This window comes from Monodelphis domestica, chromosome 2 (genome assembly GCF_027887165.1).
Source record: "Monodelphis domestica isolate mMonDom1 chromosome 2, mMonDom1.pri, whole genome shotgun sequence".
NCBI lineage: Eukaryota > Metazoa > Chordata > Mammalia > Didelphimorphia > Didelphidae > Monodelphis > Monodelphis domestica.
In genome coordinates this window covers 396,890,531-396,962,619 of record NC_077228.1, presented here as the reverse complement: position 1 = coordinate 396,962,619, position 72,089 = coordinate 396,890,531, and positions in this window count along the sequence as shown.

Below are 72,089 nucleotides of genomic sequence, written 5' to 3'. Positions count from 1 at the left end.
AAATCAAACACTAATAAAAATAGTTCATCGACCCTAATTTAAGAATCCCTGATTCTGGTCCAAACTCTTTAATTGTATAGATGAGGAAATTGAGGATAATAGAAGCTTAATGAATTGCCCACAGTCACATTGCTAGAACTAAAATTAAAATACCCATGACAGCTAGTTTAATATATTTTCCAGTGTCATATGCTTTGGTTCAATGGAAGAGCCATTGAAGCTGGAGTGCAAGGGCCTGGTTTTGAATATAGCATCTATGACTTAATTCTTGTGTAACTGTGGGCAAATTAGTTAATTTTCTGGGCCTCTATTTTTTCATCTAAAAATGAGGATTAAAAAAAACCGCTTTATTTTCTGTCTGGGTTTCAATTTTCAAATTTCAATCCTGGGTATTGGTTTTAGGGCAGAGGAGCAGTAAGGGCTAGGCAGTGGGGTGTTAAGAGACTTGTCCAGGATCACTCAGCTAGGAAGTGAAACAGCCAGGTGGTGCAGTGGACAGATCACCCAGCCTGGACTCAGATACTAGCTGTGGGACCCAGAGCAAGTCACTTAACTTCTGCTTCTTTGAGTTAATTCAACTGTAAAATGGGGCTAATAATGGCACGCCCACCCCTTCCCAGGGTTGTGGAGAGGATTAAATGAGATGATATATTTGTGAAATGCTGGTACATAGTGAGTTGATGTCCTTCATACTCAAAGAGAATGAAAATGATAACACTGATCATGTCTTTTTTACTGGCCCATAAATTGGATTTAAATGAGTCAGAGTTACACAAAGCTATCAACCCTACTTTCTCTTCTAGAGATATCAAAGTCTAGTAGCAAGAAAGATATCAAAATGACTGATGATAACTCAGGATGCAGTGTATTATCTTCGCTTCTTTGATGTCTAACCAAGCTCCAAAAAGACCACAGCACCTTTTTCTGTTGCCTTCATGGACACTGGAACAAATGTGCCTTGTGTAGACACATTTCTAACTTACCAGTGGGTTTGAAAACTTTCATTACTCTCATCTCAGGCTGGTCCATAGTAAGCACTTAATAAGCACTTGTTTCCTTCCTCCTGGAAAGCCTGCACAACTCCATTTCTTAGGTGATCAAGTAGTCTGTTCCCTTGCCTTCTCCTAAACTGTCCCTTAAAATATGGTAATACCGTATGAACATCTGGAGGATCTTGGATTTCTTTAGATGGGGAACTTTTTTTTTGCCTGTATATTTTATTTTATTTTTTATGTGTATTATCACTCAAAATCCATTTCCATATTATTCATTTTTGTGATAATAATAATAATATTTTAAAATGAAAACTCCACTAGATGGGGAACTCTTAATTTAAGAATTTGTTCTAAGTAGAACATGTCTAGGAATTATTACATGAGACCTAAGAAATTGATAAAGGTCAAGCTACTGGTTCAAGTTCACAAAGCAGGCAACAGAGGCAGAATTCAAACCTAGCTCTTCATGTCTCTTAGGTCAGCACTTCATCCAACAGGTTCTCCTGCCTTTCACATAAAACAAATCCAGAAAAAAATGCTCTTGTGAGATAATGATAAAACAAAATAAAACAAAAAAACACCTCTCAAGTATATTTCAAAGAGAATTGGATTTTGAATGAGAAGGCTTTGGTTTAAAATCTCTCCCTAGATGGAAGCTGGGTGGCTCAGTGAATTGAGAGACTGGTCTGAAAACAGGTCTTAGGTTCAAATTTGAACTCATATACTTCCTACCTGTGTGACTCTGGGCAGGTCACTTAACGCCCATTGCCTAGCCCTCAGTGCTCTTCTGCCTTAGAACCAATACAGAATATTGATTCTAAGATGGAAGGTAAGAGTTAAAAAAAAAAAAAAAGATCTTTCCCTGCCACTTGCTGCCTAAGTGATCCAGGACAAGTCACAATCTCTAGGCTTCTGTTTCCTTATCTGTCGGAAGAGGGGGTTGCACTAAATGGCCTGAGAAGTTGGTTTCAGCTCTAAATCTAGACTTATGAGCTTTTATATCTAATTGTAATCCTTTGCAATTTAAATTTTGCTCTGCCTTGACCTATTCTCAGAGCAAAGTTGTTCAGCAGGAACTGTATGATGCCCTTCCCAGAAGATGCCAGTCAGTATGAATTAAGGGAAAGAGGGAACTAGTGAAGAGAAAATATCCCTGCAATGGAAATTGGGAAATAAAGATTTTAGCCCTGTTTGTGTCAAAGATATAAGCTTTAGATCTTTGGGGAAGTCACTTTCTCTACTTGGCCCTCAGTTTTCCTTAATCTGTTAAATGAGGTGTTAGGATTAGGTTATTTCTCAGGTCTTTTCTCATTTTAAGATTTTATGACTCAGTGAAATCTTTGATTTGGACAGAATGATTTCAAAAGATTCTATTGCTGTTCATGATATTTATCACGATACTATTTAATCCACTGACCTGTCTATTTAGGCTTCTGTCTTGGTTAGGAATTGATTGATTCTTCTATCACCACTAAGATCAAGTTTAATATGTTCACCTGCCCTTGTTCTGGTCTACAAACAAACTCCTTAACATTTATAGCTGAAAATCTAAATTATTTTCATCATCATCAAGAATAAACATTTACTAAATGTTGACTCTATGCAATATATTGCATCAATCACTCAGAAAATTAAAGGAAATGTGGCTCAAAGATTTTTTTACTTGACATAGTCATCATTAATGAACATTTTCTGAATATTCATAGCATGAAAACACCACATACTCAGGTAAGTCAGCATTATTCAGTGGATAAGGAAGGGCAGGTTCGAAATCCTCCTCAGAAACTTCCTAGCTATGTATCCCTGTGCAAAGTCACTCAACCTCTTTCAGCCTCAGTTTTCTCATCTGTAAAATGGGTATGATAATAGCAGCTTTCTCACAGGATTGTTGTAAGGATCAAATGAGATGATCAATGTAAAAGACTTTGTAGATATTACTGAGCTTTTTATATATTACCTAATGTAACTCTAATCATAGCTATGTAAATATTTAAAATATGAAATGAGTTTTTAAAGTGAGGTATATGAGTTGCTATTATTTAAAACTTAGTCAAATCATAGATTTAGAATGGGATGGGACTTCTGAGTCATCTAATAAAACCCTTTCATTTTACATATGAGGAAACTTAGACCCAGGCAAACTTAATACATGGATAGTAATTAATTAGCTTATACATAGATAGTAAGTATCACAAGTACAATGTGATACAATAAACATGTATTCAACATTTACTATATACCAGGTACTATGCTAAATGCTGAGGATATAAATTAGAAAATGAAAGACAGGGGGCAGCTGGATAGCTCAGTGTCAAGCCCACAGATTGGAGGTCCTGGGTTCAAATCTGGTCTCAGACACTTCCCAGCTGTGTGACCCTGGACAAGTCACTTAACCCCCATTGTCTAGCCCTTAACACTCTTCTGCCTTGGAGCCAATACACAGTATTGATTCTAAGATGGAAGGTAAGGATTTAAAAAAAGAAAGAAAGAAAAAGAAAGACAGTCCCTATTTTTAAAGAGCTTACTATTTAATGGGAGAAGATAGTATACAACAGAGTTTGTGATGTAGGGAAATCATGATGATTCTTGCAATGAAACCGAGCAGAGCAGTTGGTGGCCAATGAAGAGATGGCTAGAATTCTGAACCCTCTATAAAGGTATACTATGGGAATGTAGCTCTTCTCACTCAAGTCCAGTGCTCTTTACATTAAACCATACTGCCTGGCCAAAGGCTACAACTAGAAATGGAAAATCTAAGGGCTTTAAGGACCATGAGACATTTGACATCTTGAATTGACCAAGTCAGAGGATTGGGAGTATAAAGTCAAAGGCATTAGACATCAGGAGACTTTGATTCCTGTAACTGCTCTACTACTTGCCTTGTGACCTTGGGCAAATCACTTAGCTACTCTGGGCCTTTATTTTTCTTTTCTGGAAAATGGAGGGGTTGGACTAAATGATGTCTCCAGTTCCTTCCAGCTCTATCAGTCCAAGAGTCTATTTTGCCACAAAGTGTTAACCCCTACATTTCTATATATTGCTGATAAAATGTGAAAGGTTATTTAAATACAAACACTCTCATTTGCTAATGCATTATGTCAAGTTTTATTTTCTGGCAGAAATAAGAAAAAATTTAAGATCACTGCTTTGTTGGTTTTCAAATTCCCTAAACAAATATTATTTTTATTGGCAAGTATCTTTTCAACTAAGATCTGGAACACCTAAGGCCATTGCCCTCTGACTCAGATTATAGATTAGTTTCCTAGAGATAAGATGGCTTTCATGGAAGGAGAATAATTCAGACTGTGTGGATCCCTAGGCAGTGGCTAGAATGTAGACCTCACTGATTATGGGAGCTGCTAGAGGTGGAAAAATTTCAGAGATTAACATTGTACAGAATTCCTAAATTCCTCTTAAGCGTGGAAAAAAAAAAACCAAAAGGCATATTATGTTACTTACTTGTGATAGATTTATAAAATTGATAAATTGATAAAATTGATGGGTAGTGATATCACTACCTAATTCAGGCAGGGTGTTGTATAGGGCAATATTCCATTATTGAGGTGAAATTAATTCAATAGATCATTTAGCCCAAGGTGTTCAAGGTAGCATTAATCACCCATGGCTGGTCATAAATGCTATTTTAGCCCCTCTTCTAGGCCTGATGGGGTGAGGCATATGGAGAAATAGACATGATGCCTGACCTAATGACAGATATAATTTGATAGAGGAAGCAAGAAAGACAAAAGAACCATCCACAAAGATGAGTGTGAACATCTCAGTATTGACAAGAAGAGGTCAAGGGGTGTGCTGATGGGTTATGTGCCCCAAAAGCTTATTAGAATTAAAGCAGAGAGGGGTGGAACAACTCAAATGTTCCAGATTTCCCCAAGGCAAAAAACAAAAAAACAAACAAACCAAAAAAACCATCCTCTGGATTTCTGGGACAAAGTGCAGAATAAATGATCTGACTCACAGAACAGGCTCCAAACCCAGCTACAGTCTCAGGACATCACATACTCATGCTGAGATTCGTTTGCCAGTCACTTCCCTATTTGCCACCACAATTTTCCAGTTGAACCTAGGAACTGAGTAGAAAGCTCAGACTGCCAGAAGGACAGGTGATCTCACTTTCTCATTTTAAAATGAGAAATGCTCTCACAAAAACACAGTGTTCTCATTGTCTCAACAGGGGGAGGATATTTATGCATATAATTTCATTTTACAGCCAATTCAACTGAAGTGCATCCATCCATCCATTCCTAATGTTTGTGATATTTTCTTTCAATGATCTTTCTAGTTCCTCACATGTTGGTCAACAGGAAGCCCCTGTAGGGTTGTGTGTAAATGACACGTGTGGAAAGGAAAACTGAAGCAAGTTCTGGATTTTCTGCCACTCAGGTGGAACAAACAGCAGCTGGAATGTTAGAGAGAAGATATTGACAAGAATGACAATTGGTGGGGGGAGGGGAACTTGGAGTGACAGCTGGTCTTATGACTCTCTTTCCTGGCCTTGGTACTGGAAGGAACCTCTATTCCTGCCTCAGGATAGAAGTACCTTGATTCCTGGACTTTTCCCAACTGTGTGCTCTACCTGGTTTCCTGTGATCATGTCATCGAACAAAAGGATTGAAGGGGAGTGGTTTAAACTGTAAGGCCAGTCTTTAAGGGTGTCAGCCTGAAGAAGCAGGCTCAACCAGCTCTGAAGGTCAGAACCTTTTCTTCCTCTTGCTGTCTACTGCTAAGACTTTGAACTTAAGAAAACTAGCACAGATATAGCGTAGACAGGAATAAAAGAAACCTTCCACCAGCCTGAGAGGCCTGGCCTCAGCTCAAAAACTGCGAGAGACTCAAACTCAATCTAGGGAAATCCCTTTTCCCTCTTCCCTGATACCTCCCCCAATCCAAACTTGTTATCAAAATTCATCTTTATTTAAATAACCACAGTCAGATACGAGGATGATCATTTCAGGCTACATAGAGGGAGCTGAACCTAGGGACAGCCATTCCACCATAGACGGTCCTTATTGGACTCCTGCTGGGTGACTTTGGTCTGGGGGCAGACTTGTCCCTCAGGGGGGTCCATGCTTACCTGCTCTGGGGTATCTTCCACATCAATCAATAGAGAAGACATCCCCTCAGGTTATATTAGTTGGCCCATTTCTTGGGAACCTCATTTTTCAAAGATAGTCTCTCAGCAGGGGGTATTTCTCTCCTTTTACCTCATCAGCAGCCATATTCCATCTCTCCCTTCAACCTCTCCATTCCCTGTTACAAAACCTTCCTTATCCCCTGTATCTTCTTCAATCCCTAAAATCCCTTTAACTATTAACACACATTCAAAGCAATAATCATGGAAAATGGCTTAATATTTTTTTGAAGAACATGGGGACTCAAAGTTGTTACTAGATCAAGATTACTAAAACATTTCCCAAGATGCCAAAATTGAGAAGCATAAATGATAGGCAGTCCAAATATAATATCCCTACCTTATATGGAAAGACCTCTGATTTACAGTGTAGATCTGAATAAAGATTTAGAGGTCCTTACACTTGGGGTTTATGAACTTGTTTTAAAAACATTTTTATAACTACATTTTAACATAACTGGTTTAGTCTCTGAATTTTATTTTATTATCTTATTCAATTAAAAGCATTATCCTGAGAAGGGTTGCCAGATTTCCATAAGGGTCCCAAGTTAGGTAACAATAGTCAGTATTTATATAGCTATTTAAGGTTTACAAAATGCTTTACAAATACTATCTTATTTTATCCTCATAATAACCCTGGGGAGTAGGTGGCATTTTATCCGATTTTATAGATGAGGAAACCAAGGTAGTTAGAGGATAAGTGACTTGCCCTGTTAAAAAGCCCTACAGATTGTATCCAAGGCAGATTTCAGAGAAGACAAGAATAAGAACCATTCAGAATGAAGACATAGATAGATTTGCATTCTGCAATGACAGAGGGAGATTACACACTGATGCTACAACATTGATCAGAGTAGTAGTCAATGGATTTATTTAGTAGATTAGATTTTGTTAACTTTAGTTTTTAGTTCTCAAATGCTCCTTGCAGAAATACAATCAATATTAACACAGTACAGAAAGCATCAGAGGCAGATAAAGCAATGTAAATTTGTCTTAAGATGAAGTTACCATTCTGTGATACAAAATCCAATTCAGAAAGAGAGGTCAACAAAATGAGTATCTGCCAGACCAAAGGAAACAGGCATTTCCCTACTTTGAAATCATCCTGCCTCCACTTCTCTTATGTGTGTGATTTGAAGAATGGCTAATAAGATGCCACATATTTGTAGAGTGCTTTCCAGTTTACAAAGGAGGGTGCCAATTGATTCCAAAGGCCTTGGGGTGGCTAGAGTCAGAGTTGAGAGGATATAGTTTTCCTTTAAAGTGTAGAGTTCTGAACACAAGGATCCAGAGGTCTAACAACAATCTTATGATGCTTTTGTTGTGTAGTCTCTCAATACATCTTCTTATCCAGGTTGTCATCTTTACTCTAGCCAGGCTCAGGTTGATGGTTTCAACGATCTTTCCAAATAATCCTCCAATCCTGTTTCTGATCAGTACTCAGAATGAGGGTTTGATTTTGCACATATTCCTGTGATTGATTCCTGCTTCCAAGTCTTAAGTATTTTGGATTTTTCTAAAGCAAATTACATCTGCCATATGCTGCACCAATCCCTTAATTGATCCAAGTACTTTTGGATTTGATTGCAGTGCTGTATGCAATATTAGCATCATTTATCCTCCTGAAGTGCTTTTGCACATGAATTCACACATGCACCCCACCCAGTACAGCTGCAAACTCTGAATGTGCTGTGCTCTCAAATGGGCTAAACATATGTATCAACAGGTACTCCTTTATGTATTCAGTTATCCTGATTTAAATATGTCATTATCAGATTTACATACTCACAAATTACAATGTCCACCTTCAAGGGTTTTGTAGGTGTGTATATAGAATGTGCACACACACTCCCTCCTTCCCTATGTTGGCCCCTCTCTCCCACCCAGGTGCTTCTTTAAGCTGTGATTTAAAAGTGCCTTGGATTTAAGGAGTCCTAAAATAAGCAATGAAAAATTCTTTAATAAGTACCTCTATGTGCATGGTGTAGTACAAATGAATCAGTAGATGCAATCAGACAACACTAATTGGAAGCAGACCTAGAAGCTGTGAATCTAGCGGCTAGCACAGTACCTTATTGTCATGTATTAGGTGTTTAATACATGTTTATTGAATAAATGGATTTTTGAGAGCTGGAAGGGCTTTAGATCATCTAGACCAATGCCATCATTTTCTAGATTAAGAAACTGAGACTCATATAGATTCAATGACTTGCCCAAAGTCAGACAGCTAGTTAACAAGCAGAATTGGGACTAGAAGTCAGCTTTTCTGAATGCTATCCCAGGGATATCAACAATGTTTGCAACATGTACACAGATTTAGCGTCATTAATAAATTGCCATTCTGTGGAAACAGAAGGGAAAAGGTATATTGTGGGGTGGCAGTGAGGGGAGGCTGTGGATGTTGAATGATTAGCTAGGGAGGGTAATAGAAATTTCTTTTTTCTGTTTCCTTTAGCCAAGTGAGAAACCGGATTTTAGGACCTCCAATTGGCTGATCTTGCCTAGGTGATGAGGTAATTTTATATCAAAATCAGAAGCCATGTAGAAACACCCCCAGGAGAACTTTAGACACTGAATTCAACCTAGTTCAGGTTCTCTGGAAAGTTGACTCAAGTTCATGAACCTTTTGGGTGAATCCCTGTCCTGTCCATAAGTACTGATTTAAGGGGAAGTAGGAGGGAGTTACACTGAACACAAGCCAAGTATAAGCTGGCTTTCTAAATGAACTACTCCTCCTCATAAGAAGGAATGGTGGTGGGGTGGGAAAGAAAAGGAAGGCAAATATTTGTGGAATGGAGACCTCAGACTTGAGACATCTCATTTTTTTTTTACTATTGTAAGTTTAGTTTGACAATTGTGAGGCATTGTAGGAGCTTAAATGAAAACTGAATGAATACATCTTCTAGGTGGATACACATGTATACATGCACAAACATACCTACATATGCATATATGCATATAGACATATGTATAAACACATGCACACATACACACATATAAAATGCATGTGCACACACATCTATATATCTATATTATCTATTGTGACTTTTCCTTCTCTACTCTTTTTCTGATATTAGTTACACATGCACTTCAGTCCCCCTGAAGGGTAAGCCACTAACCCTTTCAAGGATCTCAGATGTGGAAAAACACCGGGCCCCAAATCAAGTGTATGCAAAGCCAAAGGATCCAGAATGGACTGTCACCAGGAACTCACCTAGCTTGAATCCTAGTGGTCTTAGACTTTACATATTTAAACACGAGTTTTTCCCTCTGTAAGTAAATATCAGTTGGATAGAATTATTGAATACATACAACAGCATCCTAATCTCAAATACTCTGTTGGTAAGAGAAATGTTGGGTAAAAGTTTTCAATCAGGAACAATTTTGCATTGTGCAAACCTCATAGGCAATGTGGCCACAGTTAATCCTGGGTTTATGAAAATAATGGCTAGTGGGATCTTTTGCCATTGTAAATCTGAGATTCAAACCCAGCTATTTCCTGGAGACTGAGTTTTAAGCAAAACTTGGGTTATCATTGGCTTTTGTGGCGAACAATATGTTGACAACAATGCTTATGTATTATTGTGTGGAGGGCTAGAAGACATGGGAAGAGCATGAATGGCATACATGCATCTTGCATGTTTACTGAGTGAGATGTATTATTAATCACTAGGTATGAGAACATAACTGAGTTTAGGATGTAATAAAATCTTTCATAACCCAGTTTTTCAAGATTTACAGTAAAAAATGCAACTCTGAATTTACTTTTGTGTTTCCTTCTCCATTTTTTTTTGCCATCAGTCCTCCAAAATTATTTAGCCAGTTATCCATTCACAGCCCAACTCAGCCATTTGTACTGTTTAAAAGAAGGGGACCTATTTCAACCACAAACACTTGAGAGATTTAGGATCTGTTGTTGTGTCAACACCAAAATGCTTTTGTGACTGATTTTTCCCCCCACTGGGCCTCTCTCTTGTTTTATTTCATAAAACAATACCAAACAAACCCCCTCCGAGTTATATGCCTTTGCTTCGAGGGAGGATGCTACATTTTCACTGTTTCCCTTATCCTTACAGACAAAAGCTTTGAAAAATTAGGACCATGTTTCAGTCCAAGATATATACAGGCTACTTTACAGCAAAATGTAATGCATTGTTTCAAGAGGGCTATCCACCCCCCCACCCCACCCCACCCCCTCCCCTCCCCTCCTTGGGAGAAAAATACAGAATCTTAAACTAAAGCACACTTCACTCGGTTGGTCTCCCCAGCCTGCTCGGTGCCAGCAGCCACAACGCAAGCTTTCATCTTGGCTTCAAAGTGTGGTGGATGGAGGTTGGGGGTTGAGGGGCGGAGAAGAAAGGGAGGGCAAGTTGAATGCAAAAAAGAGAAACAAACAAACAAAAAAAGAGAAAGGGGGTAGGGGCTGGGTGGGTGGGTGGGGGAACGAAGAGAGAAGAGAAATAGTCTATCTTTCAAATATCAAGTCCCCAAGGCTGGGGCTGCGAGATGCAAAGCCTTCACACAGCCTCGCGCTCCTGTATATTTTGTTGTTACTGTCACTTCCCATGCTGGGAAGATTCTTGTCATCCCTCACATATTTTATCCACAGAAAAGGCTGCCCTGCCCTGTGCTGGGTGATTGAGGCTGTGCCCCTGGTGTGCCACACTATCAGTGGTTCCCAAGGCTGTCTAGCCTGGGAAAAGCTGCATGGACACATTCCAAAATCAGCATTACATGCGGTATTGTTCTTGCTCTCCCTGATTAGAGTGCACACAATGAAAACAACAGCAACAGCCTCATTTTCGAACCCTCCTCCCCACACAAGGCTGGTCAGAGGCTGTTTTTCTTTCTCGTGGGTTTTAGAAAAGTTAACTGCTTCAGTGCTGGCCAGCCGCTGTGCCACCGCTCTTGGCTGTGACTTCTAGGAGTCACTCACACAGCGAGAGGGGCAGTCCGGAGACACAACTGTCCTACCCCCTTCTGGGGAGGGATGATTGTTGACTAACAACCCCCATTTGCATTGCTCGGAATGACTATGTTAGCTTCTAACCCAATGGGGCTTCGTGCCTAACTTTTTAGGAACATTCTTCTCTGACTGAGTTAGGTAGACCTTCCCAGGTTTTTTGAGAGAATATATATATATATATATATATATATATATATATATATATATATATATATACACACACACACACACATATATATATATTAATGGGGATGGAGAAGAAAGGGAGCAAGTCAGGTAGTGGGTGGGAGTGGGTGATGTAGCTATTTAAATCTTAATAATCCATCCGAATTAAAACTACCTATGTTTAGTCACAGCCCTTTGGGAAATCTCTACTGTAGATGAGTCCCCTCCTCCCCCACTGGAATTTTTGGATAAAATCCACTCCATTCTTTTTCATATATACATACATGCACATACATCTATATACACTGACATATATACACATACATACATACATATGTGTAAATGCTTTTGGCTGGGAAGGGAAGGTAGGGAACAGATTTCTACTTTAAAAAGCTATGGGGGGGAAACCCCTTTAAATTAAATAGAAAAATGACATTTTTCTGTTTAGAAGAAAATACTTTCAACACCCAGCCTGTGACCTACTTATTTCAAACAATAGTCAATACACAAAATTACAGTATAACCAAAGAATTTGAACATTCCTTTGGAGTTCATTTTAACAGAATTTGAATCTTTTAAAAAAGTGTGGATATATGTGTGTTTGTATTAATTAAGGCTAGGAAGGGTTAGATGTGCATAAATTCAGAGGCCATTCAAAATTATATGAACTTGGATGTTGAAGTTTCTGTGAGTCTAATCCTTTTGAACAAAGTCCTTTCTTGGCGATGTGGGAGAAAAGTCCATAATTAAACAATTTAAAAATATTTTTGGACTTGGATACAATATGAGAATTTAAAATATTAATAGCTTACAGATCCTTGAAGTGGGAGGTATTGAAGTAGGTTTAAGGAGATGAAGATTTATTTCCAGAACAGATAATCCCTTATTCTTTAGGCCAACTGACAGTTTGTAGTCAAATTTTAGGGGTTGCTGTTTTGATGCACACATACAGATATTAGCATATTTCACCTCCTCCATTTCTTTTTGTTTCCCATTGCTCCCTAAACTTTGTTTTTGCAAATATGTCTAGAAAATTAGATACAAAGCTAAAATTGTATGTCATACATTTCAAAGTATTAAAGTTTAGTTTTATACTTCATGGGATCTTGGGTGAGTTATTTCCTCTTTTGGCCCTCTGTTTTCTCATCTATAAAAAGAAAGAGTTGGATTAAATAATCACTAAGGTAATTTCGTCCAGTACCGAAGATCTATGTGGTTCCATATTAATAGCAATAGCCATATTTTTGAAATGTGATATTTTAAAATATTAGATAATAATCATCTCAAATTATTACATTCATGATATATCCAATATGAGGAAATTAACATTGCTAAGGATACTATTATATTAAGGAACATACATGTTTGAATTTAGGAAAAAAGAGACTGAGATTTTAATAACTCTACATCTTCATGTTAGGCATTTTAATTGTAAAGAAAACTCTTTCATGCAGCACAAGACTGTCATTATGCTAAAAACCTAAGGGACAACCAGGTGGTATGGTAGATAGTGTGCCAGGCCTGTAGATGGGAGTTACTGGATGCAGATCTGGTCTTAGACACTTCTTAGCTATATGTGACCCAGGGAAAGTCACCTAATCCCATTTGCCTTGCCTTTGCTTGCCTTTCTGTCTTAGAGATGTTATGAAGACATGAAAAATTAGGGTTAACCAAACCACAATCTGTTCTACCATTCATCTTTGGAATAGAAGGATTGTCTAAGAGAAGTAAAGATATATACTTGTTCTATCTTTGGTGTCTGCCCTGAGATCAAGCTTTGCATTGTTGCAAGAGCTACTTTATTTTATAGGTGGGATTTGGTCATGGCCTTGCCTTCAGAGGCAGCCAGAGAGATAAAAGGCAAATGTTTACCTTTCAGTCATTCTCCTTGATTTATAAATGGACATGGAAGGCTTCCAAGTATAGTAAGCTCTTAGATATGAACTACTTCAGTTCTTGTGATCAAAGGAGTCATCTTGGTTAGAGGTCTTGCTTTTTCCATGGGTCTTTTCTTAACTATGTAAGTGAAGATGATCCTGAAACAGGTCTGAATTAAAAATTTTAGGTGGCTTGAATCAGGGCACTTGCCATAGAATCTCTATGGAATTTCACTCTCCAGCTGTCTAAGCAAAACTAGAGTGTAGGTCCTTATGGAAACCCTACCTCTATAGGTTGGACTTATCCAAGGGATAGGCACCTTTCTAGGTTTAATATTTTGTAAATTAAAACACAGGATTTCAGACCTCCTTTTAGTATGGCTAAAGGCCAAATACATGACACTGTTATTGACCTATTATTGTTGATTATTATTCAAGTCACTACTCTTGGCTTCTTTGTCCTCATCAGAAAATGAAATGGTTGAAATGGAACATAGTGCTGTAGATTTAGAGCTAGAAATGTTCATAGAAGTCACTGGGTCCAAATTCCTTCATTTTACAGATGAAGAAAAGGAGTCTTGGAGAAGTTAATTACTTGCTCCAGGTCATTCAAGTGTAAGTATTAAGGTTATCATTTGAATTTGGGTCCTCTGACTCAAGAACCAATATTGTTTCCACAGGACAATACTGTACAACTTGCTGATTTTGACATTTGAAGAAGTGGATGACCAGGGAGCTTAGGTGACTTCATAGATTGGAGACAGAGTTGGAAGGCACCTCAGATAGACTCTGATATAATGTCCTCATTCTGCAGATGAGAATATTGAAGTCTAATGAGGTTAAATGCTTGCTGAAGGACACACGTGTAATAAGTAATAGGTCTAGGCTCTGAACCTATGTCCTATGATTTCAGATACTGTGCTCTTTTTTGCTATACTAAGTAATCTCGAAGGTCCTATTGAATTCTTAAATCCTACAATTAAACTGCAATTTCAGTATCCATATTTAATTTCCCAGATGTAACCCCTTTGTCAAAATTGTTCAACTCTTCAATTCACAAATGGTTGGTCTTCCTGAAACTCTCTACACTGTGTATAAAAATATAAGTGTGTCACTAGCTAGGGGCATGATTCTTTGTACCATAAAATCTGGAATCCAAGTCAAGATGGCAACTTTCAGGATGATGCATGAGGCAGAATTGGACACAGTCTGTTTGACAGCAGCTGTATTGGCTCTGTGTTCCTGGTGATATAAATGTTCCTTTTATTAGTAAAGCTCATTACTTCTGACTCAGAAGACAGATAGGGAGGAGATGTAACAACATGCCATTTTATAGACACACTCTCTCTTGGTCTTAAACTCGCTGAAAGTAAATGTTTGCTTGATTGAATTAAAACTATTTAAAAGAGATCACAAGCAGATCTCTGGAAATCATGATTCCATTTGTTCTGACATTAATATCTCAGACCACCTTTTGAGGATTTGCTTCAGAAGCTTCAGTGTAGAACATGTCCCTGGAGCTCATTTCAGGAAGCTCCTCCTTCCCCTTAAGCACTTATCATCTTCTGGTTCTTGAACTGCCTAGAGTGGCCCAGTTAATGAAGACTTTGTGAAAATGAGTTTACCATAAAAAACAAATTTAAAAAAATCAAATAAGTGTTGCTAAAGGCAATTTTATGACCTCTGAATTAGAATCTATCCTTGAATTTGCTGAAAAGGTGACTCCTCAGGTATAGAAGAAAGAGTATGAGACTTGTAGTTGGAAGGCTGGGTTCAGTGGCAAGAAGACTTGCTCTGGAGTTAGAGGACCTAGGTTCAAATCCTTCCTCTGACACTACATTTGTGGCCTTGGACAAATCCTTTAACCTCTGTAGAACAGTCTCTGGGTTCTTCTGTCCCTAGATCTATGGTAGTATGACTTGGATTTGAGTCTTGGCTCTGCACTTTCCAACTTCTGTGACATTAGATGATTTTATTGAACCACAATTCTTTTATCTGTAAGATGGGACGATAACAATAATTTGTATTACTGACTTCACAGGGTTGTCATGAAAAAGTCACTTCATAACTTGAAAAGTACAGAACCGTTCTCACATTGCATTCACCTATGCTAAATTATCTGAACCTCAAAAAAACATAATTTGCCTTCTTCTTCCTCCTCTTCTTCAAGCCATACCAATCCATTTCAATAATCATATAGACACTAATAAATGATCAAGATCAGTCATTCACAGGATTGGTGAACAGGATCAATCAGGTAGAAGTTAAAGTTATAGCAACCCTTGTATTGAAATAAGCAATTGAGTCTATATGGATTTTAGTGCCCAATACATCTTGAATTAATGGAACAATGAGACGTGCTTTGGCACAGCTGTCTGGCATACCTGGGCTAAATTTTAATGCGAACGGCTGCGTTGCAACTTGCTGAAAAACATCCACTTCACACAGGGCAGTGTGCTGTGGGGCCCCATGGAATGCAGCCAGGCCTAGAGCTGTCGGTTACCTGAACTTACTTGGATTAAGTTTCCATTACCATGGCAGCCAGGCAACCCCCTATAATTATTCCCGCCAACTAACTGCCTCGCTTCATGGGACAGATTCTGACAGATTTCGTCTCCCAGATGGGCAGCTCTTGTTTGCCACCTGAAATGTTTCACTGATGAGTGCTGCCCCTGAGGTCACATTGGAAGTGCCCCCATGAAATAGCTTAAGCCTGTGTTACAAGACTGAAAAGTTGTAAATTATCAACCGCATGAATAAACATGCTAACCAAATGGAGAAAGAGAATGGAGAGACTGTTGTTACTTGGTGAGCTCCCTTCTTTCATCAAACTTTCAAATTAGTCCTTTTTCTCATCCCATTGACATTAGGGATGAGCTTCATGGAGACAAGCTAAGAAGGCTGAACCAGCAGCCTGTGGTATGCCAGGCCAGGCAACTTCAGTAAACTACAGAAGGAAAAGAAAAGAAAAGGGCAAGACCCTGAAAACCATTAAGAATGACAAGGAGGATATAAGATGGAAGACTGAACCTTGTCCCAAGAAGAATGACACAGAGAGGTTAGAATTGGAAAGACTTACAGAGGCATCACATGTAGTCTAGAAAGATTGAGAAACTGAATGAATTCATTCAGGTTCCCAATTGAATATGACTTTGGGGAGGGGACCTGGGAGCCTAGTCTTAGGAAGATACACTTAGAATCCAAATGATCTTGAATACTACTGCATTCATGGTTCTCTGCCAAAGAGTCTACAGACATTTTTCAATGGCAAAACTAGTTTTTCCTCTCCAAGAGTTTCCATTCCACAAAGAGCAGAATTAGTCTAAGGCAGTGATGTAAATTAGAGGCAAACTAACTTTCCAGAATCTGGAGAAAATCAATTAAAAAAATTTAGACATTCTCCTTAGAGGAGATTCATATATTCATTCTCTTTTTTCAGTTCTATTTACTATCTTTCTTTTTTTTCCTAGAGGAGAGTTTGGTCATAGGAGATAGTGGGAAAAAGCAATGTTTTTGGAATTAGGAAACTCTCTGTCCCCATCATGTAATAATAATAATTGCTGCATTAGTGATTTACATATATAATTTAATGTATCCTTACAATAGTCAGGGTGAAGTGGGTGCTAGTAGCATCTCTATTCTATAGATAAGGGAAAGCAGGCTGAGAATGGATAAGCAACTTGATTAGGACCACACAGCTACTGAGTATTTGAATCGGGATTTGAACTAAGTAAGGTCTTTTTTTCCCCAGTCCTAGGATTTATGCCATTGAACTAGATTAAGTGACCTGATGCAAGTCATTTCTCTCTGAGCCTGGGTTTTCTGATATGTAAGAAGAAAAGATTGGACTGGATAAACTCTGAGGAACTTTCTGGGTCTAAATCACATGGTCATGGAAATGTAAGCTTTTTTAGTACTTATTGCCTATATTAGGGTCACTAATTTGAACCATTTACAATCTTTTATTGCTATTTAAATATTAAAAACTTTGTGCCTTTTCTCACCAACAAAGTCCTTAAAAGGCAAGGACCATATTTTATACTTCTTTATCCACATTGTCCAACACATTGTCTTATATAAAATATAGGTATTAACTAAATATTTAGTGATTAAAGGAAGAAATAAGAATACAGTCGGAAAGATACTGACATTCAAAAAAAAAGCCAGGGAAAGAGAAATTTGGACTTTTTTGGGGCAAAGAGGATATTTTGCTTCCTTATTTATTTCTTAATGGTAAAGTTTCAGAGAACCAAGCCAAAGACTCTCCTAGGGTACCCATAAAATAATAAGAGGCATAAAAAAGCCAGACCTTAGGGGATAAGAATGGAGATGGCATAAGCCAAGGTGATTCAGAGTCTCAAAAACTGAGATTCTAATTATCTTCAGCAATAATGTTTCTTGTATTTCAGTTCATTTATCTTCAAAATGATAGTTATAATAATGACATAATTTAAAAAAAGTAAACCCTTAACTTCCATCTTGGGATCAATAGTGTATATTGGTTCCAAGGCAGAAGAATGGTAAGGGCTAGGAAATGGGGGCCAAGTGACTTGCCCAGGGTCCCACAGCTGGGAAGTATCTGAGGTAAAATTTGAACCTAGGACCTCCCATCTCTAGGTCTGGCTCTCAAGCCACTGAGCTACCCAGCTGCCCCCAATAATGACTTACTTTCAAGGGTGATATGATAGTGGTGGTGGTGGCCAGGACAAAACAAAAAACCAGTAATAGAAACAAATTTTCATATAAAAATGGCAAAAAAATAAAAGCTGTGGTGCAATTGAGTTATCATATTCTTTATGCAAATCTTATGTATAATCTTATATATATATAGTTTATATATATGTAGCTGTGTATGTATATGAATAAATAAAATATAGGTAACATTTTTATCTGGGAAACACATAGATGAGTGTCCAAGGAGAAACATCTATGGGAATGGAAAGTTGAAATAATCCAGTTGCATTATCTTATTACAGCTCTGAGTAGAGAATGTCCAATGATTGTGGAATCCTTAGGGACATTGTTAATAAATGACCAGACGTAGAAAAGCAAAGAAACATTAGAGAAATGAGTTGGTAGAGGGATATGTTGCTGTAAGGCTTATGGACACATTTTCTCATGTATATCATCTTGAATAGGTACTTTATAAAAAAAGAAAGAAAAGCGTGTGTGTGTGTGTGTGTGTGTGTGTGTGTGTGTGTGTGTGTGTGTGTGTGTGTGTGTGTGTTTAACAAGTGGTTAAGATGAGAGGCTGAGAATCAGCATAGCTGACAGACAGCCTGTTTCTATAAATTCTCTCTAAGGAAATGTAAGTCTCTGTGAAAGAACACTGCCTAAACATAGGTCTCAAATCACTTGCCAAAGAACACTTGTCATAAGGGCAGCAGAGCCTGTCTGTATTCTAATGGATCTGATGACGTTTTTCTACCAACAAAGTTGACAAGACACAACAGGCTTATGGCAGCTACAAATCATTTCCTTCCTGCTGCAAAATGCCAGTGCCATCCGAATGCTTTTCACACACGGCACATTTCTCTGGCACTCTCCGGGAAACAATCTGAGGAGGAAGCCAGCCTATCGCTAAGGTCTAGGAGTCCATCCCACTGAAATGTCAGAAATATTGTAAATATTAGTGATGGGCCAACCTCAGAAGTGTTGGAGGTTCAGTCTGGGACAGCATCCAAGATCTTGTGTGCTTATCCAAACACTTTTGATCTTGAAAAATTGGTCCATAAATCTTGCAAGAACAGGTTCTCTGCCCAAGATTTACAGTATTCTTCTGGTTTGGTGTGGCTGGAAATAGCTTTTCTTGGGAAATGATGGTATTTTCTTTTTCTTTTTAAATTCTAATCAAATCCAAGATGGACCAAGGTGAATATTTAAAACACCACACACACACACATCTAATTTTCAGTTCTCAGAAAAGACAGTTTTAATTTTTAAGTTTGAGCAAAAAGGTTCATGTCAGTTGTTTTATGGAAATTGATTTGACCACCTTGAGTAAATTACAGTATACAGAGCTTTTATTTGCTAAATTCAATCAAGATTTATGCCTGCAGTAAGACTGGTGCTTTTAAGAATGGTTATAAACAGGTGTGTTATGGATGGATTGCAAAGCTACATTTTTTTGGGAAGATAATTGAGAAACAAATACAATGTTAACACAATTTGGACTATACATACAGACTGATATGCCTGGAATAATAATATAATCGACATATATATATAATATATAAGCATATAATATGTGTGTAAATATTTAGGCTTCTATGCTCACATCTTTAATGACAACAGACTTCCCAATCCCTCTCCTCATAGAGATTCTAAGAAGGAGACCTGTTTGACTCTACCAAATTTATTCTTTAAGTTGAAGTATGTCAAACATTGGAATTTCTTGGGAGCAATTTCTTTTGTGAAGAAATCTATTCTATGCTATGAAAATAGGACTTCTGTTATAACCAAATATAGAAGACTGTGCATTACTTGTAAAAGACTTGCTATGTTGTGAAGCATCTAAAGCAATCTCAAAAAAAATAATTGAGGAGGCAAAATGACAGATTTGGAAGATAAGAATCAGAATTTCCCATTAGCTATTTGGACATCTAGTTGGTACAGTGCATAGAGTCAGGAAAACTTAAGTTCAAATCTAAACTCAAACACTAGCTATGTGAACTCTGGTGAGTTACTTAACTTCTGTTTGTCTCAGTTTCCTCAACTGTAAAATGGAGATAATACATACCTTGGGTTATTGTGAAGATCAAGTGAGAAATATTTGTGAAATGCTTAGCACAGTGCCTGGCACATAGTAGGCACTATATAAATGCTTATTCCCTTTCTCTTCTCTTAGTCTTTTTGTCCGGCACATAAGTAGTAGAAAACATAAATTCTATCAACCGGTCTTTACAGAAAAGCATGAGATGGCTATTGGGCTTTGTATACTTGTGAAAGTGACATCCCTTTAATTTTAGTAATTAAAAATAGAATTTAGCTTATCAATTTATCAATAATTAAGAACTATGAGACTAATACATAATCATATTTCAGCTCAACTCATTGTGTTTCAAAGAAAATGATGTAGTTAGTAGAACAAACTAAAACAGAGAAATTGCTAGGCACAATTGGAGTGTTTCCACAAGACACATTAGGATTACCCTAGTGCCATCTATTTTCTGGTAGACAAAAAGGAATTATTGGCTTCTGTTATCTTCAGAATTAACTTCTACAAGAATTACAGGAGTTTTTTTTTTTTTTAAGCAATTGTCATGAGAACTGTGTAAAGCCTGCTCCTAGGGTTGTAGGATTTTTAATAACTAGAAGGCAGTTCGGAGATCATATAAGTCAATTCCTTCATTTCATATGTAAGGAAATTGAAGCTCAGAGTAAAGAAGTAAGACCTTCCCCTAGATAACATTGGTAGAGAGCAACAGAACTGAGCAGAACTAAAACTTGGGCTTGCTAACTTCAAGTCTATACCTCTTTTCAATGTAGCAGAGATCCACTTACTTCTTATAAATAAGACCTCAGGATCCCTTGATGTTTTTCTATGGTCTGATCTCTGCTTCCTCTCTCAGTACTTGAATAATCTGATTGACCTATTACTTCCAGCATGAGAAAACTCCCTCTACTAAAGCAGAATATCATAGTTTGAGAAGTGTAAGGGAGCTTAGAAGCTATCACATTTAATCTGCCAATATTCCCCCATCCTCATATATATTTTTTCCTGTACTATATTTTAAACAAACCAACAAGCAAACTGGGTCTTCCCATTTTACCCAGGTTAGAAGAGAGGGGCCACAAGGGGGTCCAAATCTCAATCCAATTAGCATTAGAGTGTTGAACTGCTCCATCTTTAGTCTGGGTTTGTTCACTCCTCTTTAGTCTACTGATAGATCCCTTGCTCCTGGGAGCTCATCATCAGGATGCCAAAATTAGTTCAGACATCTTCTTTACTTGAGTTCAGATCTCCCAAACTCAAGAGATCTATTAGCTTCAGACTCCCTAGAAGCTGGGATTACAGGCTTGCACACAATGCCCAGATCCTGTACCATTCTTATCCATGTTTTCCCACAAATCTTCTATAGAAGATCTAACTCAACTATTAGAGACCTTCCCCTTCTTCTTTCTAGAGCCTTGGGATGATGATGAGGATGATAGTTAGAGAGTACTTTTAGCTTTTTATAATGATATGTGAGATTGTAAAATAATAATTCATATTTCTAAAGTATTTTAAGCTTTATAATATGCTTTCCCCCAAACAACCCTGCAGGAAAAATATAGCAAATAATATGACCATTTTGCTGATGAGAAAACTAAGTAGATATATTTGCCCCAGAAAGCACAGTTAAACTTGTGAACTAGGATTCAAATCCAAGTCTCCTGACTTTGAGACATATATGTATTTCACTATACCATTTTAACTCACTAAAACCTCCATTACTAGAACTTTGTGAGAGATCACGGATTTGAAACAACTAAGGAATGATAAAGGGCAGTTAGGTAATGAAGAGGAAAGAGGGTCCAGTCTAAGAATCAGGAAGACCCTTATTAGCTGTGTGACCTTGGGCAAGTCACTTAATTATGTTAGCCTCAGTTTCCTCATCTGTAAAATGAGATGGAAAAGGAAATGTCAAACCACTCCAACCTCTGCTAAGAAAACCTAAAATAGGATCATGGAAAGTCAGATAACACAGAAAAGATACAACAAGCAATGATAAAGCTTTTGGTAGAAATCCATGCCAAATAAAAAAATATGACCAATATGCAATGTGAAAAAAAGCAGCATTTAGATTAGGAATGCAACAGTTTGATCAATTTAAAGACAGATTGTGTTTCTCAGGTTAATTAGCCCAGACCCAGGGTTGCATATTATTTTTTCAAAGATTTGTATAGTAGATGAAGTAGAGAATACTTTTTAAATTTGTGGATATCTCCATTGTGGAGGTTATTGGAATAAGATGGAAGGTTGTCACAAAAGCACATTGGATAAATTGGAGAAGTGATCAGAAACAAAAGAGAAGAAAATGTTTGAGAAGGGGAAGTATAAGGGAACATACTTTAGGAGGAAATGTATATAATGTGAATGAGCAACTTTATATTAGGAATGACCTAGTATTCACTAAAGATATCTTGATGAATAGTTAACAAGAAAGTGTTTTCTTCAAATAAATACAAATCACATGTGATGAGCAGGAGAGGGAGATGCAAAAATTTAAGTTTGCCTGGATTCTGCAAACCCTTAATCAAATCTTCACTTTGTTCCCTGTACCTGAAACATTCTCCCTTACTCATCATTGTTTATTGTGCTTCTACTCCTTTAAAATTCTGATCCTCCATAAAGTCTTCTCTGCTCCCCTTGCTAGTGACGAGTTTCCTTCTTGGACCTCAAAAATGCACTTTATCGCATATGAGGGTCTATTATAGTTTTTCCTTCATTTCTTATTCCTCTACTAGGCTATTAGCTCCATTAGGACAGGAATTACATTTTATCCAAGTTTTATTTCTCTTGAAGACCCTGTAATCATGGTTTATACAAGCTAAAAATACTGATTATGTTTAATAGTGCTCAGTTTTTATTAGATACTCATTAGCACACTCTGCCAAATTATGAGTTCTTCAACACAAGAGAGACTTGGGGAATCCTGGAGGGTCCTTAAAGATTGAAGGACTTAAAAGCAAGACCTTGGAGAGGACAAAGTAACTGAGCACCAATTTAGAGGAAAACAAAAGGGAAAAAAATCTTTGAATATGCACATATTTAAATCATTGTAGTTGGAACTCTACATTCCTTTAGTGGGAATTGCTCTTCCAATCATAGGTCAACAATATTTAACAGATTTTTTCCTGATTAAAATACAAATGGCCAAATACCATAAATGAATCAAAGTGAGTTACTAAGGTATTAACAGTTACTCATGTAACATTCAGAAACTGGAATTAATTAGTAATGGAAAAATATAATTTGGAACATTCTAGTTGTTAGAAAATACTAATTCCACACAAACCAAATAGATGCCATGGAACTACAGAGTTGTAGAGTTGGATGGGATTTTAAGGATCATCTGGACCATCTTCTTCCTCTCTACATCTTTGAAAAGGGATCATCTAAACCTTCATTGAAAGACCTCTATTGTGATACTACCCCAGAAGGGTCATCATACCCTTCTAAAATTGTATTGTAGCCTATTCAAATGATGTCACACTGGTTTTTCTACACATCAATATCAATCACAATCACCAGACCAGTAGAATATTTTTTTCAGAAATATAATTTTTACAATGTTAATTTGTGTGAAAGGGGCTCATAAGGAATAGTAGATAGAGAGCAAGAATAGGATGGGGAATTTAAGAGAATTTAGGAGAGGGTTAGCTTCATTCCTATGTAGGCAATGTGTATTGATAATGGAATATTCATAAAGACATCAGAATAGTAATAATAATTTTCACTCTTTATGAGAGGTGGCCGATGGGTACTGAATAGAGAATTAACCTGGAAGACAGGAAAATCTGGGTTCAAATCCTCCCTCTGACACATGCTGGTTGGCAACTCTACAACACTAGAAGTTGCAGAGAAACTGCTATCCTTCTTTGGTAGAAGGAGTTGCCTCATTTGGTAGAAGGAAGTTTCATTATACAGATACAACCACAGGTCCTGCCCTAACCCTAATTTTTTTTTGATAAATTTTAAATATCAAATAGTGATAATTAATTATAGGAGCTGACCATTTGGCATATTTAAGGCTGATTTCTTCTTGGTTTTTGCCATTTGGCTAAAAAGACTAGAGAGACTTCAGCCTGAGAATCAAATATTTTTTTTAATTTTAATTTTTCTTTATTAAAGCTTATTAATTTACTTAATTAATTTATAATACTTTCCCATGGTTTACAAGATTCATGTTTTTTCCTTCTCCTCCTCCCATCCCCTTCCTCTAGCCAGTGATCAATTCCACTGTGTTTTACATGTATCATTGATCAAGACCTCTTTCTTTTCTTTTTTTTTTAAATGTTTTAAAACCCTTGCCTTCCATCTTGGAATCAATACTATGTATTGGTTCCAAGGCAGAAGAGTGGTAAGGGCTAGGCAATGGGGGTCAAGTGACTTGCCCAGGGTCACACAGCTGGGAAGTGTCTGAGGTCAAATTTGAACCTAGGACCTGGCTCTCAATTCACTGAGCCACCCAGCTGCCCCTCAAGACCTATTTCCATATTGTTAACATTAACAATAGAGTGATCATGTAGAGTCTATATCCCCAATCATATATCCATCAAACCATGTGATTAAGCAGTTGTTTTTCTTCTGTGTTTCTACCCCGACAATTCTTTCTCTGGATGTGGATAGCATTCTAGAGAATCAAATTTTTAAAAAAGACTCTTTGTTGGAAAATCCATAAGATGGTTAGGGAAAGATGATTTAAATTTATAAGATCATGCAAGGAATGGATAGGGTAAGTGTTCATCAAATTCTCTGATATGAAGGATGAAATATTGCCACTTGAAATTCAGAAAAATTGAAAATTTTAAAGTCAAATTTAAAAATAAAAATAAAAGTAAAAGTAAAAAATTTAAATATTTAAAGTCACGAACAAATGAAAGACAGTTCCACTGTACTTTTCAGTGTTTTATTTATTTACTTTTGCTCTGGACCTGTGATTTCATCACTACAGGGAAGTCCTCATGCGGAAACTCTCCCTATCAGTGTAATTTTAAAAGATCAAAATCAGCAACTTTTCTATGATCTCTAGTCTTAGTAAGTTGTCTAGGGCACTCAGAGCTTAAATGACTTTCCTACATTCATGGAGTTAGTAGGTGCTAAAAGTACATCTTGAACTCAGGCCCTCCAAACTTAAAAACCCACCCCTCCATTTACCATATACCAAACTGCATTTTACTTCTGTACATATCAGATAGTAAACTTGCAAAACTTCTAATTCTAAAAGGCACTTCAAAGAATATAAATAGGCTTGAAATGCACATATCACCATCCTTTAGAGGATGAGGTTATGAAAATACTAACCATGCCCTTTGGTTCCACTGAAAAGTCCCTTAACACCATTAGCCAGTGAAATATTTCTTAAATTTTATGACTCTTTAATTGACGTATATAAAGATTTTCTGGAATCTCTGACTTTTTTTGGATCCTGTCATTAGTTATAACTCTTGATATATACAAGACCAATTTTCAAAGAAGGCAAGGTAAAATTTCCAGTGTCTATCTCTTTCAAATTCTGGTTTTGGAGGTTTGTTTTACTTTCAAAAGGGAAATAGCTGAAGGCCCTTTTCCATTTTGCCCATTGGATAGAGTTTGGCTTCTGTCAATTAAAGAATTGCTAACGAGATGGATAGAGAAGCTAAAACAAATAAGCAAGCATAATAAAACAAAAATCCTTCCATTTCCATATCAATCAATTTGAACTCAGAATTGCCATCAAAACATGAAAAACTAAAAAAATATAGAAGATGGTAACTAAACACATTCCCTATCCCAAGAAGATTTGTAAACGTCCAAGACATTTCAATCAGAGTCAACTTTTTAACATAACTACTCTAGGTTGGCAGATAATAGGAAGGGAACAAAAGGAAAAGAATGAGGACCAACCCAGATCATGGTATCCAGACACTCAGGCCAATCACATTTCTAGAAACCCACAAGGGATATCAGTAAGAGATCAAACCACCTCAGACTCCTACATCGTACCACAAATGAGACATTCTCTAGTTCTATTTTGTTTATTAAAATGGCTATTTCCCAATCTAAAGAAGGCTCATGATTGGGAATTGTACCAAATTCCATTTTCCTTCTTTTTGAATGCCTGGGGAAGAAAGCAAAGATGTAGCTACTGCCAATAGGTTTCCAGTCATTAGCATATTTATAGTTTATTTTGCAGCCTTCTGGGATTAACCTTCACTGGGCAACAACACTGCCTATGATATATTTTTAAGCTTCCTCCTCACCTAATCAAAATAAAAGAAATACCACAAAATTTTTAGACAAATAGGAGATAACCGAATGCCCCTAGTGTTCCTCCCAGTCAATCACTTACATTCTGATTGGCTTCCAAGGCTTGTCTAGGTCATATTATGACTCCTTTATTGGTGTTTAAGGTCAACAGGAGACATGCAAGTGCATCCTCTATCAGGAAGCAGAGCATGTCTCAGGAGTAAAATATTTGGCTTTTAGTGGGAGCTGTGGCTGTGACTCGGAAATCCAGGGAAGTGAGTTAAATGCAGCCAGGCTCCCGGCGCCGAACTGCCTCCCAGCAGATAGAATGAAGTAGAATAATAGAGGCTTTCCTGCCATTCTCAATATTATGGTGTATTTGTCAGACTTTCCAGTTGAGTTTCTGGAGGCTATTTTCCATTCAGCCTTGCTGACTACAGGCTATAATTCAAAGGAAAGGGCTCCAAGAAGGCAGGTACCCAGCACAAGGTTGGGCTCAAGTTATGGTTTTAGATTAGTGCCAAGGGAGCCCTCCTGCAGGAAGACAGATTAGGGGCATGTGTACTCATTTGGAGGGTGAAGGAGAGTGCAGAGCTAAATGCCCCTGAGTCATTGGAGCTCAGCTGTGATTAGACTTGGCAACCACACATACACACATATGCATTCTTACATACACAAACATGCACACACACACACAATGACTAACTGTCGCCTGTTTAAAGTCAGTGGAGAGGAAAGAGGAAAGTAGTAACTACAGATTTCCCAGATCTGCTGTATGCCCTGCAGTAGATAAGCTTTCAGTTTGTCTAGTTCAATTTATGCTTACTTGTTTCACATTCCAATTCATTTTGGTGGTAGTAATAATTCAGCTTACTTCACATCAATATAAAGAAATGTCCCAGCTAGCCTTTGCATTATGACAGACTTTAAAAATGAAAGGGAAAAAACCCAACCCTAGATAAAACTGTACAGAAAAAGGGAGTTTAAAAAAATGAAATGGACAACAAGAAGTAATGTTGGCATGTCATATGCAATGAAATATGCGTTCTTTTTTTCTTGGGGCCACATCCTTGATCCACGGGAACAAGCAAAAGTTTGAATATGTGGACTACTGAGATTCTGTCATTCCTAATGATGATGGAACATTCTCAGTGACTTTTAAAAATTAATTAAATTTAAATTGAAACTTAAATTAAAATTTAAACTTAAAATGTTAACATGCTCTTTCTATTGATTTGGAAAAGAGAATGGTTAGAAGTTTCCCTCAGAAAGAAAATTATAAAAGCAGATCAGAGAAGGCTTCTCTTTGAACTTTACTTCCATTTTTTGATGAAAGCAAGTAGGGAGCAATGAACCTTCACCTCCAATTTCTACTTTCAGCCCAAGCTAGATAGATGGACTTGAGTTTGGGTGTCTGTTTGTTTTTAGTTATCAACACTCTGAATTGAACTACCACCACAAAGGATCCTGAAGGATAGATAATCTGTCCTAAGGATATCTGTCCTATGGTATAAATAGAACTGTAGGCTTAATGAAGACTCAAGGAAAGTATCACCTGAGAGCTAAGTAGAGGAAGTAAGTTGTTGAATATATATATATATATATATATATGTTATATATATATAACATCCAGAGAGGGCTACAGACACATTAAAGCATTTCTCCATTTGAAGATTACTAGTGACATATTTTGATGTTCCTGGTAAGTATTACTGTGGTCTTATTGAGAAAAAATCCTTCATAGAGCCTACACCTAAATAAAAAAAAGAAAAAGAAAAATTGAACACAAAATAAATAGTTCTTCTAGAAACAAGATCCCCATTGGACTAACAGTGAAAACATCTGGCTTCTAATGTTGGCTCTGCTACCAATCACTTGTGTGATTATAATTGAGGTATTTCATTCTTGCTCCTCAGTTTCTTTACCTAAAAAATGGACTTGAACTAAATATAGTCATGAACATTTAAAGCCAGAAGAAGCTTATCTATGATCTAGTTCAATACCACCTTTTTATATATTAGGAAACTGAGGTCTAGTAAAAGTGACTTACTTCAATAAAGTCACCTGACAAGTCAGTGGAAGAATTGGATACCAGGGAGAATGTAAGCAGGAACTTTTCCCTTTTAGTTGTTTTCCTTCAGTGTTCTATTATAGTACTTAACACATAGTAGGTGCATTTTTAATTTATGAAAGACATTTATATTTATTTACATTACCTAATAAATTTCATTAGGGCAGTTAGGTGGTATGGTGGACAGAGTACTGAACCTGGAGTCAGGAAGACATCTTCTTGAGATAAAATCTGGTCTCAGTTGTGTAACAATGGGCAAATCACTTAACCCTATTTGTCTAGTCCAATGATGGTGAACCTTTTAGAGATGAAATTCTGGGTCCTAACCTCACCCAACCCCACAGACCAAGTGCCATGCCTGCTCATCCCCAGAGACTGCATGCCATGCTTTCCCCCCATTCCCTCCACCCAAGTGCTCGGAATGCCCTGTCTTCCCTTATCCCACACAGAGGAGGGAGAAAGGTATTCCAATGGACTTCTGGGTAGGTGATGTGAGGAATGTCCTCAGCAAGTATATAGAGAGGTAGGGGAATAACCTAAGCTCTCTGCTCCCCTCCAGCTCTGTTGCCTGTGAGCTGCCCATCTTACCCACTGTGTGCTCCCTTTGGGCTGCTAGGCAGAAGTGCGGGTGATGTGAAAAAATGTCACCAGGCATGGTGGAGGTGTGTCAGGGTGGGGAGTTCCTCTGCCTTTCTAATAAAGAACTCTGGGTTGGGGGAGGGTGGCCATGTGCCCACAGAGAATGCTCTGCATGCCATCTTCGGCATGTATGCCACAGGTTCGCCACCAATGGTCTAGTCTTTGCCCTTCTCTCTTAGAATTTTTACTAAGATAGAAAGAAAGGGGATAAAAACAAACAAACAAACAAAAAATCTTCAGCTATGTCCTGGAGAAGAATTCCCAGATCAACAGTAGATTGACACAGAAGGAGAAGAAACATGTCTTGTCACATTTCCTGCTGCAACAGAGTGACTTACACATCAACTATGTTGACTGTGGCAGTTACCTTGGACTCTTCTCAGCTCTCAACTAATTTGAGAGCTTTCATTAATGGGATTAATGTTTCTGTTGATAAAGACAGAGTTCTGTGTACATCCACTTTATTCCTACTTCAGTTCACATTCTGGACCTCTTTACTTCCTCACTAGCCTCCTTCTCACCCTGAAGAAACCCTTTGGATATGGTTCAAGATTGCTCTCCAGAATGGTTGTATTAATTCATAGCTCCACCAACAGTATATCAGTGTCCCAGTTTTTCAACATTCCTTCCATCATTTTCCTTTTTTAGTAATGTTTGCCAATCTGATAGGTGTGAGGTATTACATCAGAGTTATTTTAATTTTCATTTCTTTAATTAATAGTGATTTGGAGAATTTTTCATATGATCAAAGACAATTTAAATTTCATTTGAGAATTTCTGTCTCCCACACCTGAAATGCATTCCCTCCATATCTGTCTCTCCACATTACTAATTTCTTTCAAGGATCAGTTAAACAAAGCCTTCCTGATCCTGTTATTAATACTTTTTCTTTCTTGAAATAACTTTTATTTGGGCTGATGCTTTCTGTCACCCAATCCTCTTTGATAAATTCTTTGAGGGCAATGACATTTTTTTGGTTCTGTCTTAGAATCCCCCAGCACTCAGAATAGTGCCTTGCTCATAGCACTTAATTTTTATATTAATTTAATTTATTTTTATATTAATTTAATAGCATAACACTTAATAAATCTTAGTTGAAATGAACTCAATTGAACTTTGAGCTAGAATGGTCTCTAAGTTCTCTTTCAATGACTGAAATCTACCAATAAGGCATCAGAAAACTGCAGGAGGGAAGTAGGGAAGGGCCAGTGGAGACAGTTGGAAGAATGGGCAGTAGCCTGGGAACCTGAGGGAAATGGAGTAGTTGTGACCCCACAATGTTATATTTAGATAATACTAGAGCCGTTGGAGATGTAGCCTTAAAGAGAATCCATCTGTGATGGGAAAATCTGACCCAGTGCTTATTTGTGCTGGTCGCACCCTGGGGCGGGGAGAAGGCTAGATAAAAGAAGGTTTGGAATCTAGCTCACAGTGCTGAGGGGCATCCACTGTTGGACAGAAAGCCCAGGCCAGAAATATTCACAATGTGGGTGGCCTCTCTGTCTCTTGAGAGGTTAAAGCAACTGCTGAGCATTAGTAGCGACTAGAGCAGGACAGCATATTATGAAATCATCTAGACCATTAAGATTTGAAATTTGGTTCAAATATGAATTTCTGGCCATTCAGATCCATTAAAGAAAATGCAACTTGCTGGGCCTGAGAGTCAGGGAGGGGATAGGTGGCAAAACAATTTTTAAAAAATTCAATATTCTTGTACCTCAAATGTCACTTATTCAACATAACTTTGATGGGTAAAACATAAATGAATCAGAACTGGACAACTTTTTAAAATAGACATTAGATTGAAAATTATGGGAGTTCTACAAAATACAATGCACTTACAGTTTACTCAGAGCTTCAACCAGAATGGGATGATCAGAGCTTTGCTTTAGCATAGAAAATCCAACTGACAACACTTTTATCCTCTAAGAAAAAAAAAAAAGGAGAAATCGAGCCTCTTGGTTGGCAGAGCTGCTGTTGCTGCTGCTACTGATACTGGTGATGGTGGTATGGTGTGTGTGTGTGTGTGTGTGTGAAAAAGAGAGAGAGACAGGATGATCAGGGTGAAGCTGGGTTTGGTTGGATTCTGTTTCCCTATAGGGGAAGCTGGGAAGGAGAGGACAGAAGCTACAGTTGGCAGAATTCAAGGTCTATCTCTTCTCCTACCCCCAAGTTGAAAGAAAACCTGACTCTGGTCCTGGCTAGCTGCATAAGTATGAATAAATATGCCATTTCAAGGCTCACCTCACATCATATTCCACCTGGGGACAGAGCAGATGCCAGGAAGCCCTGGAAACAGTAGTGACTGGGAAGCATTCTACCTTCTGGCCCTGATCCCCATCTATAAATCTTTGGATGGAGTCTTTTAGGTGGTGAAAGACTGGGGGAAAGTGACAGTGTCTCAGTTCCTTCTAGAAGACCATGTCTTTTGGGGATAACCTCTCCCTCCTGCATTTCAAGGACCTTTGCCACCCTTTCCCCTCAGAATGTTGCCTTCTCTGGCTTCTTAAACTTTCCATGGCTGGGAGCCAGTAGTGAGAGAGAATGGATTAAGAGGGTGTTAAACTGTGTTTCTCACAGTCCCTGCAGGTCACAGAAGATAGCTGCTCCAGGGTTAGGGAAATGTTTCCCTAGATCTAAGAATTCTGCAAGACCACTCTCCCAACAAGGTCTGCCCTGGAAGAGGGTGATGGGTCAGGGAACAAGTCATGGAAGGGAAGATGAAGCCCTGCCAAAGAGTGCCTTCCTAGGTATCCCTGCCTTTTCCTGGCATCCCTTATCCTACCACAGTGATCTTTTTCTTTAAAGTTTTGCTTTTAAGCCCTCTTTTAGTCCCCTCCCTAAAAGCATCTTGTTTGTTGAAAATGATTATTAGTCTTCCTTTGCCCATCAGTTTTCATGTTTCTTGGATACAGTGTGAAGAAATAATTGACTCTAGTATTTAGTTATTAATAGCTAATATTTACATAGCCCTTTAGGCTTACAAAGTGCTTTTCAAAAACAATTTCATTTGATCCTTATGATTATAGATAGAAATGATGCTATTATTATCCTAATTTTACAGATGAGGAAACTGAAACAGAAAGGTTAAATGATTTTCCCAGGGTCATATAGTAAGGAAGTATCTGAGACTGGGTCTGAACTCAGGTTTTCAAGACTCCAAGACCATCATTTTATCCACTACTATGAGGTCATATTGCATATATCAAGAATAACTTGTATTAATAGGAAGCTATTAATAAGGCTATTAATAGGAAGCTACTTCTTAGAGTAGAATGTAATTCAACCTATTTTGTAGTAGTCCAATGATTTCTTGGTATTGCTTTCTTTCTTTTTTTAAAAACCTTTTTTTAAACCCTTACTCTCTATCTTAAAGTGAATACTAAATATTGGTTCCAAGACAGAAGAGTAGCTAGGACTAGGAATCTGAGATTAAATGATTTGTCCAGGACCACACAGCTAGAAAGTGTCTGAGGTCATGTTTGAATCCAAGACCTTCCATCTCTAGACTCTTTATCCACTAAGCCACTGAGCTTGGTGTCTCTCTTTCCCCAAATGCTAGTGGCCTAGGGATTTTGCTTTCAGGAGTTGCCATCTTCTCACTTCCTCTAACTGAGGGTCTCTCCTATGTCATTGTCATAGGCGTAGTTGGTAGTTCTTGCTTAAATGTGACAATTCCTAGTTACTGCTTTAGATCTTTCAAAACAAACATTAGGAAAATCAGCAGGAATGTTGACATTCCAATGACATATCCTTAATTGCCAAATGATAATTTGGCTGCCCAAATAGCAGAAGAATATTTAAAAAATATTCACTAGTTGAATAATATTAAAGTATCACTTACAAAAGTAACAGAAGCAAACAAATGTTTTGGCATTTAGACAGTTATCTTTTCAATAGCAAAATTAAAAATGAAGTGCCTTTGTAGAAAAAAATTATAAAGTTACCAGTGGAAAGGAAGTGTGTTGAACATGTATTTGAGAATAGACCTGTATGAACAATTTCTTTTTGGTATTGGACCTAAGATGGTGGTGATTCTTCCTTTGTTATTGAAAAAGACCAATGACACCACTGGGTGATATAGTGACTTGCCTGTGAATTGGATTTAAATGAGGCAGAGTTGCATAAAGTCAGCACCCTATAATTTCATTGGTGAAGAGAACTCCAGAATTGCAATTTCCTCTTTCAATGTAGATTTATAGTCTTAAAGAGTTGCCTGAGATATTGAAATTAAGTGGCTTGCAAAGTGACCAATAGCCAGCATGGGTCAGAAACCAGACGTGAATCCCAGACTTCTTGACTCATCAGTTTATTTTACTAGACCACACTGTACTATTGTGCGTGTTATAGACTCTTGGAAGCCCCACCTACAGAAACCAGTTTGGCAGATGGGCTAAACCAGGTTGAGGATGTCCAATGGGCCACAAACCCATCAGTGAATTAAGGGGATGCCTTCCTCCAGCATATTAAGAGTTCCCCCTGTGGAATGGGCAAATGAGAACAATTTGTTCCAACAGCCATGAAATTGGTTAAAGCAAATGCTATGGAGTGCTTATGGCTTGGCCAGAGTTCAAAGATGCCAAGGGAATCCACTTCATCCCATGCCATCACTAATCATCCTAACTTTTGTCCTGACATTGGACTTTACTGACTCTGGAAGAGACAGTAAAGTTGATGACTTTGTGCAACTCTGCTTCATTTAAATCCAAATTCATGCATGAGTCAAGACATTACTCATAATATTATTGGTCCTCTTGAAAAATGAAGAATGAGCAATAGTTGCTACAATACTGTACATGTATTAAATTACAGTGAAATGCTATCACATTTATCAGAGCTTGAATGAACACTCAAAATCCATATACAAGTTCAAAGACCTCCACATTATGCATATATGTCTGTCCTCTCCCCATGTGTTGATCTCTCAGAATTATTGGTTTTCTTTGAGAAAACACATTGACTACGACCCTCTCTGTTCTGCTGGCTCATCTCTGTTTTGATTGCAATCAGGGTCCTAAGCTCCAGACATGCCAGTCCCTGTACATTTCAGTACCCTCTGGCTCACACGTGTAGGCTGCCAAATAAAACAAACATGAAATCTAATTTTATACCTAGTAGCCACATTGCCATTCTTACAGTATATCAGGATTGGGATTGTTTACTAACTGTTCCAGAAGGCTTGTGAGAGGGCAGAGGCTTGGGATTTCTGCACAGTGCAAAAAATATGGATAAACTAAAAAACCATGTCAGTCCCCATTGCGATCTTGTCAGATGATTAAACTGGTTGATTTGTGGAATTAAGACTAAAGACTGCAGTGCATGGAGGGATCAAAATTCATACTGTAATTAAGAATAAGTTGAAGGAACTTTGTATGTTTCTTCTGGAGAAGAGAAGACTAAAGAGAGACTTAATAGCTATCTGAGAATTGGAAGGGTGTTCAAGGAGAAGAGATATTAGGCTTTTTCTGCTTGGCTTCAGGGAATAGAACTAGGGGTAATGGATAGAAATTGCAAAGAGAAACATTTCAGTTCAAAGTAAGGAGAAACTTCTAATGCTGAGAGCTATAAAGAAGTGGAATGGGATCCTTCTGGAAGTAGTGAGTTCTCCCTCACTGGAGGTCTTCAAACAAAAGATGCATGACCACTTGACAGGTATGTTATGGATGCTTTTTGGTTCAGGCATTAGCTGGACTAGAGGACTTCTCATCTTTTTGGAAGCTTTCTCAATTCATTTCCTAAGACTATTGTGTCAACAACAATAAAAGTATGTCAAAAATAATTCCTTTTCCTCATATGGCTTATTAACAAGATAGATCTAAGTGGTCTAAACAATCTCACAAATTTTTGGGGGGCTGAGTCATGTCCAAGATGGGCAGACTTTTCAGGGGTTAGTTGTTTTTTTTCCCAGAGAAACATAAAAAGGTAAGACTATCTCACTAGTGGTCATGCTGCCCTTAAGTTTAATGTAGTCCTATTCTGTAGCCAGTAGGGTGAGTCTGGCTGGATCTTATGGACAGGGTGAGCTAAACCCCTCCAACCACATATTCTTGGCAACCAACATAGATCACACCAACGTGCCTTGAATCTCTTAGGAACATGTTTACCATACTGTCACTGTTAATCCTTCTGAGATCAAGTTGGAGAGCCTGAAGCCAGAAGAAATTAATTAGGCCATTAAAAACAGGAATAGGAATGGGCGTTAACAATTTCCTAGACCCAAGTTTTTCAAGATGCATTGCCATTTGCCCAGCACACAGCATAAAATATTAGTTTATATAAGGAGAGGATTTCAACAATGCTGTACAAATCCTTGTCTGAGTAGCAGTCATCCAGAATGAAGGAAATTCCTCTTACACTAAACCATGTTGTTTTAAATAAAAAAGAAAGATGTTCATCCCCCCAAAATGAAAATCAAGGCTGGGCTATAGATTTCTTAATAAATGATGTTGAAAGTTTTTTTAGGAGACTCTGGCATAGATAGCTGTCAAAATCCAAATAATGAATTAACTTTAAATTCTGGACTATACCAGATCACAAAGCATATAGCATAGAGTGCTGTACTTGGAATCAGGTAGATTTGCAATTAGAATTTCACCTCGAATACTTACTAATACTGAGTCTTTGGGAAAGACACAGGTTCTCTAAGTCTCAATTTCTTTATCTCATCTTGAAAAAAAAGTGGGAAAAGGAGCCAGATTTTGAGAATGGAAGATGACATAGATCAACAACGAAGTACCATCACTGTAGAGGCAGCTAAATAGTATGGTGGCTAGAACCTGGGACCTGTAATCAGGTAGACTGAGTTTCAAATGGGTCCTCAGACACATCCTGTGTGACCCTGGGCAAATCACTTAACTTTTGTTTGCCTTAGTTTCCTGTCTTTAAAATAGTGACAATAAGTGTACCTACTTCTCAGGGTGGTATGCTTAGTACAGTGCCTGGCACATGGTTAGTACCATAGAAATGTTAACTATAATTTAATCAGATTCATTGTAGTAGATGAATGAGTTGACTGCAAACAACCATTTATTCTGTATGGACAATTGGAGTCTCTGGACAATAACCTCTATTAGAAAAGATACTGTTCAAAAGAAGAGCCTGATACTTTTTGATATTAAGATTTGATAATGATTCCTTGACCCTTAAAATGAATTTATTTCCAGATAAGTTATCAATTTAACAAGTTAGCACAATCTCATTCTTGTATTAAATCTATCAATTATTTTAATCATCATAATGTAGAACTCTTAAGATTTAATTTACTCCTATTCATCTTGTTGGCAATTACAATTAAAAACTAAACATTATTCACCTCTCTCTTTTTTGGCCAGGGAAATAAAATCTAATGGAGTTAATATGACTATGACCTCACAGTGTTGCTATGAGGGTATTAAATGAAATAATAGATGTAGAGCACTTTTTTTCTTTTGGATCAGACATCAGTCTTTCACTGGAACAGGGTATTTCTTGAACAAATCTCTCTACCAATTCAAGTCCAAGTCTGCTCTATCAGTTGAAGTTTCAGGGGGTAGCTTGGGGTGGGTGCTAAGGCATTAAATGACTGGCCCAAGGACATGCATGCAGTATGTGTCAGAAGAAGGATTTACTTAGGTCTTGCTGATATAAGCCATCTTATATCCACTGTACCATTATGCCTCTCAAGCTAGCTGGCCCTTTGCAAATCTTGAAGGACTTGATAAATGTGAGTTTATGAATGGCAAAAATCTTCACATGTGTGAAATCTTGAGATCAGGAATGTAATTGCAATACCAAATAGCTTGCATTAATATAGCACTTTAAAGACTGTATTTTCATAGAAACAACCTGGTGATGTGAATGGTCTGATTATTATTACACCAACTTTACCAACAAGAATACTGAGGTTCAGAGATTTTCAGTGACTTTCTTAAGGTCATAGAACTAAAAAGTGTTGAAGAGATTTTCTGGCTCTGGAGTGTGGTGTTCTTGCTGCTATCAGGCTGCTTTCAATTATGCACCAAATCCTTCTAATGGATTGAGACTTGGTTGTATATTGTGGGGTGGCCATGGATACAAACTCTGGAGACAATTTCTTGGTAACTGGACATTAGGTATTGATGTAGACCATTAACATGCACTGCGTTAATGTTCTGTGGAAGCTATTTCTGGGTACTGTGAGTCTCAGATGTCTCTGGCTGCCTGTGTCAAACTCTGACCCATTGTTTTCCATTAGGATTTGGTCTGTAGATGGAAGATTGTATGCCAGTGTGAAATTTGTCCAACATCCTTTCCATGGAACATTTTTTTCTATGGGAATCCCAGAGATTGAAGAGTATGCCAATGAAGTAAATTGGAGATAAATTTTCATTGTTAAGCAGTAGAGAAACATGTTCATGTCTCTCTTTACATGTCTATATACTTCTATATATGCACTTCAGTGATATGTTATTTCATCACTATGTGTATTCTCTTTTTGAGAGCAGACCATAATCCTACAACTTCAAGAATTCCTATAGTCAAATAATTTATCACTCCGTAGTGATCTTAGGGATGAGCAGAATCACAGAAATGAGTTGAAGAGATCACAGAGACCATTTTGACCAATATATATCTGAACAAGAATCCTCTCAGCAATATGTCATTTAATTATTGTCTTAAGGTAATACCTGAGAAGGAGGAACCTATTGCCTTCCAAGGTGATTCTCTCCAGTTTTGGGCTAGTTCTAAATTGTTAGGACATTTCCCCTTACTTTGACCTGAAATCTATCTTTCTGCAGCTTCCACCTATTGTTCCTGATTCTGTCTTCTGCAGGCAAACAGGACAAGTTTAATGATTCTTTCAAGTAACAAGTCCTTCCAAGACTTGAGATAGTTATCATGGTCCCTATATTCCCAGGATACATATACATGGTTCCATCAATTAATACTCCTTTGCCATGATCCCAAGACTCTTTATCATTTTGATGACTTCTGTTGAGCTTGCAAGCCACTAAAACTATCCCTAGATCTGTTTCAGAAAAATTATCTAGTTATTTTTCCCATACCTTGCTCTTATGAAATTGACTTTTAATACCAAGTGTCAGATTATATTTTTTTCTAATAACTTTTATCTTAGTTGATTCAGCCCATCATTCTACACTGTTAAGAACTTTTCAGACCCTGACCATCGTATTCTAATACTCACATCATATTAACAATCAGTCTTGTCTTTGTATTATCTGAAAATTGGTAAGCATGCAATCTGTGCCTTTATCAAAATCATTGACAAAAATGTTAAACAGTACAGAGCCACACAAAGATCTCTTGGATACTCCATTAGAGAAAGCATTTCAGTCTGATACACACATGCTAATGTATTGGGTCTGGCACTCAACTAGTACCAAATTTATCTAATTATACTGTTGTTTAGACCTCCTCCTCATCTTTTCCAGAAAAACTAACAAAGATAGTTTGTGAAATGCTTTGCTAAAATATAGGTAAACCCTTTCTATGACATGTCTCTGTTATAACACTAGAAAATGAGCTTACTGTAGCATCTTATTCTTTTTTTTAGGGAAGTCTTGCAACAGGATTAGAAAGTGCTAGAGGGTATCTTATGAATTAACATGAACCTTGCCATATTGCCCTCAGGCATCACAAATTGAAAACATTCATATTCAAGGGATCTAATTGGACTGAATTGACTGAGGTTAAAAGCCAGTAGATGAGTTAAAGTCCATTGTAACTATGGCTGCACTGCAAGAATCTTGGGTCAAACTAGAAAGACTGATATTAATAGGGTTAATATTGCTGATCAAATAAGTATTCTATATAGGGAGGGAACATGGTATAATGGAAAAAACAATAATTTGAAGCTTGCAGCTTTGGGAATGAGTATTTGTTTTGTGGATCAGTAGCTTGGAGGAGAGCACTGCTCTGACATTGGTGTCAGAAATGAACAGGACAGAGCTGACCTGAATGCTCACGTGAGGTGAACATCTCATACTTGCACTCACACTCAATTTCTATACTGCACTAGAGCCAATATTACCACTCATTGCTGCCAGGAAGAGCATAACAACTGATGGCTTATAGCTCTTTCTTCATAAGAATCCCTGTGATTTAGAGTGGGACCAGGGGAGTAGTCCCTTGCATGATCCTATTCTTGATGAAGTCACAAGGGACATTTGTGATTGCTGCTTTCTTTTCTAGATGTTTACCAACTAATCTTTTAATAATATTTTATGATTACTACTGGTGGAGCCAAGATGGTGGAGAAGCTACACAGACCCACCTAATCTCTACCAAACTAACCTACACAAAACAATGATATAATACCTCAAAATGAATCCTGGAGTAGCATAACCTACAAAAAAAAGGCAGGTGTGTGTGTGAGTGTGAGTGTGAGTGTGAGTGTGTGTGTGTGAGTGTGTGTGTGAGTGTGTGTGTGTGAGTGTGTGTGTGTGTGTGTGTGTGTGAATTTTTCAAACCAAAACAATTTAGAAGGTCAGTACATAAGATTTAGTGTATCGGGGTGGAAGTAGAGCTCAGATCGACATGCCATGGTGGGCTCCACATGGGGCAATTAAATCAGCAGCAAAGCCATCCAGAGCTCTCAGCTACAGACAGGAAGGAAGGGACAGACAACTGCTCAGAAGAACATTAAATGGAAATAGGTTCTGAACAATGATACATGTATAACCCAGTGGAACTGCTTGTCTGCTCTGGGGGTGGAAATTATGAATCATGAAACCATAGAAAAATATTCTAAATTAAAAATTTTTTTAAAAAGAACATTACAGGGGTCTCTTTGCTGGATCTACATGTAAGACTCTTGTTGCATTGCCCATATATAGAACCAGGTCACAGTTTAGGGGCACAGTCTTAGGATAAGGAGGAGCACTAATACACACCAGTGGCTTGCAGCCACAGGAGAGCAGGAGACTGGTAACACTTCTGAGGCAGGAAAGAGTGCTTGTGGTTACTCAAACATCAGAACTCAGTCTGGGAGAGTATTAAACACACCTCTCCTTATATCATATCACCTTGGAAGAAATGAAAACTTATAGAGCCCCAGAACTAACTCTGAAGACACCTAAACAAAGAATCTGAAGCTTAAGGCTGTGCCCCATTCACCATAGGAATGGTGCTTATCTATAATAGGGTTTTTTTTTTAAGTTAAAAGACAAGAAAAAGGCTGGAAAATGATCAAGCAGCAAAAAAGGAAATGCAAGAAAGAAAGTTCTTTTGGTGACAGGGAAGAACAAAACATAAACTCTGAAGAAAACAACAAATTCAATACGGCTGCATCCAAAAACTCCAACTAAAATATGAATTACTCTCAATCCTCGAAACAACGAATGGAGGATGTTAAAAAGGATTTTAAAAATAAATAAAATAAGAGGGATGTAGAAGAAAAATTAGGAGAAGAAATGAGTGATACAAGAAAATCAGAAAAAAAGAGTCAAAAGTTTCATAAAGGATGTATAAAACAATGCTGAAGAAATTAATACCTTAAAAAAGAGAATAGACCAATTGAGAAAAGAGGCACAGAAATTTACTGAAGAGAACTTCCTAAAAAATCAGAATGGGGCATCTGGAAAAAGAGATACAAAAATTCATTGAGGAAAAGAACGGTTTACAAAGTAGAATTGGCCAAATGGAAAAGGAGGTACAAAAGCTCATTCAAGAGACTACTGCTTTAAAAATTAGAATTGGGCAAAAGACTCCATTGAGAAATAATCAAACAAAGTCAAAAGAATGAAAAGATAAAAAAGTGAAATATCTCATTGGATAAAACAACGGACCTGGAAAAGAATTTAAGGAGAGATATTCTAAGAATTATTATTTTTTTAAAACCTTACCTTCCATCTTGGAGTCAATACTGTGTATTGGCTCCAAGGCAGAAGAGTGGTAAGGGCTAGGCAATGGGGGTTAAGTGACTTGCACAGGGTCATACAGCTGGGAAGTGTCTGAGGCCAGATTTGAACCTAGGACCTCCCATCTCTAGTCCTGGCTCTCAATTCACTGATCTACCCAGCTGCCTCCATGATTCTAAGAATTATTGACCACCTGAAATCCATGATAAAAAAAAAAAAGATCTTAGACATCATCTTTCAAGAATTCATCAAGGAAAACATCCCTCACATTCTAGAAACAGAGGGTAAAAAAGGAATTGAAAGAATCTACCAAACACTTCCAGAAAAGGATCACAAAATGATAATTCCTAAGAATATTATAGTCCAATTCCAGGACTGCCAGGTCAAGGAAAAATATTGCAAATAGCCAAAAAGAAATAATTCAATATTTTGGAGCTACAGTCAAGGTAAAATAAGATTTAGCCCCTTCTAAATTAAAGGATCAGAAGACCTGGCATATGATATTGCAGAGGGCAAAAGGAGCTAGGACTTCACCCAAGACACTTATCCAGCGAAACTAAGGATATTCCTTCAGAGGAAAATGGCTATTCAATGAAATAAGGGATTTTCAAACATCCCTGATGAAAAAACCAAAGCTGAGTGGAAAAATCTGACTCTTAAATACAAGACTTAAGAGAAGCATGAACAGGTAAACAAGAAAGAGAAATCAAAGGACATTCAATAAAGTTAAATTGTTTTCATACCTACATGGGAAGATGATTCTTGTAACTACTGAACTTTATCATTATTAGGACAGTTAGAAGGAATATATACAGAGAGAAAGAGAATGAGTTGAATATGATGGGATAATATAAAAAAATAAAATTAAGTCATGAGAAAGAGGAATGCATTGGAAGGGAAGGGAAGAGAAACCTGGAATGGGATAAATGATCACATATAAAAGAGTCATGGTGAAGCTTTTACAGTGGAGAGGAAGATAAGAAAGTAGGAAGGGAGCACATCAACCTTAACTGCATCAGAATTGGCTCAATGAAGGAAGAACATACACTATCAATCAGATATTGAAATCTCTATTACCCCACAGGAAAGTAGGAGGGGAAGGGGATAAGAGAAAAGTGGTAGGGCTGATAGAAAGTAGGGAAAATTGGAGGAGGTGGTGGTCAGAAAATAAACAGAGGGAAATTGAATGGAGAGTAATACACAGTAATCATTATGGTGCAATTTTTTAAAAACAAATCTCTCTAATAAAGGCCTCATTCTTAAATACACGAAGGAATGAGTTGAATGTAAGAATACAAATCATTCAAGGGTTGATGAATGGTCAAAGGAAAAGAACAGTCAGTTCTCAGATAAAGTAATTAAAGTTCTCTATAGTCATGCAAAAATTTTTCTAAAATACTATTACTTAGAGAAGTGCAAATTAAAACAATTCGGAGGTACCACCTCATACCTATCAGATTGGCTATTATGACAGAAAAGAAAAATGACAAAACTTAGAAGGGATGTGGGAAAATTGAGATACTAATATACTGTTGAGGGAGTTGTGAACTGGTTTTACCATTCTGCAAACAATTTGGATTTATGTCCAAAGGGCTTTAAAACAGTATATACCCTTTGACCCAGAAATACCAATACTAGGTTTGTATTCCAAATCCAAAAGGGCAAGGACCTATATGTACAAAAAATATTAAAAGCAACTATTTTTATGGGGGCAAAGAATTGGAAATTAAGGGGATAACTAATTGTATGATAGTTGAATAAGTTAAAGCAAGTGATTAAAATGAAATACTATTGTGCTGTAAGAAATGATGTGCAGAAGGAGCTTAGAAAAACCTGAATGACTTAAAGGAACTGAAGCAGAGTGAAATAAGCAGAACCAAGAGAACATTGTATGTAATGACAGGAATATTGTACAACTAATAACTGTAAATGACAGCTGTTCTCAGCAATACAATAATCTAAAACAGTCCCAGAGGACTTGTGATAAAAAAATGTCATTTGCTTCCATGGAAGGAACTGATGGAGTCTGAATCCGGATGAAAGCAAACTTTTTTCACTTTCTTTCTTAATTTTTTTTTTGTTGTTCAAGTTTCCTTCCACCAAGAGATTAATGTGGGAAAATGTTTTATGTGATTATACATGTATAATCTATATGAGACTGCTTGGGGCTGCAGGAAGGGAGGGAGGGAGGGAGAGGATTTGAGACTCAAAATTCTTTTTAAAATCCTGGAAACTTTTTACATGTAATTGAGGAAAGATAAAATTAATAATACTATTTTATAATTTGATCAGGAATAGAAGTCAAATTTATCAGTTTATATTTTGCAGACTTCATTATCTTTCTACTTTGGAAAATCAGGACTATCAATCCTTTCCAATACCATGACATTTCTTATGTTCTATGCCATCTTTCAAAGACCACTGTGGCTCATCAGTCATGTATATCAGGGTTTTTTTTTAGTACAATAAATCTTTTAGTACAATAAATAAATAACTACAATAGATCTTGGACTGGGGATTTGAACTTATCAAAAGCAGGTAGGGGATATATTGATTACACCATAGCCTGTCTGAATTTAGCTAGGTCTGTTACTGGACAACAGAATGTAGTTCATTTCTGGACTTGTACTAAAGCTGTTTCAGTGTGGAAATAGCTTCTACTCCATTGGCATTATCATTAAAAAACCAAACAATCCATCATTACTTTGATAGTACAATCAGTTGGAATGGCTCTTTATCAACAAAAATGTAGTATTGCAACAAAATCTGACAATTTTCTTCTTTTCTCACATTCTTAATTGCCTATCAACCAGGTGACTTCTGCTACTTTCTCCTCCCTCTTTGTTTCACACAATGAAATGGCCTCTTACCAAGGACAACCCCTTCACTTGTTCAAGTGATCACATTCTATCCTGTCTTTACTCTTTCACTCATTTTCGATTTCTCCTTCTCTGCTGTCTCATATTCTACTACCTACAAACATGCCCTTGACTCCATTAGCCTGAAAAAAACCCTCACTTGATCCTTCTATCCCTGATAACTATTGTTCTATTTCCCTTTTGCCCTTTGAAATTAAACATCTTAAAAAGGTGATGCACAACAGGTGACTCCAACTTCTCTTTTTTTATTCTCTTCTTAAACCTTTAAATTTGGCTTACAACTTCATAATTTCACCAAAACTGCTCTCTCCAACATTTTTAATGATCTAGGTTTCTGGAATACCACTTTCCCCTAGTTTTTCTCTAGCTGATTTGGCCTCTCCCTCTCTGTCTTCTTTTCTGGAACTTTCTCCAAATCATGCCTTTTAATTTAGAAGTCCCTCAGTGTTCTGTTCTGCATCCTCTTCTCTTCTATCTCTTTACTACTTCACTTGTTGAAATCATCAATTCCCATGGATTTAATTTTCATCCTTATGATAATGATTCTCAAATCTGCCTTTCCTGTCCCAATATCTCTGCTGAGCTCCCATCCTGTATTTCTAGCTACTTTTCAGACATCCTAAATCCAATGTCTAAACCAGAATTCCTCTTCTCCCCATAATCCTTCCTCTCTCCTACCTTCCCTATTATTAAAAGGACAAAATCATCATCTCTTTGGGTCAGACTCTAACCTAGGAGTCATCCTGGATTCCTCACTATCTCTCACCCTTCCTATCTGTGTTGCTAAGGCCTGTAAATTTTATCTTCGCAGCATCTCTTCAATATGCCCCTTTCTGTTCTCTGAGGCTGCCACTACTCTAGTACAGGTCCTTATCACTTAACACAGGGACTATTGCAATAACCTGCTGATGAGTCTGCCTGCCTCAAATCTCTTCCCTCCATAATCTATTCTCCATTCAGACACTAAAGTGATTTTCCAAAATTTATGATTATTCCACACACCCCCTACTTAATTTCAGGGGTTCCCTGTTGTCTCCAGGAGCAAATACAAAATGCCGTTTGGTATTCAAGGTCCTTTTTAACCTAGTCTCCTTCTTTTCCAGGCTTCATACTTCCTAATATGTACGCATACTCTTCAGTCCAATGACACTGGCCTCCAGGATGTTCCATGAACAAGACCTTCCATCTCTCTGCATTGGATATTTTCTCTAACTGTCCACCATTCCTGGAATACTTTCTCTCCTCCACTCCAACAATTAAACTCTCTGGCTTCCTTTAAGTCCCTACTAAAATCTCAAGTTTCCAAGCTTAGCATTCTCTCCACTACATCACTTTGCCTAAAGGGTAAAAAAAGGAAAACATAAATTCAAGGCTAAGAGGGACTTTAGAAACGTCTAATCCAATTCTCTTATTTTATAGATGAGTAAACAGGAAAGTTAATTGGTCAGAATTATATGGCCTACTCCAGAGGGGTATGAGAATTAAACATGAGGCAAAAGACAAATAAAGAAACAAACCAATCCACAGTGCAGTAGAAAGAGTATTGGATTTGAAGTCAGTGGATCTGGGTTTGAATCCTGACTCTGATTTTAAGCAAATAACAAACTCTATAGGTTCAAATTCCTTATCTCTGACATTTATTACTTGGGTAGTCATGGACAAGTCATTCAATCTCTCTGAGACTTAATTTTTTCATTTGTAAAATAGGAGTAATAATACATGTATGGTCTACTTCTCAGGGTTGCTGTATTGTCAGACTCAAATGAGACAATGGCTGTGGCCTGAAGTTTTAAAAGCCTCTTTATTTATGCTTCCCAGCCCCAGCCACCCAAAATAAAGCCATGTACCCCACCAAATTACTTCTCTGATGATCTAGAAATTTCCTGCCCATTTTGTAATATAATAATCTATATTTCATGAACTCCTAATTTCTTTGCCCTCTTGACCCTCTCATATTAGTCTGGACATGTTGGGGTTGGCAGAAAATCCAAACATGGGCCACCTCCAGGGAGGACTCCTACTTTCTTAATCTTTGAACTTGTAAGCTGTGACATGATGTTGTTATCTAACATACACTTTGTATACAGGAAATCCTATGAGAGATTGGCAGGGCAGGCAATAGAATGAAGCAAAGAGATCATATCTGACAGAACTCATTAAACAAGTTGGTCAGTTTCCTGAAGTAGAGAGTTTGCCCGGGATATAATAGTAGTTTCCTCTAAAAATGATGTTGTATTTTCTTGTCTTAATAGAAAGTTTGATACTTGGATTTTTTGGCTTCTACCCCTAGATTATTTTTTCAGAGAGGCAGTTATGCCTAGTATATACTCTTAGGATTTTATCAAACATTTATGGATCACTTAATATGTATCAGGATGTCCTGTGTATTTTTATAAACACAGATGGGGTTATCAAGCCTCTATTTACAAATGTAGCATAAATGACAGAAGGCTTGTATGTATCAACAATGTAAAGCTAGCCCTTAAGACTTAGTCCTCTATAGAGCTTTCCAAGAATTACAAAATTTGAGAATTTGAAAGGATTTTTAAACTGTAATAATGACAATTAATGTAATATGTAATAATTAAAATGTTACATGTAATACTTAAAATTGGTTTTGTTAAATAATATTAGTAAAAATTATTGTGGTCATCATTTATAAAATTAATTCAAGTCATGAGGATGATAGTAGGTTTAGCAATTTAATTTAATATAAATATAGTATAAGAAAGAAATAAGGAAGTAGAAAATGATTTCCTAGCCTACTACCCTAAAGTCTGATCCATAGAATTTCAGCTTGCTCCCCAACAAGGATTTAATTTCCACATGGAAGTCTGGTAGTCTCTTTGGAGCAAGAGTCTTATCAATCCACAAGGGTGTCTTCCACCTGAGCTACCAATGCCAAATGGACTAGAAGAATCAATCCCAGAAAACTCATGCCAAAGACCTCTACAGTCTCATCTTTTATAGACCTTTTCTCTATGTCACTTTCTGTCTCTCGGAGCTGGTCTATCACATCTCAGGAACCAAAGTCTCTCTGACCTGGACCCATAATCCTTAGTTCTGTGTCATGTTCTTAGGGCTCTTAACCTGTGATGTTTGGAGCATTCTAGCCACACTAATGGGATGGGTTGGATTAGAAAAAAGTTCATGACCTTGGGAGGAAGGGGTTCCTTTTATAGGACATTGTCACTCATAATCAAGAACACAAGTGTCTCCTCTATTTCAGCTGCCTCAGAATGCATACAATTTTGGCCCTTTGTTGACAGTTAATTTCCTTTTCAAATTTCCTGACTTTAAAGTAAAATTTGGGAACTGACTTTCAGTTACAAAGATGGCAGAGTAAGGAACACTTGGAATCTGCCAACTACCCTCTAAATGACTACAGAAGAACAAAAATACTTCAAAATGAATCCTGGAGTGGCAGAAACAACAGAAGAAGGGATGAAACAGTGATCTAGCCCAGAACAACATAAGGATATGGCAAAGAAAACTCATTTTGCTGAAGTATGAGGAAAGAGCACAGAACAAGCTTCAGTACAACTCAGACATGACACAGTGTAAGTGTCAGGAGAAAGAGCAAAGACAGCTTAGTCCAACCTCAGCAGAGTTAAGAAGAGAAACCAACATGATGCAGAATAAGAGATAGCAGGAAGAAGGTCTCACCACATGGGACAGCTGTAACAGAAGCTGGACAAGACCCAAAGTAGACAACAATGGAAGGAACTTAGCTCAACAAGGTCCAGCCTCTGCAAATTGGGCAGAACCTAACATGACCTAGCATGAATGACATCTAAACAGAACACCTGCAAATCTCCACAAAACAGGCCAACCAGGCTGCCTCTGCAGAGTGTTCTATCTGAGATTAAGACAGCAAAGCCAACCTCAGGCATAGTACAAGCATGGGACTTTTTCCACCCCAGGAATGGAGTTAAGCTTCAGTGAATAGACAAAATCAAGGGAAACAATAACCTCCAAATGAGCCTAGTAAGAAGGTGATAGCTCAAATACTTAAGATACCTAAAGTACTTAGGATACTTAAGGGATTGAAGATATTTAAGAACTTTATCACTATTAGGGCAATGAATAGGAACATATAGAGAGACTAGGGCATAAGTCAAATATGATAAGATGATATTAAAAAATCAAGGGAGAAGAAAGAGGAATACAGTGGGGGAAGAGAAAGGGAAAGAAAGTTGGGAATAAGTTATCTTACATGAGGTGGTATGTAAGAATCAGTATAGGAAAGTGAAGGTGAAGGGTGATGGCAGGCAATACTTTCATCAGAATTGGCACAAATTGAGAATAACATCCGCACTCAGGTATAGAAATCTATTTTACCCAATAAGGAAGTAGGAAGGGGAGGGGGAACGAAAAAGGAGGGGGGGCACACAAAGGAAGAGGGCATCAAAGCAATCTAGTACAGAAAAAAATAGAGTGATATATTAACAGAATAGATAAGGCACCGAAGGTCTAATGGAAAAAGACTATATTAACCTATTATTTAACAAACTCAAAGATCCAAGCTTTAGGAAGAATTCATCATTTGGTCAAACCTGCTGGGAAAACTAGAAAACAGTATGGAAGAAATTTAAGGATAGACCAACATTTCATGCCATATACCAAGGTCAAATTAAAATGGACAGATGATTTAGAAAAAAAGGGGTAATACCATAAATGAATCAGGAGAGTATGAAATAGTTTACTTGTCAGACCTATGAATAAGGGAAGAATTTAGATCAAAACAAGACACATATAACATTATGAGATGTAAAATAGATAACATTGACTACATTAAATTAAAGTTTTGCACAAAAAAATCAATGTAAACAAGATTAAAAGGTAAACAACAAAAGGGGGGATCTTCATAGCAAGTGTTGCTAAGAAAGACTTAATTTCTCAAATATATAGAGAACTGATTCAAATTTATAAGAACACAGAGCATTGGCAAAAAGTCAAAGGATATGAGCAGTCAATTCTCAGATGAATAAATTAAAACTACCTTTAGTCACATCAAAAAAATGCTCCAAATCACTATTAATTAGAGAAATGTAAATTAAAACAACTTTCAGGTGTTCATTCACACCTACCAGGCTAACAGGACAAAAAGGAAAACAATAAATGTTGCAGGGAATGTGGAAAAATTGGGACAAGTGGTGGAATTGTGAAGTGATGTAAATGTTCTGTAGAACAATCTGGAAACTTGCCCAAAGGCACATCAAAAAATGCATATCCTTTGACCTAACAATATCACTACTAGGTCTGTGACCCAAAGAGATTAAAGATAGGGGAAAAGAACCTACCTGTACAAAAAATATTTATAGCAACTCTTTGTGTAGTGTCAAAGGACTAGAAACTGAAGGGATGTCTGATCAGTTGGAGAATGTCTGGACAAGTTGTGGCATATGGTTGTAATGGAATACTTTTTGTGCTATAAGAAATGCAAATAAGATGATCACAAAAAAAAAATCTATAAAGACATGAAGTGACACAAAGTTAAGTGAACAGAACCAGGAGAAAAGTGTACACAGTTACAAGAATAAAGTATAGTGATCAACTGGGAATGACAACTATTATCGATGAGGCAAGGATCCAGGACAACTCCAAGGGAATCATGAAGAAAAAAAAAAGCTATCTATTGCCTTCAAAGGAACAGATGGAGTCCAAATGCAGACTGAAACATACCATTCCTTATTTTATTTACTCCATGAATTTTTCTCCAGTGTGAGCAATGTGTGTCTTGTTTCACAAAATGATGAACATGAAAATAGATATTATCTGATAATAAATGTACAAACTATATTATATCAACTGCTTTCTTGGGGGGAGGGAAAGCGTGGGAAGGAGGAAATGATTGTGGTTTGCAAAGTGTCAGAAAATGAATATTAAAAATTATATTGACATGTAATCTGGAAAAAGTTTATATCTTGCCTTTGATACTATGTGTGTGGTCTACAAGTCACTTAACCTCCTTGGACATAAACTTCTGCATCTGTAAAATGAAGTGATTAGACTAGATCACCACTGAGGTCACTTTCAGTTCTAGATCATATGAAACTATATTGAGCTCATAGAACCAGCCCATGATTGAGATCCAAGTACATATTATGATTAAAATTTTCTGTGAAGACTTTATCTTGTTTTGTAATTATTTTAAAAATAATGAAAAGCCAGACAAAGGAATAAAGGCACCAGCCACATGTGGCCAGCCATTCCCTTTGCAGCCTCTTTCCTGAGTTGACTGCCAGCTCTGAACCAGACCTTGGGCTCAATGGCATTCCCATAGTCATCCCTGATCCAGACCACCCTCCTCTCTCTCCTATGCCTTTCCCCCAAGCCAGCTGTAGGTGCACCAGCACTTCTTGGCCATGTCTTCTTTCCACAAATCTGAGACAAGAAGTCCCGGCTTACTTCCTCTGCTCCCATTTATGCTATTTCTAATGTCACTTTCCCAAACTACTCCTATTTGTAGGACTCTGACCTCAGTTCAGGCAAAGATTGGTCTAAAAACCAGGAGTCAACACTTGGTCTTTAGAATGACTGCACAGCACCAGTAGAACTTCTCCAGATTGGTAGGGAGGACTCCCAGTTTAGTAAGGAGGATATGATTCAAATGTTCAGAAGTAAAATCTTTTTCAACATCAAAAGGTTGCCTCAGGGTGTCAACAATGGGTACAGAGTAGTGTTAAGTTTCCACAGCACAATGTATAACATCTTTGGGTGATGAGTTCAAATGATGTATATAATCTTTGGAGCATCTAGGTAGCTCAGTGGATAGAGTGCTAGGCCTGGAATCAAGGAGAACTGAGTTCAAATCCAGCCTCAGATACTTATTAATTATATGACTCTGGGAAAATCAGAAACAGAGGCTAACTCTGCCTTAATCTGCTAGAGAAGGAAATGGCAAATCACTCCAGTATCTTTGCCAGGGAAACCCCATGAACAGTAGGGATCACGAGGGGTTGGACATGAGTGAACAACTGAATGACAACAACAAAATATCATTTTTAGAAGATTAGGGTTCCATAATTAGGAAGAATTTATGACAAAGAATGTGATCCACTACATTCATCCACTTGGAAACTTCTATTACATGTAATTGGGGAAATAAAACATCTTTGAATGAAAAAAATATTAGGATCCTAAATTCTAGAACTGGTAAAGATTATTCCCAATTACCTATGTCAACTTCCTCCTAACAGAAAAGAAACATAAGGACCAAAATTTAAGTGGTCTCTCTGAGGTCATAAAGGCAATAAATGACAGTTCTAGGATTTGAACCTCAGGTTTTCAGAATCTAAGCCAAGCTGTCTTTTCTGCTATACCTCTTCATTTCTAAACTAACTCATTAATTTCAAAGATTGCTTTGGCTCAAATGAAAATGGCTACAAAGAGTTAAGGGAGCAGGACATCAGAAAGACAAGGTGAATAACCACATGATGGAAAGTCTGAGAAAACAAAAAGTATTTTGCAAACCTTAAAGCACTACATAAATTCTAGTAATTATGATCATTTTTATCTGCTAAGCACTGTAAATGCAAAGGGAATCCTTGGTCTCCAGGAAATTACAACTGGATATCCAAGAAGTAAATATACAATGTTTATGGATGGCATGGAAAGAGAACTTAAAACTAGGAAAGATCTCTTAAAGGAGGTGGCTGTTGAATTGAGCCTTAAAGGGAGGTAAGGGATTCAAGAGGTGGATATGAAGAGGGAAAATATTACAGGCATGGTGGATAACATGGGTCAGATACATGGACTGGAGAAAATAGAAAAAGTGGAAACAAATGAAGTCCAAGAGAAGAGAGCATAGAAGTGAAAGGTGGAGGGAATTTCAGAACTGGTTAATTATCTGCCTCCCACCTTTTCAACCCCATGGGTATCTTTACATCAATTCTCTTAGTGATATGTGGAGTATGCTATTTTTTCTCTCCTTCAATAATAGGGAAAATCTGCTCCAACATTCACACATTAAATAGCTGACTTTGTTGAAGATAAGGATTGCTTTGACAATATTTGCACATGCAATTTGAACTCTTTTGCAAAAAACGTTAAAGACAGTCAGCACCACAAATGACACCCTCCTGACACTGTACCCCCATTCCCGACCTCCTGCCACTCATAATGCCTTTCTTTAGCTAGTTTAGCATTAACACCTTTAAAAATCATTCGACATTAGACTTCTAGTCAAGGATGCATAGTCTCTTTATAAAGTATTTAATATCACCTTTCTAAAGCTGGTCTAAGCTGCTGGGAAATTTATGAACAGTAAGCTGTCTTTGCTCAGACACCACATGAATATAAGTATAGGCTACAGAAATAGAAGCCATGTTGATAGCACCTTATTGATAGATTTTACTTTTTCCAAGAAAATCTAGAATATATGAAAGAGACTTTTGAGGTCACAGCAGTGTCCTCCCAAGGGTGCTTAGCAGCCAGTTGAAAAGGCCTGTGTTGTCTAAACAGTCTCCTGTAGGGTAATTGCCATCACAGCTCATATAAAAGAAGCAGCAGAAAGGTGCAAAAGTCATTAAGGTGGGAGAAATAGGAAGCAATCAGCAACACTTTAAACAAATTATTACCATGAAATTACTCTCTCAGCTTGAGATAAGCGCAGGGGATCTGTTAAAGCTATATACATCTCACAGGCTTAAATCTGATTGTGGCAAGTTTCCCTTTTGGGTTTATTTATAAAGTGCAAACTCACAGTGGATCGTGATGCTGACGTAAGGGAGGCTGCCCACTCCTTCCCAAGCCCTCATGGCTATCAAGGCCTCATGTTCTGTCATGAGTGAGTGAGTGTAGGGGCTTTTCAAATACCAGCGATGACGAGCTATTACCTTTTGTAGATGAAACGGAAAACCATTCGGCTTGGGTTCAGTCCAGGAGAAGTAATTTTGGAGAAAACCAGACATTATTTTTCTGTAGGATTGTGTGTGCCTCTCTGTGTGTGTGTGTGTGTGTGTGTGTGTGTGTGTGTGTGTGTGTGTGTTGAGGGTAGCCTGAGCAGTTGTGACTTTGAATCAAATTCCTTCCTCGAGAATCCTAATTGCCTTTTAGAAAGACTTTGGAAAATGGGACTTCACTAGTCTGTCTTGGAATCGCTTGGCTCACATTTTCCAAAAGTAATGGACTGCAACTTGTCTGGCAGCTCTTTGTTGACCAGAGCTGGCAACCTGGATTCTCGATGGGTCACCATGAGAGGATGTGCTTGGTTGGCATGCTGTCTTAAAGGAGGGAACTGAACACTGATGTTATTCCCTACAGCTTCCCTGGCACGTGCCCAGTACTTTTCCTTAACATTTGTGTCTCCTGGAAGCTCCATTTCTGTTCCACACTGCCAACTCAGAAATAGTACTAAAGGTCTAGATGACTCCATGGAGGAATACTTCACAAATCATTTAAAAATAATTCTCCATCATTTTTTTTGTTCCTTCTTTTTACATCCATTAGTGGAGATATGTGGGTAGAAGATCATGGTTCTTAAACTCTCAGTTCTAATCTGAAGGTGTATTTAAATAGTGAGTGAGCCCATTTCCTACGGAAGTCTCAAAGTAGAGAGGGAAGGAGAAGATATAGAAAGAAAGAGCAAAAGAGAGGGAGGGAGGAGAGGAGAGAGAAAGAAAGAGAAACAGAGACAGAAAGAGGCAGACAGAGAGAGAGAGAGAGAGAGAGAGAGAGAGAGAGAGAGAGAGAGAGAGAGAGAGAGAGAGAGAGAGTCCAAGGTTAGTGCATAGAATTTAGAGCAGAAAGGGAAATATGATGATTAAATCAAGTTGTCTCCTTTTATAGAAGAGGAAATGGAAGGCCAGAGGTCAAACTGGTTATATAAATAGTAAGTATTGGAACTGAGATTCAAATCTAGGTCTTCAGACATAAATCCAGAAATATTTGCACTTTACCAATGATTCCAAACTCAGAGTTGTCATTTCTGTTGATAAGGAATAAAGTTCATGAGCCATGCCCTGTAATAATGGCACAAGAATTCATATCTATACTGAAAACCAATATAACAATTTTTTTCATGAATCTCAGACTTGGAAGAGAGTTTATGGGTTGTCTAATCAAATCTCTCACACGATGTAGCAAGCTTTTCTTCAATGTCAGTGATAGGGAAGTCATCCTTTTAGGCTGCCTACTTCATTTTTGAGTAACTTATTATTAGAATGTTTTTTTCTTATATCCAATTGAAATTTTTCTTTTTATAATTTCCTTTCATGGGTCCTAGCTCTAATCTCTGCAACTTCATTCCATGTGACAGATATTTAAATATTTGAAGGCTGGTAACATATCCATGCCATGTTCTCTTTTTCATACAAAAAAATTTTGTTTTGTCATCTTGATCACCTTTCTCAGAAAGCATTAGTTTGTCAATGCCTTCAGTAAAATGTGAGGCTCAACCCCAAACTCAGTCCTTCTGATACAGTCTAACTAGGGCAAAATATGATTGGACTATGACCTCTTTTTCCTGGACACTATAATGCTTTAATTCTTTATGAATCATCTAGCAAGCTGAATTCAAGCCTAATGGATGGTGTAGGTTAGAACTTCAATAGAAATGTCAAAGAGTTGGATGAGTAGTAGAAACCAAATGTAGACATTTGCAAAGTGACAGAATTAGGATTAGAGCAATGGTTCTTTCACTACGGCAGATGGGTTACTAATTAATTGTATCTTATTTATTACCCATATACTTTGGAAAGGAGCAAGTAAAAAATGAGTATGGATTAAAACTTAAGTACAGTTGGCAAATTGTATTTAATTGACTAAAATTGACAAACCCCCATGGATATGTTTTATCACTACCTTCTATCCAAAATAAAAATCCAAAATGTGTCCAGGCCACAGAGTAGAGATAAGTACTAGGGAATAGATGCAGATTGGTTAATACATGCAAACTGGTCAGAATAAAAAAAAGAAAATCAGTCAGACTTCTGGTTACGAACTGGCTACCAGTCAAAGTAAATGCTTACTGTGTTAAAATTCAGTGTAAATTTTGTGCTTTCATCATTCAACATGATCTAGTATTTGCTACTGTTATTCCTGAATAAACCTATCTGTTCATGTAAGCATTTCTTACTTCAACAAACATTTGAGTTTTAATTATATTAGGTACGATAATGAAATAAATAGCAATAGTACTTAGTATGTACTAAGACCGTGCAAAGCACTAGGGATACAAAGTTAAGCAAAGAAGACAGTTTCTGCTTTTAAAGAGCTTCTAGTGAGGGAGCAGGAAAAGAGAAGGTGGTGGTGGTGGGGGTTCTTGTCAATGTTTAAAAATGTTTGCTGGTTAATCAGTCAATTGCATTCTGAATGAAAGCTCTCTCTCTATGCTTTATCTCACCAGTTAGGTTATATTGCCAATGAGGGGAGGAACCAGGTATTATTGGTATTTATATTTACCCTAGCACTTAGTAAGGTACTATTCAGATAGGAGGCCAATAATTCATTTAGATTTGGATAAGGCATCAGATATTATCTAGTCGAATTCATGTCTCCCCCAATAAAATTTGTCTTTTTTTTGATATTTGATATTTTGATATTTGATTGATATTTCCAATATCAAATAGCTACTTGAATTCAAATAAAAGGAACTCAGTGCCTTCTGAGGCAGCACATTTGGCCAACTCTAATTACATTTACACACATACAGGCTAAAAGGTTCTATCTTTTGAGTACAAAAGAACAAATCCAGTACTCCTCCCACCTAGTAGTACCATATGCATTTCAAGAGAGTGATTACAGATTGGGTAGAATGATGTAAAGATCATTGAATCTGGAGTCAGAAGTCCTGGATTCTAATTCTGATTCTACTATTTAATACCTGTGTGGGCAAATCACTTATCTTCACTGAGACAATTTCCTTATCTATAAAATGGGAGGATTGTACTAAATGATCTCCATGGTACTTTCAACTGTAATTCCTATACTCTGATATGTCTCCTCTTCTCTAGGCTAAACATTCTAAGTTCTTTTGGCCTAGTTTCTTATGGTATATCTTCTAGTCTTGCTTATCAACATTTCTTCTAAATATGTTGCCAGGAATTGTACATTATACTCCAGATATGTTCTACTTAGGGTAGAATTAGGATAGTGGCAAGACTATTACCTTTATGAATCTGGGCAGTTTAATTTCATTAACATGGCTTAAGACCACATTAATTTTTTAAATTGCCATGTTATACTGCTAATTCATATTAAATCCAGTTCACTAGAACTCATCCCTTCCCATCCAATGCATTTCTCTTTAGCTGTGTATCCAGTTCTAAATTTGAGAACTTGATCTTTGGAATCCAAGTAGATAAGCTTATGTTTATGTAAACAAAAGTTTTGGATTATTATTGCAGCATTTGGGGATCTTTACAGAAAATACTTCTGCCATTAAATATATTATTTGTCCCTCTCAGGTTGATTTCATCTGCAAATTTGATAATCATGCCATCTATGCCTTTATCTAAATCACTGGCATAAAAATATTGGACTAGAACAGAGCCAACAAACCCTTCAGCACTCCACTAGAGACCTCCTTCCAGTCTACCAATAATAACCACTTTCATATGAGTCTTTCAACCAGTTGCCAAATCCATTTAACTTAATCTTCATCATGCCCGTGTAGACCTGGTTTGTTCAAAATGAAGAACCTTGTCAAATCCTTTGCTAAAAACAACATCACATAGTAGAAAGAATATTTGATTTGGAATTAGGGTACTTAGGTTCTAGTATTGTCTGTCACTTCCAATCTGTGTGCCTTTGGACAAATTACATAATTTCCTCTCTGGTCCCCATTTTATTCACATGTAAAATTGTGTGTGTGTAATTATAGCTAGCATATATAAAATGTTAAGGTTTATGATGTGTTTTACGTATATTCTCATTAAATGATCAACACAACATTGTCAGGAGAGTGCTATTATCATATCCAATTTAAAGAAGAGGAAATTGAGGCCCCCCAAAAATAGGTTAAGTGACTTGCTCAGTCACCCAGTGTCAGAGGCAGAATTTGAATTCAGGTCTTCCTGATTCCAAGTCCAGCACTCTTATCTACTGTCATCCAAATGACTTGCAAAAACTCTTCTAGTTTGAAACCTAGGATCCTACAAAATACTTGTCATATTCCACTCAACTGCATTCCTTTGGATTTCTCTATCATATCTCAGAAACAAAAATCATGCTGCAAGATCAAACTAGCTTTGGTACTCATGCCTTACCAGTATCTTCTGACCCTGGTGTCTCCCTGATTGGAGGGCAGAGAGAACTCCTTCCAAAACTTCTATTTAAGGTGAGCACCCAAGCCAACTATCTCTTCATTCCCCACTGTTTCATTCCTTTGAGTTCTTTCCATCACACTCATTTAATGAGTACTGTCTCTTACCCTTCACCCTTTAAACTTCCTTTTATGCATATCTTCCACCATTAAAGTATAAGCTCATTGAAGACAGAGATTGTCTTTTCATATTTGTATCCTCAGTGCCCAGTGCCCAGAACATTACAGATGCTTAATAAAATTTTTATTGGTTGACCATGTCTGTGGCATTCCCAGATCCGCCAATATAATAATTTGATCAAAAAAGAAAATGAAGTAAATTTATCACGACTAGTTCTGAATGAACCACTATTGAGCAATCTCTCTAAATATTCACAAACCAGTCAGTCAATATGCATTTATTAAGTAGTTATTTTCTATGTTCCAGGCACTGATATTATGAAGAAGGGCAAAAGCAGTCTTTTCTATCAAGGAGTTTACAATCTAATGGAAGATGCAATAAGCTTTGTATTAGATAAATAGATGATAACGGGAATACACTAGAATTAAGAGGGATTGGGAAAGGCTTTCTGTAGAAAGTGGGATTTTAGTTGGGACTTGAATAAAGCTCAGTAACCTAGGAGGCAGATATGAGGAGGGGGATCATTCCAGGCAAATAACTGGAGCCAAGGGATGGAGTGGCTTGTTTATAGAGCAACCATAAGACCAGTGCTACTGGATCAAAAATACCCAAGAGGGTATAAGGCGTAAGAAGACTGGAAATGTAGGAGTAGAACTAGTAGGTTTTGCGGGCTTTGAATGCTAAACAAGGATTATGTATTTGATCTTGGAGGGGAAAGGGATCCAGTAAAGCTTATTGAGTGGAGCGTGTTGAAAGGGAACATGGTCTAATATGTGATCAGGAAAATCACTTTGGTGGTCAGTTGGAGGATGGAATGGAGTGAGGAGAGACTTGGGGCAAGTAGAACTAGCAGGCTATTGAAATAGCTCAACTCTGGGGTGATAAGGACCTGCACCAAGGTGCTGCCAATAATCAAAAGTAAGACAGGGACAAATATGAGAGATGTTGCAAAAGTGAAATCAACAGGGGACAGCTATAAAAATTAAATTTATATCTCTACTAATAAAATATTATCTTTTATGAGGTTTATTAAGAATTATTAGAAATCAAGGATACAAAATAAAAACTACATGCCCATGGCTGATTAGCCTATTCAAAATCCCTGTGCTTAGCTTACCACTAAACTTACTACATCATTGCAATGGAAGAGAAGAGAGCATGGGAGGCATTACTGCCAATTAAATGCCAATTGTGATCTCGCCAACTATGGAGACTCAGGTGAGATTATAGGGAATTCTGGGAAATACCAAGGACTTCTGGGGATTGAAGTCTAGGGTTCAAAATCTCCATTTTTACACAGCTAAGTGACTGGATTGGGAGCCAGGCCCAAAGATAGAAGGTCCTGGGTTCAAATTTGACTTCAGATACTTCCTAACTGTATAACTCTGAGCAAATCACAAGCCCTATTGCCTAGCCCTTAACACTCTTCTGTCTTAGAACCAATTCATAGTATTGATTCTAAGATGGAAGGTAAGGGCTTTTTAAAGAAATGTGGTAAAATTGAAATGCCTTGTCAATAGATTGGATGTGGAAGGTCAGAGTGAGGATGACAGCATTCCAAATAAGCTTTCAAACTTTACCTCCTTTACACAAAGCTCTTTGGCCTAATGATTAAAGAATTCATCCTCCCCTTTTTTGAAAATCAGGACATTTGCCTATTTACTTCTCAAGTGGCTCCTCTCCCATTCTCCAGAACTCTCCAAAGAACACTAACAATGGTTCATAGCAATAATTGTAAAAATTTCAGTACCTAGTCACATAGTTAACCAAGGCTTGACATTGACAGCATTGAGGTAGGCTAGGTGTTTTCTTAATATTGTGTTACTTATTCATAGTTTTGGCTCCCTGCTAATGATATTCAATCTTTCACATTCTGAAAATTATTCTTTTTAGTACAAAAGAAAAATAAATAAAACAAAAGAGGAAAAGTATAGACTATAGAAAGTACAGCAGTTCTTTCATTTTTTATTATCTTCTTGGACATATTAAACAAGGTTTCATATCCCTCCTTGATTTTCTTGCTTGTTGGTATTCAGTTACTTTTCAGTCTTGGTCGACTCTTCTTGACCTCATTTGGGGTTTTCTTCTCAGAGGTACTCGAATGATTTGTCATTTCCTTCTCCAGATCATTTTGTAGATGAAAAAATTGAGGCAAACAGAGTGAAGTGACCTGTCCAGGGTCACAGCTAGTCAGGGTTTGAGGCCAGATTTTAACTCAGGAAGATGATTCTTCCTGATTTCAGGCATAACTGAAGTCTACCACTTAGCTGCCTGATCTTCTTGCTAAATCTAGTTTAAAAGAGAAAAGTCTTGTTTTTAACATTTGTCCTGAACCTCAGCTCCTTCGAGGTTTTTTCAGCCTTATTCTGTTCTAGAAGTTCCTACAAAGACCATGTTTTTGGTATTTGTCTGCAAGTATTCTCTCTCTCTCTCTCTCTCTCTCTCTCTCTCTCTCTCTCTCTCTCCATATATATATATGTATATATATATATATATATATATATATATATATATGCCTTTTAAAGCACTAAATCATAGATTATTGTCCTCTGCTGACATCAATGGTCACTTTGGACACTTCCACTTTGAAGTAACATAGTAAAAGGAAGTCCCATAGTTGGGGTAAGAGGTCTTGGGTACAAATTCTACCACTGATGTGTCTTACTTATGTGACTTCAGATACATTACATATCCTTCCTGAGCCTCAGTTGCTCATTTATTAAGTAAAGGGACATGACTTCAGAAGTCTTTTCTCAGTTCTAGAGCAATGATCTTTCTTTTCAGAATTAATCATGGCTAGTCATCCTGATTTTTGGTTTGCCATTTGACTTTAAGTACTCTGAAAGGGAGAATGAGGCTGATAGCTTTGTGCAACTTGACTTCACTCCAATTCATGTAAAAGTCAAGATATACCCCCATAATGTCACTGGTCCTCCTGAAAATGGATGAACCAAGCAAAAAGTAAATCCCAAATTATGACTACTTTACAATGGTTTCTTTTCCTGAATGTCCTATGCTTTTGGAGAGTCTTCAATTTTCTTGAAAAGGTTAATAAATGTCTGATCAATTGAACTGGTTATAAAAAAAATTATAACCAACATCCTGAAAAGTATCCATAAGGAAACTAGAGGTCACCTAAGAGTTTGAAGCAATAGTCTTACCTTACTCCTTCTTGCTTACCTGGACCAGTTTGGTCTTAGGAGAGATGGGGAAACAATTGACCAGCAACCTCTGTCATAATACTGCAATTTTTTGTCACCCATCAGGTTTTTTTCCCCAAGGACCTACTGGAGAAGGATACAGGATCACAAAGCAATACTTTCTTTTGAAGGGAGATAAATAGGCCAGAGGGTGTGGCCGTAAACAGGACTTCTGATGGGGGAATCTGGGTACACAGTCAGAACAAATTGAGGGTGTGGCTTGAGTATGAAGGAATGAGTCCACTGTGGAGAATGTACTGTGAATTGGAGAGAGGAGACCATTCAGGACTGGTCTTATTCTTAGAATAGCTGCTTATTCAGCCTTTACTCAACATTTAACCACTCGTCAGTATTGTATGCAGATGCCTATTAAACTAATATTGTGCTTAAAGAAATGATTGGGGAAAAGCTGAAGAATATACCCATATTATTATAACCTTCTCAAAGAAAATAGTTTCTAGCAAAACAAAAGACTAAGAATGTTGAAAGCTTTAAGGCTGTATTCTGACTTCTCTGTTCAGTAGTCATATCCTTGGCATCTTGATTCTGCAAAGAAGAAGGGATTTCTGCCATAGTGTTGTTAGTAAGGGGGGAAGAGAATTTCTAATAGAGTTCTTGAGATATGGTGGCCTCAAATATATTTTACACCAGTATAATGATACTATATACATAGGAACATTGGCTAGTCTTACTGCTTCTATTTCTCTGAAAGGAGTAGATCCAGCATTTCTTTCCCCTTTGTATGGGGACAGAATGGGCTGGAATCAGGGAAAAGAACAGAAGGAGCTATCTGGAAGAGAAGAACAAGGAGAAGGGACTGGGAAATCAGCCCAAGACTGGTATCTGGCGAAAGAGGAGCTGATACCTCTTTTGTTTTCAGGAGAGTCCTGGGCTCCAAGGGTAAGTTTGAGTTTCACTTTGGGTCAGTTCAGGGCATTGAGAAAAGGCAATTTTCAGACAGCTAACTAACTGACTTGAGACTGAGGTAATTAAATCCCTACATTAGGTCCTTAACCACGAAAGAAGGGGGAAAAAATCCAAACACAAAAAAGAAGAAAGGAGAAATAAATAAATAATAAACAGACCCTTACATTTGTATCTTATTATGGAATTAAAATGTTTACTGTTCCATGTAATAATTATAGGCCTAACATTTGATCATGATGGAGCTTCCTTAATTGGTTAAAAGTTGTTGTTTTTTTTAAACCCGTTCTCATGGGACAAAATTTGATTTTATTAAGATGATTTTTTTTTTCACTCAGGCATGCTCGGCTTCTATACCATCTGATTTTGCTTATTTCTGGATGGGGTCTTGGCAACGTTTGTGGCACTTTTCAGTTTATTTTCACCCTTAAATGATATTTCTTCAATCTAGGGATAACCAGGTAGTTAAGAAGTGGTAATCTGGTGGTTCCCCTTTTGGTTTTCTAACATAAACTCTAGATCTCAAATTCCATAAGATATAAGAAAGGAGATGTGCATACAGGAGACAGAAGGTCAGGATTTACTCCTAAGAAAAATGTATGCACCATAAAATACAACTACTCTTTTTTTGTTCAGTTGTAAACCTCTTATGCCCACTTCAGTTATTATCATTTGGTAGAAGTATTGCCCTTATTTTTGCCCTAACTCTTTTTGTTATTCAGGATTGACTAACTAGTTTACAGACTATTCAGGTCTGTTTCCTCTTTTTTACTTCCTTCCCCATCTAATTTATTGCTCCCTCAAGCCTTAAAAGAATCAATTGATATCAGTTAGTCAAGTTTGCTTTTTGATAGTTGCTCTGGCAAAAGGTGTAATGGGAGAGATAAAACTTGGGACTAAAACAAACTTTTTATTCTGTTTAATTCATTTATCTGTCCCCCTTTCTTCCACATAAACAAGGGCTTGATAAGAATAGCAACTTTCACAAGCATAGATTCAGCATCCTTATCCCTATCCTTTGGTCCTAAAGCAGGACCAAAGTCTGCAACCTTTTTGTTAACTACTGATAACACAGAAACTTGGTCAAGAACACACATAAGGATGGAATTGAGCAAAGGATTTAGAGTTGGAAGGGATTTAGCAGTTATTTTTAGGCCAAAAATTCATTTTACAAATAGGGAATCTGAGGCTCAGAGAAAAGAAGAGGCTTACTCAAAATAATCCAGATATATAGTTTTTAGCCACCACCTAAAGATGACTACTTCTTAGTCAAACTCCTTGCTCCAGGAGCTAAGAGTACTGTGAATAATATATAAATAAATGTGAACAAAGTAGCAAAAATCCAACACATTCTTTGTATTTAAAATATATGTGAGAATAGGAATTATGAACACCAAATCTTATATGCCTTTCCAATTGGCAGATCCAAAAAGAGACACAATGTTCCACAAGTGCTGATAAAGCCAATAGTAGAATCAAAATCTGAACCCAAGTCCTCTTGCTTTGAATCACATGTTCTCCACTGTTCCATATTGCCTCCCATTTCATTACACTAAATTTCCATCTGCACATTACAAAAAACCTTAAAATTATTTTTAAGGTGATTGTAATTCCTTCATTGCTACAGAAGAATAGAAGAAATTTCAGACTATAGAGACCTAGATGATAAGAAGGACCAGAAGAACTAAGAAAAAAACTATGGAAATGACCATTATTTTTTGGCTGGTCTTCCTTTCCCACTCACTTGGTCCTAAACTCACACTGCTTCTACAGGTCTAGGAACTCTCTGCCTTTTAAAATAATTATTAGTTAATTTAATAAACTGAATTTGCTTCCTCTAAAACCTAATAAGAGAAAGCCATTAGAGATGCCCTAATATTGTTCCTTTCCTTTGAGGTGACCAAATTTTAACAGTTCTTTTTAAAAATCCTTACCTTCTGTCTTTGAATTAATATGGAGTATTGGTTCCCAGGCAGAAGAGTGGGAAGGGTTAGACCATGGGGGTTAAGTGACTTGCTCAGGGTCACATGGCTAGGAGGTCAGATTTGAACTCATGATCTCCTATCTTTGAGTCTGGCTCTCAATCTAACAATGGTCTTCTAAAGACAATGTCCTTGCTGTCTAATGCTTGGAATACCCCTTACAGTAGGCAATTCAGGCCATTAGGAGGACTATATTCTGGTGGTTTCATTAATAAGAATGTCTTGAAGCACCCTTCAGATATTGTTGTTGTTGTTCTTTCATTTTTAAAGAGGATCAAAGACATCATGAGTGTGATATCTTGATTTGAGCATGAGTTGGATTTAAGGGAACCAGAGTTGCATGGTCATCAGCCTCTCTTTCTCTTCCAGTTAATGAAGAACAGTGCAGGATAAAAGTCATGACAACTATCAGTAGCCCAGGATGCAATGGGTGACATTCACATCTTCCATGTATGACCAAGCTCTAAGTACCTCATAGCACCTGCTTCAGTCACTATAGGAATTATTAATATGTAGCTGGTTCTGTGAATGTAGTCAGATAATAACTTCTCGGGACCAAAGGAGGCAAATATTCCTGATTATTGATGCATGGTTTAGAGAGTGATAGCAAATCTTTTAAAAACTTTTAGACACCATGTGCTATGCCCCACCCTGCCTGCCAGACTGAGTGCCATGCTCTGACCAATCCCCTCCCCCCCTTACCCTAGACATGGGTGGGAAAAAGGGAGGGAGTGGCCCCCAGCTCCACTCAGGGTAGGGAGTAAGTGCTTCCATTGGGCTGCTCTGCAGAAGGGCAAGGCTCCGTGGAAAGGGAGAAGGGAGCAGCTCTACCCCAGTCCCTCTGCCTTTCTAGTAACAAACTCTGGCAGGCAATGGTGCATATGCCTACGTAGAGGTCTCTGCATGCCATCTTTGGCTCCTATGCCATAGGTTCACCATCATGGATCTAAGAGCTATTTCCTGTTCCTAGATGATGACAAGAAGCATCACTGTTGGTGTATAGAGGATGGATGAGGGTGAGGGGGTAATGCTGCTTCCTGGGACAAACTTTCTTACTAACCAAATTACTCATTACTTTACTTGAATAGTATAGTGTCATTGAGCTGATAAAGTCAATTATTTTTCAAGGCAAAACAAGCATCTATTAAGTTCCTTCTATATGCCAGGCCAATGCTAAGTGCTGGGATACTAAGAAAGGTAAATCCAGACCCTGCTTTCAAGAAGTTCATGGTCTAATGGGGAAGACTACAAGCAAATAACAACATGCAAATGAGATACCTAGGATAAATTGAAAATGATCTCAAAGGAAAGTGCTAGTTAAGTCTTCTTGTAGAAGATAGAATTTTAGTTGAGTCTTGAAAGAAGCCGGAGAAATTAGGAAGTGGAGGTAAAAAGAGAGAGTTTCAGACAAAGGGGACAGCTAGTGAAAATGCCAAGTTGGGAGATGGAGAGTCTTATTTGAAGAACAGTAGGGAGGTCTATGTTACTAGATTGTAGAGTATGTGGAAGGGAGGAATATATAAGAGGATAAGATAGATAGAAAGAGACCAAGTTATAAAGGACCTTAAAAGGCAAACAGAATTTTATTTTTGACCTGAGAGTAATAGGAAGCCACTGGAGTTTGTTGAGTGGATAGTGATATTATTGGTGAGACATTGCCAGATCTGTGCTTTTGGAAGGTCACTTTTTCCAGGCACAGTGTGACATGCCTATCCTACTGAACAATCTGAGGCTGTTTTAATGTTCTGAACTATAATCAGGTTCAAGGTAATCTGGGTCTGTATAAAGTCCAACACTAAGATGGTATACCTTTATGAGGATGGGGCTATAGAACTGCCTTAGGATGGGCAAACTAATTCAGATTGGAAAAAATGGAACAGATTAAAAGTTCTGTGCCAACTAATATTGGGGTTCAGTCTGTGAGTGGCCACTGAAGTTGTAGCCTGAGCAATATATGGAAATGGTCTCAAAAAAACAAAAAGGAAAATCATTTTAGTAGTTGAGTGAAGGATGTATTAGAATGGGGAGAGACTTAAGTCAGGGAGAATGGCCAGTATACTATTTTAATAGTCCAGAGCAGCACTGATGAAATATTGGCACGTAAGCCCAGCTGGCACTCAAGGAGTTGCTCTGTTCCCTTTCTTCCCAGCACCTGAGGGCATCTCTTTTTGCATGTTCAGCTGCCCAAAGCAAGCACTTCCTCCCTCTGCTGTGTCAGGTAAGTGGAGGGGGGAGGGAAGGGAACACTCATTGACAGTTTGAATTTACCCTCTGGGCACTTGAACTGAAAAACTTTCACCAACACTGGTCTAGGGGAATGTGATAAGGGCTTACACTAGAGTGTTGGCAATCTTAAAGGAGAGAAGGGGGTGTATTTTGTAATATTTGTTGGGAAAGGAAATGGGATTGGAAAAATGGGTGATAATGGGAGGTTTGTATGGGGTATGGAGGAGTTAAGGGGAGAGAGGGTATATTGCTTGGTGAAGTAAAGGAGGGAGATGCCCCCTGCTGAGAGGAAACAGCAGGGGTCCAATAAGGACTATTTGTTGTAGAATGACTGAACTGAAGTTCAGCTCCCTCTATGACCAGAAAAGATAGTCCACTTATCTGACTGCGAATTCAAATAACATAAAAGTTTAATAACTAGTTGGAATTGGAGTTTTTTCTCAGTTTCAGACCTGAAGCCAGGCCCCAGAGGCTGGTGGAGGGTTTGTCCCACTCCTGCCTACTCTCGTTTGTCTTATTCAGAATCTTAGCAGTACACAGAAAGCAACAAGGTCTGACCTTCAGAGATGAATGGGCCTGAATCTTCGGGCTGAACCAAGAAGAGCATGCCACTCCAGACAGACTGAACAAGCTCCTCTCTCCTCCAACACCAGGCAGCAAGTCCACACGGCAGGAAGGAAGTGCTAGTCACAAGACACAACTGCCACACCCAGCAGGAAGGAAGTACTAGTCACAAGACCCAACTGCCACTCCCAGTTGAGCCCTTCCCCCACAAACTGTCAGTCTTGTTTTCTTTCCACAATTTAAAAGATGGTGCATAGGTGTACTATATAAGATTTGGCAACTAATTACATATGGGGAGTGGTGACAGAGACTGAGGAGTTATGAGGCTGAGTGACTGGAAGGATGATAGTACCTTAGCAATAATGGGAAAATTAGGATATAAGGAAGGGTTTTAGGGGAAAGATAATGAGCAAAGTTTTGGGTATGTTGAGCTTAAGATGTCTATGGGACATCTAGTTTGAGATACCCAATAGGAAGCTGGAAATTATTCAGGGATTTTAAGTATATGTGACAATGTACCTCTTCACTGGGATAAGAATTGAATATACCTGAAAATGTGTGTTTGAGTGTTATAATTCAAAATAGTTATGTCAACAAGGAGAATAGAATGTCCTAGATGTAAAAATTGTAGGTATTGTAATGTTTTCTGGGTATTTTAAAGGTTAAATTTAATGTTTGTATGCAGTTTATTTACCAAAATAGAGGGGAAACAATGAAATAGAGAAATGTGAAAGAGGTTAGAGAAAATAACTATACTAATCCTCAGCCAGGAGGACTGGTAATGAGTAATCATGTGGCCTCCTCCAAGATAGAAGCTAGTCTCTTAGGAAGCTAGGAAGAGAGTCAGCCTTTCACTCACCCAACCAAATAGTCCAGGAGTCAGAGTCTAAATTGAAGTCAGGATCAAAACTGCAGTCTCCAATGAGGTTCCTTGGAAGACTATCTCCCAGTGACACTCTCTTTTTGAGGCTCAACTTCAACAGCCTGCCAGCTGAAGGATTTTGTGGTTTTCATGGCTTTCCTATCCCCGCCCCTCTTCACAGGGGCCAATCACAGTTTCCAAAATTGTCACACCTCTCATCCTCTGAATGTAGCAACTCTCCCCTTAGGATTCACACCTTTGGATTCACATGTTTCTGAGTGTGTGAACTCTTAAAAGAATTCAAAAGTTTCTGGCTGTTTGAGTTAGAAAAAAGGGTGGAGCTCTTCCAAGTATCTTGCTGGCTTCTCACCTCTAAAGGTGTTAACTTTTCTCCTAGGACTAAGAGTTAGTGGACTTCCCTTACTTTAGGGTTAAGTATGGATGTATTGGATTTTGTTGGTTAATTCAAAAGTAGACAAAAGAGAGTTAATCCTGTCTTCTGTCTAATGAAGTACTAAGTAAGTGTACTTAAGTTATTATTATTCCAAAGTGTTAACTCCAACTAGGCAAAAAGAACCAAGAATTTCCTTTCACAGTATGAATTTTCTTCTTGCTCTATTTCTGGAGGCCATTCCCTTAGGAAGGTAGGTTATTATGTCAGTTCTTCTGGGGATTCATTGCTTTTGGGACCATCCTTTGCTCACTAATGAGAACAGATGGAGAGAGAGAATCATGTAAGCCTGGGGAGTGCCACCCTTCTTTTAGGTGAGCTCAGACCTGAGGAAACAAAATTATCTTCTTAATCACTCTTGCTGCCAACTTAGTGGTAACAAGACTTTACCCATAACTATTTGTACTCAGGCTAATTTTATTAAAAGGAATTTTGTTTCTATAAGAATTGCTCACTGAGGTATCATTTTACATATATATCTTCAAATGTTGACCTAGATCAGGGAATCAGGGATCATTAACCTGGGGTCTGTGGACTTTTTTCTTTTTCTTTTTATAACTTCAATATAATTGATTTCCTTTGTATTCCTCTGCATTTTATTTTATCCATTTAAAATATTTGTCTGACAGGGAGTCTAGTGGCTTTATCATCATTTTTATCAACAATTAGCTCAATGCATGGTGATTAATAAATGCATGTTGATTTGACTTGATTCAACCAGACTACCAGAGGAGTTTATGATGCAAAATAAAGTTAAGAAGTCCTCATCTAGATGATCTTGACAGGTCCTTCCCAGTTCTAATATTCCACAAACCAGCTACAGTTGTGATTATATAATACGCATGTGCATCATGTTAAGAGAGCCATGTATGAATGAATAATGATTTTCCTGAAATTAAATCAAAAGTTCAAATAAAACAACGAGAAAACATTTGTTGGTAATAATGGACAAGTGGATGAACTATAGAGTTATTTTCTTTTAGTGCAGTGAAGTGGTCATTGTGAACACTGACCAGCACTCATTTAAGAGAAAGGAGCAAGCATTTAATAAACACCTACTATGTCCCAGGAACTGTGCTAAGCACTTTACAAATATCACATTGCGTAGAATGATAGAACTTTGCTTTTGGTGTAGGATGCTGTGCTAAGTGCTGTAACACTGAAAATCTAGGTTAATCTTTTCTTCATAGCTGTTGATGGATTCCACCCTTGCCCCACCCATTTGTCAGAGTGTTTGGAATATATCCATAGGATGCTTTCATTCTTCTGTTAATGGAATAACATGCTAAAAGCAGCATCTGTTTTATTGTAGCTTTTAATTGCTAATCCACGTTCTCATGCTTTGCTTTCTCATTTTTAAAACCTTCATATAAGTTTGTAAGTGATGAAGTATAGTGCCCTTTCCTATGCAGAATCATCAAACCCTGGGTCACTTAGAAAACACACTGAGGAAGTTTTACTCAAATGAAGGTAAAACTATGGGAGTACTTCTTCTAAGAACATGGCTAGTTCAGCCTTAAAGTGTACAATATTTGCATTAGTATGAGGCATCTTATTCCAATGAGAGAGGGAAAAATTATCTAAGGTATAGAGAAAATGTTTGATTTGGGTTTTTAGATTTAGTTATTTAAGCCAGAATTGTCAGGCAACTGGATGAAGAATAGACCCTAGTTCAGTGATGGTGAATCTATGGCATGGGTACCAAAGATGGCATACAGAGAACTCTCTGTGAGTACTTAGCTACCCTCCCTCCCCACTACCCACCTCCTGGGTTTGCTACTAGAAAGGCAGAGGGTCTTGGGCAGAGCTTCTCCCCTCCCCTTCTCCATCATGCCTGATGACATTTTTTTTACATCTCCCACTTCTCTTCACAGCAGCCCAATGGGAGTGCATAGGAAGTAAGGTGGGCAGCTCATAGGTGGCAGAGCTGGAGGGGAGTAGAAAGCTTGGGCCACTCTCCTCCCCCTCCCTACACTCCCTAAGGATATTCCTCACTTCACCCAATCCTCCATCTAGCAGCCCAATGGGAGCACTTCCTCCCTCCCCTATGGGGGGTGGGGGGCATACCCAGCATGTGGGGGGAGGGGCACTTCACTTGGTCTGGAGGGTGGGGTCTGGGTGGGATCTGGCACTCCATCTCTAAAAGGTTTGCCACCACTGCCCTAGCTCTTTTCAGCAAATATTGTCATGGCAGGTTCTATTATTCAGGCAACATCAGAGCAAATAAAACTACCAGTCTTGAGAGGCAGAGTAGTGTAGTTGAAGGAGAGCTGACCATAAAGTTTAGAATTACTGGGCTTAAATTTTTATTTTGATCTCTCAGTGACTCACTTTGGCAATCAATTAATATTTAAATGTCCACTATAGTCCTGTCATTGAGTTTGAATTAGCACTTAATTGGGATAAAAATAATCAAACAAAACAAAACAAAATCTCCTGATCTCAAGGAGCTTACATTCTATCAGAGGAGACATACATACACACATATATGTACACACATACTTAAACATGTGTAATCATTATTTATGAAAATGTAGGTGTGCATCTGTGTGTATATATCTATGTATATTTAGATTAATAAGATTAAAACAACATTAGGACTTTTTGGTACATGATATAATATATATTTATTTATACACTCACATATTATAATATATATACGTATTCATATACAGACACATATAAAATGAACATGAGGTAATTTTGTAGGGACAGACACTATTGCTGGAGGGAGAGGAAGTATCAGGAAAGGTGATGCTTGAACTGAGTCTTGAAGGAAGTAAGGAATAAGTTCTAGTACAAAGGCATGGAGATTTTATAGTGATAAAGCTTCATCACCAGGAGTTCACTATATCCAGTAAAATGACATTTCTAGTTCAATCTTAAACCTCCCCTCACCCCTCCTCCCATCTCACAAAACAGCTCCTGATCATTTAAGACTGTAAGAAGACAATTACAAAAACACAAAGGATTAGTCCAACTTTGAGCCAAACGATGTACAGAGATATTAGGCCTTTTTTCACAGATTGATAGGTGTGTGTGTGAGTGAGTAGATATGTAAAATGTATTATTTTGTGAAAATGACTTCTCATCTGCTTCACAAAGACCAGGAAATTTAAGAAAGGAAAATTCCTCTGTACAAAATGGAAATTCTTATATACATAGTACTCTATAAAGGTTGAAGAGCAAAACTCTAATCAAACCGTCCAGGCCATTTATCCTTCGTAGAGTCCATTTGCTTGCCCAGTCAAATGCAGACAATGCTTTGCCTGAATTCACACTAGTTCCTTACTCTTCACTCAACTAATGTAATAAGAAATTTCAACTTGCCATGGTCCAAAGGGACAGGCTAAAGAAAATGACAGTCTCAGCTAGGTGGCTTTGACCAAGACCAGGGTCCCAGCTTGTGGTTCCCACACTTCAACAATAGCAAAATGAATCAATCTATCCCCCCCTATTGGGAAAATAGCTCAAGGACTGCTGGTGAGCCAATACATGAAGTAAGAACATGAAACCACTTTTTAGTCCTAGAGACAAATTGGGAAGAAATATGAGGTAAGTAGGACGAAGTAGAAATAATACTGGACTAAGAGGTAGAGAGCCTGGGGCTAATCCCAGTTCTGTCCTTTCTGGGCCTCAGTTTCTTCAAATGTAAATTGATAGGATTTGTTTATATGACCTCCAAAGTCCTTTCCAAGAGGATCTTTGTATGGCTTCAGGTACACATGGAGTCATTAGTGTGAATCTTGAAACTGTTCAAACTCTACCTTAGAAGATTTGGTTAAGCTATTCCCTATTTTAACAATGGAAGGTACTTGGTCAGGAATGTATTGAGAACTTTAAAATTACTCCACCCATACTTAGGCATACTTTAGGGGAAGATAAAGTTGTAAACTCCTGATGGAACAATGAAAAAAAGTCCCCAACCCATACTTATAGTAAAGCTAGAACCTTAAGCAAGGTTTGTTTTTAGATCTAATACAAAAGGGTGTTAAGTACCTATGAAGGTCAAATTAATCACTAAAAGGTCAAGCAACTTATGAAGGGCAAGCTTAGCAAAGTGGTGTGAAGTTTTAGTCTATTCAGAGAAGGTGATTAAAAAAAAAAGATGTGAACTAAGAATGGTAAGTCCTAGGGAAAACGTCTACTGTGATTGGTAGATGTGAAGATTTAGGGGAGGTGACATAAGAGAAATTTCTCTTTAAAAGGAGGTCTCTCTCTGAACTTAGGGAGAGAGTTTGGAGTCAGTTTGGAGGAGCTGTCTCTCTCTGAACTTAGGTTTGGAGTTTGGAGTTAGTTGGAGGAGCTGGGTCTCTGAACTCAGTTCAGGAGTTGAGGATTTCAGTGAAGGACTGGAGTTTTGCTTGGGACAAATCTTGTGGTGAGTTGATAAAGACTGACTGTCTCTGCCTTAAGACTCAGGCCTAGGCCATTGGCCTAGGCCCTTTCTACTATTTCTCCAGGCCATAAGGCCTAGGCCCTTCCTACTATAAACTCATCTCTCTACTCTTTTTCTTCCCTTAATTCTTTCATTTATATTAATTAAAATCTCCATAAAACCCAGCTGCCTTGGGCATTTTCATATTTGGGAATTTTTCCCATGGCAACCACTTATTTTTTATTTTAAATCAAGACATTAAAAATTATCTTACCAGTGTGGCCAAAACCTTACAGTTTGGCCATTTACACATTTTCGCAGTCACATTAGGAAGGAAATCCCATACACCCTGCCTATCCTTTCTGTCACATTTACACACAGGAAATAGCATGGTCTGCAGTGTTATCTTATAGAATCACAAGTCAGCCACATGCACCATCTGAATGACTAATATCCCCTTCCTGAAGGATTAGAAGTAGTCAATCCCATAGACTATAGGGAGAAATGTCAATATGAGAGGAAAAAAATATAGATTTTTTCAGGAAAAGGGGATCCTTTTTGGCCTTTGGTTGCCCTCTTCTCCTTTTGACCTCTGCTTTGAC